Source organism: Bombus huntii, chromosome 10, assembly GCF_024542735.1.
Source record: "Bombus huntii isolate Logan2020A chromosome 10, iyBomHunt1.1, whole genome shotgun sequence".
Lineage (NCBI taxonomy): Eukaryota > Metazoa > Arthropoda > Insecta > Hymenoptera > Apidae > Bombus > Bombus huntii.
In genome coordinates, this window is record NC_066247.1 from 9,348,390 (window position 1) to 9,419,111 (window position 70,722).

General features: G+C 38.3%; 6 protein-coding genes and 2 long non-coding RNA genes across 22 annotated transcripts; 3 read left to right on the forward strand and 5 right to left on the reverse strand.

The window, feature by feature from the left end:
* The first annotated feature begins 4,567 nt into the window (after positions 1–4,567).
* On the forward strand, positions 4,568–7,373 carry LOC126870202 (uncharacterized). Its single transcript, XR_007691229.1, has 3 exons — positions 4,568–4,683; positions 5,350–5,435; positions 7,301–7,373. It is a non-coding gene; the product is annotated as an uncharacterized LOC126870202 (long non-coding RNA).
* Positions 7,374–12,173: 4,800 nt separating this feature from the next.
* On the reverse strand, positions 12,174–14,515 carry LOC126870179 (adrenodoxin-like protein 2, mitochondrial). 5 transcript variants are annotated; one of them, XR_007691185.1, is made up of 5 exons: positions 13,707–14,515; positions 13,386–13,576; positions 13,179–13,291; positions 12,882–13,014; positions 12,174–12,506 (listed from the first exon to the last, which is right to left on the reverse strand). XR_007691185.1 is itself a non-coding variant. In XM_050627671.1 (4 exons), the coding sequence occupies exons 1-4, from the start codon at positions 13,853–13,855 to the stop codon at positions 12,416–12,418; spliced, it is 486 nt and encodes a 161-aa protein (XP_050483628.1). In that variant the 5' UTR covers positions 13,856–14,218; the 3' UTR covers positions 12,174–12,415. The 5 variants fall into 5 exon arrangements, 1 of the variants encoding a protein (XP_050483628.1); XR_007691186.1 differs by having other exon boundaries at positions 13,440–13,576; positions 13,707–14,340; XR_007691184.1 differs by lacking the exon at positions 13,386–13,576 and having other exon boundaries at positions 13,707–13,753; positions 13,851–14,215.
* A 5,967-nt stretch (positions 14,516–20,482) lies between these two features.
* LOC126870185 (survival motor neuron protein-like) lies at positions 20,483–21,677 on the forward strand. Its single transcript, XM_050627681.1, has 4 exons — positions 20,483–20,547; positions 20,935–21,232; positions 21,353–21,432; positions 21,501–21,677. The coding sequence occupies exons 2-4, from the start codon at positions 21,111–21,113 to the stop codon at positions 21,557–21,559; spliced, it is 261 nt and encodes an 86-aa protein (XP_050483638.1). The 5' UTR covers positions 20,483–20,547; positions 20,935–21,110; the 3' UTR covers positions 21,560–21,677.
* Positions 21,678–21,845: 168 nt separating this feature from the next.
* On the reverse strand, positions 21,846–25,380 carry LOC126870533 (katanin p60 ATPase-containing subunit A-like 2). The gene is made up of 7 exons (XM_050628332.1): positions 25,377–25,380; positions 25,247–25,325; positions 24,390–24,435; positions 24,045–24,213; positions 23,874–23,986; positions 23,461–23,660; positions 21,846–23,310 (listed from the first exon to the last, which is right to left on the reverse strand). The coding sequence occupies exons 1-7, from the start codon at positions 25,378–25,380 to the stop codon at positions 23,106–23,108; spliced, it is 816 nt and encodes a 271-aa protein (XP_050484289.1). The 3' UTR covers positions 21,846–23,105.
* A 5,840-nt stretch (positions 25,381–31,220) lies between these two features.
* Positions 31,221–31,958, reverse strand: LOC126870534 (uncharacterized). The gene has a single exon (XM_050628334.1). It carries the CDS (start codon positions 31,956–31,958, stop codon positions 31,221–31,223), a length of 738 nt encoding a protein of 245 aa, XP_050484291.1.
* Positions 31,959–34,295: 2,337 nt separating this feature from the next.
* LOC126870200 (uncharacterized) lies at positions 34,296–40,584 on the reverse strand. Its single transcript, XR_007691227.1, has 2 exons — positions 40,404–40,584; positions 34,296–38,978 (listed from the first exon to the last, which is right to left on the reverse strand). It is a non-coding gene; the product is annotated as an uncharacterized LOC126870200 (long non-coding RNA).
* A 171-nt stretch (positions 40,585–40,755) lies between these two features.
* Positions 40,756–53,408, reverse strand: LOC126870183 (omega-amidase NIT2-A-like). 2 transcript variants are annotated; one of them, XM_050627676.1, is made up of 4 exons: positions 53,319–53,408; positions 42,749–42,933; positions 42,197–42,365; positions 40,756–41,141 (listed from the first exon to the last, which is right to left on the reverse strand). In XM_050627676.1, the coding sequence occupies exons 2-4, from the start codon at positions 42,830–42,832 to the stop codon at positions 41,128–41,130; spliced, it is 267 nt and encodes an 88-aa protein (XP_050483633.1). In that variant the 5' UTR covers positions 42,833–42,933; positions 53,319–53,408; the 3' UTR covers positions 40,756–41,127. The 2 variants fall into 2 exon arrangements, with proteins under 2 accessions (XP_050483633.1, XP_050483631.1); XM_050627674.1 differs by lacking the exon at positions 40,756–41,141 and adding an exon at positions 41,435–41,922.
* On the forward strand, positions 48,917–56,637 carry LOC126870177 (venom serine protease Bi-VSP-like). 10 transcript variants are annotated; one of them, XR_007691179.1, is made up of 8 exons: positions 52,352–52,910; positions 54,278–54,373; positions 54,450–54,728; positions 54,804–55,072; positions 55,156–55,252; positions 55,415–55,519; positions 55,597–56,023; positions 56,172–56,637. XR_007691179.1 is itself a non-coding variant. In XM_050627667.1 (6 exons), the coding sequence occupies exons 1-4, from the start codon at positions 50,050–50,052 to the stop codon at positions 51,977–51,979; spliced, it is 639 nt and encodes a 212-aa protein (XP_050483624.1). In that variant the 5' UTR covers positions 48,917–50,049; the 3' UTR covers positions 51,980–52,014; positions 52,086–52,910; positions 54,278–54,353. The 10 variants fall into 10 exon arrangements, 2 of the variants coding, with proteins under 2 accessions (XP_050483624.1, XP_050483625.1); XR_007691178.1 differs by lacking the exon at positions 52,352–52,910 and adding an exon at positions 53,501–54,085; XR_007691175.1 differs by lacking the exon at positions 52,352–52,910 and adding an exon at positions 53,501–54,065.
* The last annotated feature ends 14,085 nt before the right edge of the window (positions 56,638–70,722 follow it).

A 70,722-nucleotide genomic window follows, 5' to 3' on the forward strand; every position in this document is an offset into this window, starting at 1 on the left:
CCCGTCGTGCCGGGCAGTTAGGTGTGATATGGCCTTCCGCATGACACCTGTAGCAAACCGCCTTGGACGGTGCGGCCGGTCGGCTTCCTTCCTGGCGTCGTGCATCCCTCTGCTGTTCGTTCTGCATCCTCTTGCGGCAGTCCTTTATTCTGTGTCCGAGAGTACCACAGTAATGACACCTCGTCTGGTGGCCCGATAACTTGCGTCGCTTAGCTTCGGGTTCCGCCGGTGCATCTCTCGGCGAAAATGTCGACTCTTCTTCGTAACAAAAGGGTCGCATTTCGCTCAGAAATTGGTCCTCCGTTCTGATATCGCTCGTGAGGGCCAATCGTTTAAGACGTTGGTCGTGTGGAATTAATATGTAGAGAGTGACAGCGTTAAGTATTTCGTCTAGCGTAGAATGTTGCCACCGCGTCTGCAGGAGGGAACGGACACGGCCGGCAAACGCCCCCGTGGATTGGCCCACTCCCCGCGGTTCCCTGGATACCTTGATTAACGATGAGGACGTCGTCTCTCGGCCACCGAAATGTATAAGGAATCGTTCCTTAACGGTAGACCAAGTAACCTCTCCGTCTCCCGTCATTCGTGCCAGCCAATGTGCTGCAGAACTCTGTAGAGAGTCACTTAAGGCAGAGTATAGCGCGTCATCTCGTAGGGGGTTGTTCTTCATGGCCCTACTAACAGCCGCGCACCACGCGGCTGGGTCGGCGCCTGCGACTTCTGGGTTAAAATGTGGTAATTTGGTGGCTCCCGTATTTGGCCTTTGCATTAGCGTATGAATTAGGTTGTTCATGACAGCGACCTGCCCTTCCAGCGCTCGAAGCCGTTCTGATCCCACTTCTGATGTCGGATTGGCACTGGGAGTGGGGTTGTGAGCGTCAAAGGAATCTTCTCGAGGATTAGCCATTGATACGGTACACACAGGTGTAGTTTATTGCAATGATAGAATTAGTACAGTCTCGACAATTGATCACGGCGGTTCGGCACTCGCGACACGAGTGACGATGCTCTCGGGCTCAATAACGAATCCGCGGCCAACGGGATGACAACAGAACGTACTCACAAAGTCTAAGTCTGGTTAAAACGTGAAATAACCACTGATCGCGAAGACGTTACTCTTTTATCGATGAGATCGCGAGCGAGAATGCCTTTCCCGTCCCGATGATGCCACAGAGGAAAACTATAATGGGGTGTGTCTAAGGATACGAGATCATCGGATTCGTCGAGAAAAGCCTTCGTTCAGAAAGTAAGGGAAATTGGCGTTGCTGCTAATTGGTCAATCTCCATATCGGTGGTTAGAAAAAGATGCTAGCCGCCCTCGAGGGAAAGTTGCTAGCCGCCCTCGAGGGAAAGTTGCTAATGGGAGACGCCGCTCGTTGAAAAATATGTCTCCCCTATCTTCCCGTAGTTGGGACAGAGACTGTTTGTCTGTTTGAAGGACTTTAGTTAACTAAACCTTAAGATTTATAACGGGCCCTCGGGCTAGCCGAACATGTACTGCGGAGACGCGTCGACATCTGGCAATCATCTTACTCGAAGAATAGGGTCTGCGTGTGGCGAGCCACGGAACAGAAACCGTTGGAATGTTTACTGTTGCGTGTTGCCACGAATATTTCTTTTAAGGAGAGCTATAGAATTACTCCATACCTTTGTTAGACAAAGCGTTCATCCCGTGACCGCGGCTACGTTCGGCGACTGACTGTCGCCTCGAGCCCAAGCTCATTATCACGACTCTCGAACAATTACAATCGGGTTGAATAACTACAATTGTTCAATTACAGCTATAGTAGATTCTAGGTTACAATGTTGCGGGATTATCCAAAATTCCAAAGGCTCTGGTGTTCTTTCATCTCCGATATATATATACATATGTCGGGTTTACATTAGAATTAGGGTTAGGGGCGTAAAGCGAATCTTCGTTTGGATTACACGTCGTCGTTATGCAATAGAGAAGACATTGGCTAGTGCAAATACGATTACCATAGAACCGGACAAGTAACCGTGGTAATTAGATACTCGAGAAACTAATGACAATGATCCTAGGTTCAATAACGAACCCGCGGACAACGGGACGGTAGCCGTACGCACTCGCAAAGATCTAAGTCGGATTCTGTGTTAATAGTCGCTGGCGTTAATCTCTTTTTTTTGTCGATGAGACCGCAAGAGAGAATGACTTTCCGTCCCGGTGATACCCTAGAGGAAAACTATGACGGGATGTGTCTAAGGACACGAGATCATCGGATTCGTCGGGGACATCCTACGTTCGGAAAGTAAGGGAAATTGACGTTGCTGCTAATTGGCCAATCTCCATATCGGTAGTTAGAAAAGGATGCTAGCTGCTCTTGAGGGAGGGTTGCTAGTGGGAGACGTCGTTCGTGGAAAAATAGATCTCTCCTGTCTTCCCGTAACTGGGACAAAGACTGTGTATCTGTTGAAGGATTTTAGGTAACTAGATATTAGTGTTTATGACGGTCCTCGGGCTAGCCGATCACGTACTGTGGAGACGCGTCGACATCTGGTAAACATCCTGCCCGGAGAATAGGATCTGCGTGTGGCAAGCTACGGGACAGAAACCGTTGGAATGTTTACTGCCACGTGCCGCTACAAATCTTTCTTTTAAGGAGAGCTATAGGATTACTCAATGCCATTGTTAGATGGAGAGTTCGTCCCGTTGACCGCGGCTACGTTCGGCGACTAATTGTCGCCTTGAGCCCAAGCTCATTGTCACAAGTCTCAAACAAATACAATTGGTTAGAATGACGGCAAATCGTTTAGTTACAACTGTAGATTTTAATTACAATGTTTTTATGGATTTTCCCGAGGTTTCAGAGGGAAGGCACCGGTGTCCTCTTATCTCCGACATATATAAATTATATTTAAGAAGTTTGGGATAGTTTAAAGATGAAATAAATTGCTTTTTAAGTTTAATCTCTTACTTTCGACGAAATCAAGTTTCTCTGGAATTTGGTGGAGTTTAAGATTTGATATCGGTGTCGTAGGAGTTATGTGACACTTTAAGGTGGAATAAATCTAGCGAGGAGTTTAAGGTGCGGCAAAGGAGCGTGGAATGTTGCAATAGAAATTTATTGCAGTGTTAGTGCATTGGTAGATTGATCAAATTTACGTGTAGCGTGGGTAACCAATGGTAAATATTTTGCAATGTGTATAATTTCTCAGTAATCTGAGGCTTATAAAATCTATTGACAACTAATGGAAATTGTTGATTTAACAGATCAATTTTAAATTCCTCGTTAATCTAAATTTTTTTAATCCTATTTACAGCTAAACCTTATGACGAAAAATTAACGAAGTGGAATAAAAATGGCATTGTGATTCTTCTCGTCGTGTATTGGTGTCACATCAAATTTAAGAGACAGTTTTACTTGCGGATGCTGCGTGTTACGTTGGTGAAGTCGACGAAAGCGTAAAATAGGAGCTCGTCCGAAATACACTAACGCGGAAGGTTAAATTTAACGGAAAAGGCTGAGAAATTAGTTTAGAACTCGAAGTTTCATTGGTACGACGCTCTTGAAACGCATTCAAAGAGGTCGGCGACCTCGAAAGGGGATGAACGCAACTGTTTCGTGGGAATTTCTTATTGTGGCTTATTTGGATGAAGCTACTTTAAAATCAGCGCTGGATTCGTCTGTATTTTGCCCGGAAATCATAAAATGTTTAGGCCAGGCGACTCCATGTACAGAAAATGTTATGTCCACTTTTTACGTCCGTAGAATTCAACTCTTTACTACTATGCACTTCTTCTCCAAAAAAATATCGCGTTTCAATATTAAAAAAGTTTCAATGATATACTATCCATTAGAAGAATGATAACATGATAACCTTACAAATTATTAGTATTAACAAATTCTTATTGTCGTATAGAAATGCCAACTATTGCTTCGGTAAAACAAACAAAGGAATTTTACAGGTAAATTTTACAAATTACAAGTCATCTTATAACGCAAAATACGACGTATAAAATTGTCTCAATTTATTAATAGTATTAATAAATTATTATGATAACAGATGCAGGAATCTTAGCCTCATGAGAAATTAGAGATGAAAATGAGTGGGAAAAGATTAATCACTGGTCCTCCTAAAAAGATGCAGTCCCATGGATGGATGGTTGTGCGAGTATTAAAGCAGCGCAAAACCGTTCCCCGAATTCTCATCCCGGACGTCGTACGACCGAAGACAAAAACAACTCACTCGAGGGCATTGCGGAGAGACATTCATCGAGGACACAATAGTATTATTCCAGGAAGTGCTAGTTCTTCCTAGATTCCGGCTACAATGTTCTTAACGCGTGGAAATTAATCCTGACCAGGAAACATCTATAACGGCATGTATTTTCTGCCGTGATTGTAAATCTGTTTGGAACATGCGGTTTGTCCGTTAATCTATGCGCTGTTGTTCAATTGAGTCAATATTATTTGTTGGTAGATTAGTGTGTGCAAGAGCGCTCTATCCATTATTGACCAATTCGAGCAGGTATTGGTAAATTTCACACCGGCAATTACGGTGAAATCGTTCGTGGTCGCTGGAAATTAGCAGTATCATTTGCGGTCGTGAGCTGATTGACACTGCGTGAGCGGGGAATTATGTGAAGCAGCTTTGCTTTGTCGTTTCATGCATTTAATAGGTTTACGGCGGTGGACAGAGTTTGTAAAAAATGAAGACAAGGTAGAAAAAGATTATTTTTCATTTTTTACTATTAGATTATTTTCAAAGTGATCTTTTCAGTGAAATATGATTGACAAAAAATAAGATCTATAATTGAATCATTATAGAAAATAGAATAATATTGATAATAAAGAAATAAAAATCAATTATAGAATAACATATAATAATAATAATAACAATAATGTGGATAGACTTTATGTTTACTTTTATATGTATAATGATACTGTTTGATCCTTGAATTAAAGTTAAGATTAACGTTGCGATTATGATTATCCTTTGTCTGACTAAATATATTTGAAGTATCAATTACAGTAGAATTTTTGAAAGATTCTTGGCTGTTAAACAAAAAACTGGTTCCTTTATTGTTAGGGAAGTGATACATTTACACTGTACATGAGAGTGTGTGTGTAAGGGTTAGAGGGCGTCAAGGACTTAGTGGAGACAAAAGACTGTTGCCAGATGTTAGAAGAATCTAGGATAGTCGGTTGGCGACCAGCGTGCGTGCAAGACGTTCTTCAGAGAGTAATATAGATGTATAACTGTTGTGTGGGAAATATAGTCAATAATTTGTATTCCCAAATCCTCGAATTTCCTTAACATTTATATTTCGCTCAATTATCATAGAATCGTGAAACTGACTTTCACTTCAAATTTTGTCTGTTTCAGGAGTAACAAGTACCTGCAAAAATCATCCATCAGCCGGATATGTGCTGTCGGAGGGTTTTTCATTAGCATTCCCGTCTTTCTAACTGGTAAGAACCAATTCCTTCAATTCTGTCAACTTTAACCTTTTGAAAGATACTAGTACATAAGTTGTACGTTTAATTTTTCTTGAATTCAGGCATGAATCTAAAAGATACTGTGAACTATCTCTGAGTATATGAAATCAGTTTAGAAATCCAATGGAAATAAAGTTAATTTTAACGCCGAATAGTCATTATTTTTCTTAGAAAAATAAAAATGATCGTCTTTTAGGGAAGTTTTAACAGATTAATTTATAAAGAGCTGAAACAGAATATTCATGTCATGCATGAATACGGCTGGTGGATGGATCGAGATCTAATCTAAAGTTTACGTTGTGTCATGCTAGTTTACACAGCTATCATTCGCTCGATCGATCGTTAAGCTGTTGAACTCGATTCAAGACGGACATTTTGACTCTGTTCAGAAGAAAACTGCGTTTTAATAAATTTGACGGAATAGAAATTATGATAGACTACAACGTTTTTTTAATTATATCATAAAATTTATTTATTTTTTTTTTTTAATGTCATGTTAGAAACTTCAAATACTGTCCAAAACTTCGAACGTAATCGTTTTAGAAATTTGTAAATTACTTAACGACCAAAAATATTGAATTCTCTATTGTCTGAAGATAGATTCTCTATAATTTAAGTAATTTATTCGTCGAGAATTGATATATAAAGACTTAAATAATAAATTAATTGAAAAATAATTTGCGACTAGTTGTTACGACGCCTAAAACATCTGCTCGCCAGCCCGCGCGACCGGACAACAACCGACCTGCGTAACGGCACTTCGACCCTCAATAAACCTAAGGACCCACCATAACTTTCACTTTCCTGCATTGTTTCGCCATATGTCTTCAATCCGATTGTCTTGAAGAATTGCAAGCCTAAAAATATGCTCGAAACACAGTCGGTTTTAGAGGTGTCCTTGGGTTTATTAGTCGCCTTTAAAACACGGAGAAAGCGGGTATGCACCCATTAGGAAAACCCGAATAGCCCTGTAATAAAACAGGCTAGGTTTTTCTCACGCACACAGTCATTTACGCACCACGATGGTAGAAGACTCCCTACTCATCCCTTCGAGCAGTAGTGCAGCATGACCAATCGACACCGCGGTTCGTTACCCTCACTTTTCCTGACGAAAGTGGGACCAACGAATCCGCGTTCTTTAGGCACAGGGGCACACCCACACCGAACTTTCTTCCGTATTAAACAAAAGAGCGACAAACAGTCTCCCAACTAACGCCTAACGCGACGGTCTAACAACTAACGCCTAACGCCTAACGCGACGGTCTACCAACTAACGCCTAACGCGGCAGTCTACACATAGAGCGAGAGTCGCATACTTCACGCACATCTTTTGTCGGTTCTCGGTGGTAGAACATACATCTTCTCTCCTCAACATATCATAGGGCTAAGTCCATTGACACATTAATTCCATTAGAAGAGCCCTGCTCTAGCGTACATATCTATCGCATCTTCGTGCGACAAGTTGTTAACTATTTATTTCTCTATGTCAGTGTAACTAAGTGTTGGGAAATACATACTTTATAATACTGTGAATCCCAGTGTTATACCAACTCAATCACCCCTTATTATCTCAACGGAAATCAGGGGATCGATCAATTCGTGGCGTCGATTGTTATAATCGTAACGGGGATTTACGACCCCCGTTGACGTTTCTCCTCGCGACTGCGTCTCCCCGCGATTGGTCGAATAAACACTAGTATTGAAAATTTCAATGAAAAGCATATGTATATAGTTTACGCTTCGAGAATTATATGTATTGAGAATATGTATTTGCGCTGATTCTTTGTCCCGCTTGTTATGGCATACGTGTTATAATGATCCTCTAACAATGCTTTCAGGTATGATATTGTATACATTCATCCAGTTTCATTCGACGCCGGTGTCACGTAAAATGAATACTTGGGTTGCGAGAGAAAAGAAAGCTGAGTCGTAGCCCAACTATTAATTCTCTTTTATCGAACTTTATTATGACTTTGACACTTACAGTAGAATAACGTTGAACAGAGAAAAGGGTGTTGTACAAGAACAGCAACTAGAACGAGAACTCCCCGGGCTGGATGAAGTCTCGGCTTATATACACCCTGGCTTGGGGATGTTGGGGGGTTTGGTGTGGATTCCAAGGAGTCCGAAAGTCGGGGTTGGGGCCTTATCTCTGATGGGGACTAAGATGCGTCGCGGCGTTGGCGTCCGACAGTCGGGAGTCGATGTCTTTTCTCTGAGAGGTAATTAGTGTCACACCGGCAATCGTTACGTCGGTTTTCATAGGCCTTGGCATCGTGTTTTGTGGATGCGCAATGGTCCATAACGTCTTCGTGTGGAAGAGGGTAAGAACATATCGCTTTTAAAAAAGAAAACGAACACGTTCAAACACGTCTAAATCATCTTTTATGTGTATTTTACTCGGAAATCATTTTATCGTGAAATTTTGTTTTCAGAGTTACCATAATTTATCTGGTAGAGTTCATAAAAATTTTTCTGAAATCAATTGCAAGCTTTTAGGAAACCAGGATTTTTCACATTTTTAAGAAGCGTTATAATTATATTGCTGATCTTTATTTTATTCGTGTGAAATTGAAAAGTACGCAAATGGCGCAAAATGCATAAAATGCGCTAAAATATACGTATATAAGAAAACAAATCTCGATTAAAATTTTATTTCTTTGATTATGTTCGTAAAACTACAATCTTGTATAAAAATACGCATTCTAGTTATAAGTGTTAAAACATTCGATCTAGTCCTTATCACATTCATGAAAACCTCCATTTAACCATTCGTTGTATCAACGAACATTCATATGCAAAACTTACCACCTACCACATCCTCCGCGTATTAATATAATCCCCTTTTATAAATTATACACTTTAGAGTGGACTGGTTGGGTCAGAGTGATATAAGCTTACAAGTTCTCGAGGAGTTCTACCGAAGTTACATTTACGTTTGCATAATTTCACCGAAAAAGATACTCTGTAGAATGACAGGTTCGTTTGTTTATGTGATCCGCGATCGCAACTATTTCAAGGGGATTTTATAAATAACCACACACACGATATTCAGTGTATTTTCGTATTCTCGTTTATTTTTGGGAGATTTGTAAAACTGTTGAACAAAATAATTGAGTAACGATTATATTTGCTGAGAAAAAGTCTTTTTCTCTGTACCCCTCCTTCTACTTCAAGCATGTAGTATTGACAATAAGATTGACAATGGCTGAAAGTAATCCAAAAGAGTTTTCACCATGGTTATCGGCAACGAAAAAGATTTGAATCATCTTTAATACTTATTCGTAACTAGAATCATTTCAACTAAAATGTAAATTCTTATATTATAACTTTTTTAATTTGTTATGGCCCCTGACTACAACCTAACCTATCATTCTTATTTCGTAGGAGAAGACGAATGCCGTGAAGGCGTTAGCGCGCGAACAGTGCGAAGCGGCGGTACAGCTGCAGCGTCAGCAGCAGCTGCAACAGCACCAGAACCAGCACCAGCTACAACAGCAACAACAACTACGTGGCCCGTTAACCATCCACCATGCTGGCTGCCCAACGAAAGTCAGGCCCGTGACGAACCAACTAAATACCAGCCACGCAACGCACGGCCGAGCTGCACAGTACCAACACTATCATCACCATCATCATCATCGACACGTGTCAATGTCTCCACCGCCCTTGTTGCTCTCATCGCCAGCTCCGATCGCGGCGACGCACAATCATCTGAACGTGAGCGGACACAGAAACGTGGTTACGCCACCGGATACACCAGCAGATAGATCGCCACCGAGTCCTGGAAATAAGCTAAATAGATCGCAGCATTTGCCACGGGAAGCAACCGGCAGCGTCAGTCCTGGTCTTCCGGCTGCCACATTGGATCTAAGTAGCGCAGCAACCACCAATAGTCCGCATGAATTGTCCACGTTAGTTTAGAAATTTGGTCCGAACATTATATCTTCACATAGGATTGGAGATTAATAGTTGATAGTTAATTTACACATCGATCTTTTTATTTGTAAATTGGGTCGTGGTTTAGAGTTGGTTTGTAAAAATTCGGTCCTAATTGTTAAATGATGAATATTGATTAAGAATAATAGGCATTGATGTACCAATCTTTTTTTAACTTATATACTTGAGCACACGCATTGGAGATTTCACTTTTATTCAGTGACACAGCAACTTCATTACTTGCTTATTCAATACGGCAATTGCATATATTTCATGGACATTTTAACAATGTTTTGAATAATTTCTAACGGTACAATTGTGATGAAGTGAAAAAAATCGTGATAAGAAACAGAGAGAAAAGTTGCTCGTTAATGAATATGACCAGAAATAAAGTAATTTCTAAAGAATATCCCGAAGACGTCGTAGATATTACGAAAGGAATGATTAATTTATACCCGCGTGTATCTTGCCATTACCATACTATTATTATTATTATTAATATTGTTAGTAATACTCGATTACATTATTATTAATATTAATATTATTGCCTTATTATTATTAATGTTATGGAACCTCTAGTCCTAGGTTACTTTCGCTGCCACGAAAGGATAAGATTTTCGAATTTTTGACTATTACGTGTAATTCAAGTTTTCCTGTTGCGCATGCGCAGTAGAAAGAAAGTTAGCGGAACTCAAATCTCGAACTATAGAGAGTTGAAAAGTAGTAAAAGTAAAAAAGCACGAATAACATTTGTATTTGTGCTGGATTAAGTTTGATAATTGAAAATTGAGTTTGATGATAACATTTTTTTCGTATTCGCTTTGGTAAATATTAGTTTTATTTAAAATTGAACAAAGCATTTTATGTTTTTCAAATACGGTACATAATCGTAATATCGAATTTTGTAAACTGATAGTAAGAAACTCTATAATTCGAGACTGGAACTTTGATCAAGTTCACATTGAACGTAAACTGACTTAATTTTGTTATTTAAGCGTGTATACTATATGTGTTTGTTCCTTCTTCTCTTGTGCGCAGGCTATAGCTTAATTACTTCCAATAAACGCAGTTATATCGAATCAATGACCGATACAAATTTAGATATTAGGATTATTTAAACAAGAGATTAAAAACTAAAAAGTATTGTTTTTATACTGCATATGTACATATGCAATATGAACGACAGTTTGTGTAATAATATGTACCCCTCTTCTTAGTTTACTTTCGTATATTTTGCGACATTTGATATTAATTTTATGAGGAATGTACTTACACTTTATCTTTGTAATTAAATGTGAAATGAAAGAAAAGAAATGACATGAGAAAAGGAAATTCGATGTATGAGTATATACGAATTGACGGAATTAAAATTTAACGCTATATTTAAATAGAAGACGTGAAATATCTTGTCATCTTAAAATAACTTGATCATTCCTATTCTTTTACATAAAAACACTTTTCGACTGTAACTTAAGAAACATGTCTGCTAACGTGAAACGTGCCAGAAAAAATTAACAACTTCCATTAAATTGGCAAATTTCTCATTAATATCGTAAAACTCGCGTTTACAAAGATCAGATCAGTGTACATAATATACAAAACAAATGCAGAATATATAAATATAGCACATACGTTCTGAATTATATTCGAATTGGGCAGGGTAACCAAGTGAAAATATGTAAATTTCACGATGTGTAATGTACACTTTATCGAACTTGTAAGTAGTGTAGAAATAGAATATTTTACACGTAACAAAATATACAAACGACAATACACAAGTTAAATTATTTGTTAGATCCATGTATAACAAGCATAGTACAAAAGTGTTTTAGCTTTATGTACTGGTAATTATGAGAAATACCAACTTAATAGATGTATTTGGTATGTACCTAGTTATGAAAACAATAAATTATTCTGAACAGATAAAGCGTTTAGTAGCTTGTGAAGTATGAATTTTCGAAAACGTAAGTATTTTATATCTAAGTAGTTAAGAAATGCGAGCAAGGGAAATCAAACAAAGGAACAAAGTTTTTTGTTTAAAAATATTTAATTTGTTGTTCTATTATCCGAGGTTAGAAGCGATAATGTACAAAATCTGAATAAATAAGATTCTTCAATATTATTGAATTTTAATTCTAGGGTAAAGTAATATATCCGCATATTTTATTTATATACAATATGTATAAATAATGATGTGATTTGACTAATTTTGTTGAAAGAATATTTGCACTTTTTACGTAAAACTTCAGTCTTTTACAAACTTTCTTGTAATTAATAAACCAGTAAACACAATATTAATAAAATCTATTAAAATTATAAACAAACTCATAAGTTTTAATTTTAGTCCTTAAAGGTTGAAATATTTTGCTCCAATGTCGAGACATTTGTTTTAATCCAAAACATTACTATACTGAATCGATAATGTTGCATGTGCCACGAAAATGATGATAGTGTCAGATAACTTGTTGTGAAACGAAAAAGCATTGCATGTACATTTCTGTTGTTTTGTTGACCATGAGTTTGATGATCTTTTAAACTTGCCCATAGCTAAGAAATCAAACAGTATGTCTAAACGAAATTAATTTCAAATTATTTTTTAGGTTCTAAGCTTTTATCTAATCTTTCAGAAGTTGCAAAATTTATTCCACAAGAGTCTTTTTTATCATAACCAAGTACACATCTTAAAACCATTTAAGTCTTCCTTAGTAATTTCTTCTTATCTTTAATAGTAACGAAAATAATTTAGATGAACGTTTTAAAATTGACACCCTGTATATTAAAAATAAAAGATATATTTTCTTCATAATTGGATAGGCTTTTTACAATGGCAATGTACAAATATCAAAATTACAATTATACTATAACATATGTATATATATAAGCTTCACATTTAAACACAAGATTCTTTATTATATTTTTTTAATACCAATATTTTAATAATTATAACAAGGGTTTTTTAACAAGAGATGTATAACATTGTATACAAATTTTCAAAAACCTATAGATAATTTCAGTTATGCTCTTGCATCATTAATTGTTGATGGAACTCTTACCTCAATTCCATCTAGTTCCTTAGACATTACTATTTGACAGCCTAGCCGTGACCTGAAATTAAATATTATATAACTGAATATGTCAATAAATATATTTATTGCTATACAAATTAATACTAATACACAATAAGATTTCTATTTATCCATTTGAAAATCAACATTGTAAATATGCTAATTCCAACATAGATTTGTAATGATTATAGGGTCATAAATAAAAAACTATGAAAATTTATTATAATTTCAGTTTCGTAGTATTCAGAGATAGCGATTTGAAATTCTACATTGAGATGCAGATTTCGAAATACCCAATACTAACCTGTTTTTACATAAATTTAAATAGAAAAATTCACTTTATAAAATATTAAAAGGTAATAGAATTAATAATGTGAATGATTTGATACTGATTATTAATATTACTGATTATAACGTATCTGTTAATTCATATGCTAAATCCAACATGTCTAATTCTTCATCTGTTGGTTTGTCAGGAAGTGCATCATAAACTTCTTTCGAAAATATTAAACGGCACGTACTACAAGTTAATGTTCCTTCACAAGCACCTATATCAATTATATTTTAAGATTACAACATACTTATATAATAAAGTATCAAAAGTTAAAAATAATAAGAATATTAAACTTGATAAAAATGAAAATTTTCAAATATTTTCTACCTCAAAATTATTTATTTTAAATTAAGTAAATTATGCTTCTTTAAAACATACCATATCCACCTAAATCAATTTCATTATTTACTACTATGTCTAATATAGTATCTCCAACTTTCCCTTTTGCTTTGATTCTCTCTCCACTTGCTTTAACAAACGTTATATTTACTCTGAAAATAATATTTATGAAAGATAAAAATTATCTCAATATAATTATTTTCTTTATTTTTTGTGTTTCTTCAATTAATCTTCTCTTAATTATACCTTAATTATATGTATCACTTATGATAATAGAAATAATTTAAAAATAAGATATACTTGTCTTAATAATACATAAATAAAATTCGTATATCATATATTTATAACAGTGTTATATTTTTAGTTGTTCACTGTCAATGTTGTTCTTATTAACACTATTCTATTAATACTATGTTATTTTTCTAGATGTTATACTCCTACAAAGAGAAAAATTTCTTAGACATTATTATTAGCATTATTATTTTGACACCAATTTTATATTGGAAGGTAAGTACTGAAATTCTATTAAAAAAAGAAGGAAAGCACAAGAAAATTTGTATCACTTACTCTTGTTTTTCTGAAAGTGGTTGCGTGGTCGATATTCCTCTTGTTGCCTGCAAAAAGGGCAACGTTGTGTTGCTCGTATATTTTGAATAATTTGATGCAATACCGAGAATTGATCTCGAAAATTTTTGTAATTGATTTACTAACGCCATTCCACTGTCATAAATATCATGAGTATGGGACACCCTGTCCGAACACCAGATAAGTATTGCGGAAAATATCAATTGTAGATCAATTGTACTTTGTGCAAAAACTTTCACGGCATTCTTCGGCTGCTATACTGGGACGTTCCTTTACTGTGATAGGTTATAAAACGATTCCTAACACAAGTGACGTATCCCTACCGGACACGTGCTCTTCGGGCCACATGTTTTATGATACAAGACCAGCAAAATGATCAATGTGTAATTTTACATATCTTACATTTTTTCCAAATGAAATATTGTTTTTATTAAACGTTTAAAACCTCAGGCAACATTTATTTCATCTGATTTCAGTTTTACAAATATATATCTATATTACATATCTGTATAAATTACGGTCTGGTTATATCAAACAGGGACCGACACTCGCTAGGGAAAACTGCCCAAAAATTGAATCGTAAAAACCAATATGAAAGACAACAAATTTCTCGTTCTGCGGAACAAATAGAAATGAGCAGAGTATCTTTATCTTTATCTGAGACATTCAAAGCGTATCACGCATACGCTAAACATGAAGAAAACTTTCTTGTCTTCCATGTTCATTTTTCCCTTTCCATTTCCGAACGGTTTCTTCTATATTTATTTATATGTTCGTGATTGATGCTATTGACAACATACAACTAAGGGGAAATGCGAATAGTAATAGATATATGTATAATTCATTATGCAATTTTATAGAATTAAATCTTATTTATCTTCAGATATAAAAACTATATTTACCAGCTGAAACACTAACGCATATGCAGTATAATATAATCTACTTAACAATCTCGTTTTAGTTATAATATGTGATTAATTCTTTTGCTATTTCGCTATAAACAGTTTCTTGTGCATACAATATTTTTTTATAGTATTCTAATATATTGTTACATATTGTAAAGAAAGTAAAGTACAGTTATTGAAGTTTGGGAACATTCAATGTTAACCTTGCTTCAAAAAATAATCTTTCGAATGAATGGGGAATAGATTTTTAGTATTATAGTTGGTATAATGTCATCATTGTTTACAATGTGTTAGAGTTAAAGAAATGAGACAAATTAATATTTCAGAAGCAAATTCAATATTTAAATGATGTTATTTTAAAATGGCAGATGATATGAATGTTCTTTTTATACGAGGAAATGGAAACGTATGTATGGTAATGGAAACGTAATGGTTTTAACATTATTTTAGTACAAGATCTTAGCATAATAGTAATTAACAGTATCCACTACCTTTTAGTCAATTTTTGAAAAATGACATATATGATAATTTGCAATAGTTTGATAATAAAATACTTGTATCAATATTAATAACGTATAATTTGCTATCTCAAAAGGATACAGACACAGCCAATGATAATGTTTGGGATGATAGTGCATTAATAGAAGCATATGATAAAGCAATATATTTAGCAAAAGAAGAAGTTATCAAGCGAATGGGAATGGATGTTGGAAATTCTCAACCGAAAGAAAACCTACAAAATCTTAAGCAGCCTAAACACGCAAGTAAATTACACAAGGTTGTGATTTTGATAGAATATTACAAATTTGATACAGAATATTATTAAATATATTGATTAAGAAGCAAATTATTTTATTTTGCTATTTACTTATATTTATTTGTATACACATCTTCTCTCTATAGAAATGGATCATAGGAGCACCTTATCGTGCAATACACTCAGAGGATGGAGAAACTTATGAAGCTATAATATCAAAAATTTACGAAAACAATGGCACGTGTTGAAGTGGTTACCACTTCTAAGAAAACTCTACATCTGGTCTTTTTTAGTTTTCTCAAGCACTGAAGCCATCGACAGCGTGTAGACAAAAGACTGCGACGAAGTCAGGCCATAAACAGTAGACAGGCGACGTTGGCTTCGGGGTTTTTCAGTTATTAGGTAACACAGCTAGCGTGCGGATCTGGACCAGCTCAAATTGTATTTTTACTTATTACACTTCTATTTAAATATATTTTCTACCTTACAATTTATCCACGTGTTTTCTCTGTTTACACACCGAATAACCTCAACAGGTTATGGGCCCAGGGCTGTAAATTGCAAGGTAGCAACGTGAAATGAATAAATTGTTAAAGTGTTGTGCTTAGTAAAATAAGGGATAGTGCTAAAATGGAATCAGCAAGTGCGAAGGTCGAGATGTTACGCGGCGAAGAAAATTGGCTCCAGTGGCGTTTTGTTATGCGTACACTTTTGGAGGAAGATGACGACCTGATCAACGTGTGTGAAGGGAATTTGTGTCATCCAGGTAACAGCGCGGAGAAAGAAATCGCTCGTGGAAGATTTTTGAAAGCAGATCGATTAGCGAGAAAATTAATCGTGACCTCAGTAGGAAAGAAACCGTTGGATCTTCTTTTATGTTGCACGACAGCACATGAAATGTGGAAAAAGCTGAATACAGTATATGACATGAAGTCGGATGAGAATTTAAATATGGTCCAGAAGCAGTTCTTCGATTTTAAATGGGAAGAATCTGAAAATGTCTCTTACAACCTATCAAAGTTGGAACTCATAGCGGCGAAGATGAAAGTCCTTGGGAGTGAAATTGGCGAGAAAATGCTGATAACACGCATTTTATCGGTGTTACCAAACAAATTCGATCATTTTCACAGTGCGTGGGATTCCGTGGAAGAAGAAAAGAAGACCTTAGACAGGCTTAGTACCAGGCTGATGACGGAAGAAATTAGATGGAAGAAAGACGACCAGGAAACATCGGTGGCACTGGTAACAAAAGGTAATAATTATAAAAGGGAACAGCAGAAGCAGTCAAGTAAACGTGAATACGAGAAACAAGGACCAAGTTGCTTTAACTGTGGAAAAGTTGGCCATCTAAAGAAGGATTGCTTTAGATGCTTTATATGCAAAAGGAAAGGCCACACCAGCAAAAACTGTTTTAAAAATAACAAAAGAAGCAACAATAGAGACAACCAGGAACCTAGAAACCAAAATCGGGATCACAGCGGAATTGGTCTATTAGGAAGTACCTCAGCGATACAAACGGCAAACGCTGATGTTTGGATAATCGACTCAGGAGCTACGGATCACATGACAGGACGACGGGAATGGTTCAGCGTTTTCGAAGAATTCGATAACACGGTGAAGATAGAGATCGGCGATGGTCCGTTCATGGATGCGTGCGGCAAAGGAAAAATCAGAGTAGAGACTTTTGTGGACGGCAAATGGGTAACATGTACAATGAACGATGTTCTATACGTACCAGGTATGAAAAGAAATCTGTTTTCGATTAGATCTGTCGCAAGAAGGGGCATAGATTTTTGTATTTCAAAGGAAGGGACCAATTGCATATTTTTACAAAATCAGAAAATAATAGCAAGAGGTTCTGTTATCGGAAATTTGTATAAAGTAGATATGCGAGTTATCATACCGTCAGTTTGTAATTTTAGCAATAGAGCGGAGTCAAACGCGGACACATTGCAGTTATGGCACGAACGGCTATGTCATCAGAACATCAGACATGTTAAAGAATTCTTAAAGAATTCAAATATGAAAGTTGTAGAGGATAATAACTTTTTCTGTGAAGGTTGCGCGTACGGGAAACAGCATAGATCGAGTTTTCACGAGAAAATCAATCGGGCGACTAAACCTCGCGAAATTATTTATACGGATGTATGTGGACCTATGGAAGTCGAGTCATTAGGCAAGAAACTGTATTTTCTGACATTTAAAGATGATTTTTCAAAATTCACAAAGATTTACTTCTTACGACGTAAGTCAGAAGTAATTGAAAAACTAAAAACCTTTTGCCTAGAAGTTGAAAATCAATTTAAGGATAAAATTAAAGAAATTCATAGTGATGGAGGGAAAGAATTCCAAAATAAAGAAGTCAAAGAATTTTTAAGAAGTCAGGGAATTAGGCACACGATTAACGTCCCATACACTCCTGAACAGAATGGTGTCGCAGAAAGGGAAAATAGAACAATAGTAGAGGCAGGTCGGTCGATGCTATATTCGAAACCAAATCTACCGCTGTTCTTATGGGCCGAAGCCATGAACACAGCAGTACATGTCATAAATAAGACGGGGCCGACAAGACAAGATAAGAAAACACCATATGAACTGTGGTACGGGAAACCGCCGAATTTAGAAAAGTTTAGGGTTTTCGGTACTGAGTGCTTTGCTCACATACCTGCGGAGAAAAGGACAAAACTTGACAAAAAGGCTAACAAAGGATATTTGGTAGGCTATTTAGATGACGGACGAGGGTATCGAGTGTACGTGCCAACAGTAAAAAATGTAATATTAAGCCGTGACGTAATATTTAAGCCTGAACTAGAAAATGCGAAATTCGTAAAATTAAGTTTACCGAAAATTGTCGAGCGCGAAGATGTGAGTGCGCAGAGCGATAGAGCATGTACGTATGAAAGTGCAGAGAGTGAACATGAAAAACAACCTCATGGAACTAGCGACAATGTGAGACAATTGAGAGATAGAGATAAGATCAAACGAACCGATTTTTATGGTAACCCAGTAACGTACGTGGCGGAAAAATTACCGGTGGATTTTAACGAAGCGATGAGATCCGAAAAGAAAGAGTTATGGGAAACAGCTATGAATGATGAAATGAAATCGCACCATGAAAATAAGACGTGGATACTTGTAGAAAAACCTAAAGATCAGAAGGTACTTAGCAATAGGTGGGTTTTAACGATAAAGCTAAATCCGGACAACTCGGAACGATACAAAGCGCGACTTGTAATAAAAGGGTGTTCACAGAAAGAAGGCATAGATTATAAGGAAACATATAGTCCCGTTGCTCGGTTTGACACAATTAGATTAATGCTCAGTATTGCAGCCAAAAATAATTTACACCTCGGACAGTTCGACATTAAAACCGCATTCTTATATGGAAGTCTGAAAGAAGATATTTATATGAAACAACCTAAAGGTTATGATGATGGTACAAATCGGGTTTGTAAATTGCTAAAGAGCCTATATGGCTTAAAGCAGTCTCCAAGATGTTGGACGGAACGTTTCACAAAATTTATCTCGAACTTAAAATTTTATCAGAGTAACGCAGATCCTTGTTTTTATATTTATACAGAAGACGACAAATTAATGTTGATGACCATATACGTAGACGATGGACTGGTAGCAGCTTCAGACGAATCTTTAATTGATAAATTCTTCGATGATTTAAATAAAGAATTCAAAATTACGAGTTCGAAAGAAGTAAAGAGTTTTCTTGGACTTGAAATTAATAGATTAGAAGATGGTTCAATATTCATTCATCAGAGTAGGTATATCGAAAACATATTGGAAAAATTTAATATGAATGAGGCAAACAGTGTTTCTACACCTATCGAGACTAATTGGAACGAAAGTAACATAGGCGATAATGATTGTAACGCACCATACAGAGAAGCCGTAGGGAACTTAATGTTTTTACAAACCGTAAGTAGGCCAGATATTAGTTTTGCAATAAATATAGCGGCGAGACACTTAGAGAATCCAAACCAGTATCAATGGAAATTAGTCAAACGAATTTTGCGCTACATAAAAGGGACCGCAGACATGGGACTCTTATATACAAAAGCAGGCAGTCTCGAAACCTTTAGCGACGCTGACTATGCAGGCGACAAAGAAACAAAAAAGTCGACATCAGGCGTTGTATGTAAGTATGCGAATGCGGCCATCACATGGCAATGTAAGCGACAACAATGTATAGCTTTATCTACGACAGAAGCTGAATATGTCAGTGCAGCCTCAGGAGCGAAAGAAATTATGTGGCTAAAGAAAATATTTCTTGAATGTAAATTAGAGATCCTTAAGTATATGCTATGTGTAGACAATACTAGTGCCGTGAAATTAATTAAGAATCCAGAATTCCATCAAAGAAGTAAGCATATTGACGTAAGATATCATTTCTTGCGAGATTTATACAATAGAGGCGAAATTGATATAACGTATGTAACAAGCGAAGAGCAATTGGCGGATATACATACAAAGGCGTTGCCAAAACCGAGATTTGAATATTTAAGGAAAAAGTTAGGTTTGAAAAGTAAAAAAGATATTAAGATGTAATTGTTTGTAAACATATAGAGTTTTTAGGGAGGGTGTCGAAGTGATTATTACTTCTCAAAAAAAAAGAGGAAAAACTCTACATGATCTGTTTAGTCTTCTAGTTTTTTTTTTGTGTGTGTAATAAATTAATTTGTATGGAAAAGAGAAAGGCGGCTGGCAAATGTACTTGAGAAGGCATTGACAAATTAATTTTCAGATATTTACGACAAGAGTTAGAAAATATTAAGAGATAATTTGTAAATTTGAGATAATTGTTTGTAGGGATGTAGAGTTTTAGGGAGGATGTTGAAGTGGTTACCACTTCTAAGAAAACTCTACATCTGGTCTTTTTTAGTTTTCTCAAGCACTGAAGCCATCGATAGCGTGTAGACAAAAGACTGCGACGAAGTCAGGCCATAAACAGTAGACAGGCGACGTTGGCTTCGGGGTTTTTCCAGTTATTAGGTAACACAGCTAGCGTGCGGATCTGGACCAGCTCAAATTGTATTTTTACTTATTACACTTCTATTTAAATATATTTTCTACCTTACAATTTATCCACGTGTTTTCTCTGTTTACACACCGAATAACCTCAACAGCACGTGTGTTGTAAAATTTGTAGGTAATACCTTTAGCATGATGGTTATGTCAATTAAGAAATGTACTAAAAATACATATATATATGAAGTAAAGGCTTTCGCATAGTCTATCACAGTGTCATTCAGCAGGTCCTTAACTGGGCAGGAGTACCTGTCAATGTCTATGGGGAGACCCGTGGGATATAGGGTCATGAACCATAAACATGCATGTTACTTATTGTTCATTATTATCTGCTTGGAATATAATTCTCCTCATTAGACGAGTGATTATTACTACATATATCAAGGCAAACATTTATACATATACATTTATGCACGGGAAATTCTAATACATTGCCTGTAAGGACAGTAACCGAATGGCACTCAGTCATTCTATTAAATGACAAAAATTTCTTTTACTCTGTGTTTAGGCTATGGTAATACACAGAAAGTCGAGTTGAGTTCTCTTTTAGAATCAGAAGGTTTGCAAAGTCAAATAGCACAACAAAAGAAAGCTTTGGAAGAGAAATTCAATGAAGAGAACGATGAGACTTGTGAGACTAATTTTTCTACAAATGTAAATTCGAAAAAATATAATGTAGAAAAAATGGATTGTGACTCTGAAGAAGCAAATGCGTATAAACATCACTTCATACCGGGACCATCTTTCAATTCGATGACTGATATAATGCCACCTGCACCTCCTTTACCACCACAATTAATGGCCAAGTAAGTACAATTTAAAAATTCTAATGGAATGCTGAATACTTCTAATATTAATAAGTAATTTGGAATAAGTTTAACATTTTATTTGGAAAAAAAATACGAAATTTTAATAAAATGTACTAGATTACCAGATAATGATACAGACGCACTTTCAAGTATGTTGATGTCATGGTATATTAGTGGTTACATGGTATATTACACAGGTAATTATTTCATATAAGTATTTTATTGTATATTAAATTTTCAATGGACTATGTTATTTCTTTTGTAGGTTATTATCATGGTTTGAAACAAGCAAGAAACAATCAAGAGAACAGGAAGAACTGTTGATTATATCAATTTTTTCAATAACAATATAACGATAATATAAGATATAATAAAATATAAAACTCATTGTATTTATTTACTTCAATTATTTGAAATAAAGAACAGCTTTATTTTCATATAAGACTTTAAGACTTTTTTAAAAATAATTACTAAGATAAGAAAACATAAAAAACATATTTTTGATAAATTTTGATAAAAATTTAAAGCGCGTAATGATCCTTCGTTTGAATTAGCCATTGTTTTACGAAACAGAGAATATATTTACGCGAATAAACAAGATTTTACAAAATATTATGAATAATGAGTTTAATAAATAATAAGATTAACAAACGATAAGTTTAACTAATAATTAGATTAAAGATTAATAAGTTTAACGAACAATAAGAGGAACGAATAATTAGCCATTGTTTTACGAAACAGAGATTATATTTACGCGAATATACAAGATTTTGCAAAATATTATGAATATTGAGTTTAATGAATGATAAGATTAACAAATGATAAGTTTAACTAATGATTAGATTAAAGAATAATAAGTTTAACGAATAATAAGAGTAACGAATAACATGTTTTACGAATAATAAATTTAACGAATAATGAATTTAATTAACGCTATTAACAATGTTCCTGGGTTCAAACGAATCCACGGTCAACGGGATAACTTTTTACTATGCGTAGAATAATTTTAAACACAAAAAAATACGATTGCTAAGACACTCGGTAAATTGCTCGATGTATCACTTTCCAAGGCGATCACACGAATGAATATCTGATGAAAATCTTTTTCGCTATACGACTGCATTTGTTTGTTATATGCTCGCTGGAAACATCGAGAAGGTTCCAATCGTTGTTGCTAGGCAATTTCTGTCAAAAGTTTGTTGTATACTCTTTGGAAACATCGAGAAAGATTCAAACGCCGTTACTAGGCAGTTTCTGTCTTGAGATTGATTCCTAATACAACGTGTGTCCCATTATATCGACATCTCTAAAGTACAATTCTATGTGATTTCTAGGGAGAACAATACAACCGATCCACACCTTCGTCAGGCAAAACGTTTATCCCGTGACCGTGGCTACGTTCGGCGACCAGTTGTCACCTCGAACCCACTTTCGCTTTCACAAATATCAAACAATTACAAATGACAATTGCTTAATTACAGTTATGATAAAATCTAGGCTAAAGCATTAGAAGGCTTCCTCAAAATTGCAAAGGGAAGGCTCCGGTTTTCCTTTCATCTCCGACATATATAATACAAGGATATAATACAACCGAACATTTTAAACTTAGCCTATAGCGCGTGCGCGCACACACATGCACACACATACGAATGATTTCTCGAACGATAATCCATTTATTTATATTTTTCAATATCTGTCCTTACGATTGCGTATTTATTTGTTCCACGTATCATATTTATCTATTTGCATAACTGTAGGTGACATTTTTTTTTAACAATTTTGCTAATATTTCATAACTTTTTAATTCATATTTCAAAGTGGTAACAGGTGTTTCTTTCTTTTCAAGTCTCCTCCATATCGGGCTTATTTCTTACAAGCCCGCTTGCTTACAAAGCAATTTTATATCTGCACAAGAATATCTTTCAGTACATTTTACTATGTGGTTTACAATATCTGTATTTTCTAATAAGTGGTTGCTAAGGTATAATTTGAATATACCAAGTCGAACAACTTCATTGGGTAATGATACGTATATTTGCTTTTCGAGACGCTTGAGTAAAGCTGCATCAATGCCCCTAATAACATATTTACAATAAATATTATCGTTCTATTATACTAATAATAATGAAGGAATACTTCAAACAACACAATAACATACTTGGAATTTGGAGAAATATTACGATATTTTCTACTTAGAAAACATTGAAATAACGTGATATACGTACCAAGGGGAATTAGTTGTAGCCAGAAGAACTACATTAGAATTCTCATTAGACACTAATCCATCCAATCTAGAAAGAAGTTCTGATCTGAACCTCTTTGCAGGTTCAGACAATATACAGTCTCCTTTATTTGTGGCGATCCAGTCAATCTCGTCGATAAAAATAATTGTAGGCGAATGACTATAGGCAAGTTCAAATAAAACCTGTTCAGTTTAACAAATGTATTATTCATTAAATATTATATTCGAAATTCCTTAAATTCATTGCCTCATCACGAATATGATATCATTTCGTTTTCCAAACAACTATTCTATTTATATATAAATGACGAAAAATAAAATCAAATCTTTTTATACCTAGAATCTCTCCTTCATAGACAAAGGAACAAAGAAACTTACATAGACAAAGCAACTTACACGTATATACTTCTCGGAATCGCCTCTCCATTTGCTGACCAATGAGCTGGCAGTTATGTTAAAAAAGGTGCAATGGCATTCTGTCGCGACTGCCTTCGCTAACTTCGTTTTCCCTGTTTTGTATATTTCTTGTAAACACGTACAGAAATGAAAAGAATACGAGTATCTTACCTGTACCAGGTGGGCCGTACAGCAAAATACCTTTCCAGGGGGAAAACGGGCCATCAAAAAAGATAGGATACTTAAGGGGATACACAACGGCCTCCTTAACAGCGGTTTTACATTCCTCTATGCCTATAACGTCATCCCAATGTACATTTAATTTGTTTACTATGATCTCCTGTGACGATACAAAGATAAAATGGCATCTTCTCTATATTAAGTAAGTGTTACGTAATTTGATATTTGAAGCGTTACTGAAATCACGTCATCGTCGATATACGTTGGACGATTTATCGACGGGAATTTTATCGTTTAAAAGCTTTACGATACGTATATTAATCGAAAATAACTTACGCATGAGATGTCCTCAGCCTCGTAATTCCGGATTATCTGAATAAAGCTTTTCAATGCATTTCAATATCTTCGATTGCATGGATTGTTCCATTGGAACGTTAAATAGCTCTTCTGATGAACGTCCATCACTCTCATTGGGGAATATTGACGTCACTGTCATTGCGAGATTAATATGATTCGTATTGTCATCAGTTATCTTCTGCTGTAGATTCGTCTCTTTCACAGGCTCACTTCTCGCTTGTTTACTAACAGATTTGGCTTTTGTCTCAATACTTCTACAAACACTGGATCATATTGTAATACGATACGTTGAATACGATACGTTGAATACGTTGAATACCGTTTAATATCGTTAAATAATTTAAATTCTTACGTTTTGCTTGCATTTGTCACTTCCCTCGTCATTTCCCTTCCAGTTATTTTCTTACACAATATGGGATATTTTTGAAATTTCATCTTGTAATAATTTTCATACTCTGCAACGATAATTTCCAAATCGATGTTGTCGCAAACCCGATGTTCGGGAGATAGACGAGCTTCCCGGAATAATACATCGCTAACGTCTATATACCTAAAAAAATGTAGTTTTTAATTAATTATAGTTTTTAACTGATTAAAAATATTTTTCGCAATGACTGAACACTATAAGATAACCATCAAACAACTGTTTTATCTCTAGGTAAGACAGGCAAAAGAATGTATTTACTATATAAATCCTCGAAGATAATTTCTTGTCTTCTGCTTTTTAATTTCCAATTTTTAGATGGATAAGAATAATTTGAATTTATACTTCATATATTTGTTTATAACTAGTTAATCTACATTATCGATTGAGTTATTCTTAACTACTGAATTACCGATGTCGAATTTTCAAATTTGGTTTCGCCTTCTCTTTCCATGGTGTCCACTGATTTCTATTTCGATTGGTCACTGACACTATTCAAAAGAAATGGAACTAGGAATATATTTTAATTATAATATACTCACCCATTGTGTTCCAAATAATCACATACAAGGTATAATATGTTCCGATGACGTTCCGAAATACGACTCTCCTCCTAATATAATTATTTTTTCATTACAATAATATAAGGTTTTTCATGTAATTTTTTGTTACATTTGCGAATTCAACGAGTTACACATGATTTTTCATGAAACACGAACGTTAAAAATATTTGATACAGCCTAATTATAAAAATTGTTAGAAGCAAAAGTCATAGATACTATGTGCGAGTATCGCATGAAACGAACAGCTATTAAGAGAACTGCAGCAATATTACAAATCAAATAACAAAACACACTCGTCTGTGACGTGGAAATTCTAAAATCTAAAATCTAGAATATTCCTTACCTTTTTTCGCAGATTATAAAATATCTTATTCATACTACCTTGCATCGATAAATCACCGTTCATAGTGACACTTTCAAATCGCCTATCGTTTCTCAATGGATACGAGAATTTCCGTTTATTACTTTAAAAACAACCCGTCCATTGCGTTTCTCTTAAAAAATTCTTTCAACTCCGTTGAAAACCGAGCATCAAACAAGAGACAAACGATTTGTTGTCATGGAAATGTTTGGTTCACACATAAGCAACGCACAAATATAATGATAGAATAGCTGAGTGTGTGTACTGTATAGTAAGATGGATGCAACATGGAAATAGAAAGAGAACACCATGTATAGATACTTCCTGTCCTTGTTTAATCAGGCATGCACACTAGTGGACACTGACGCTGCTCGTATACCGCTGTTACATATTTCCTGTACAAGTGCGCGTCATTAGACAAGGACGGAACATCCTCTCTCTACTTCTCTATCGCGCTTTTAGTTCGCTCACGCGCTCTGTACTTATATCTATTACATTTCCACCATAAGCAGCGGCCGTGCAGTGACTTACAAAAGTTCCGAACGGTTCCATTCTGGGCGGACGGTTAATTGCGTTCGGTACTTCGAGGCAGGAAGGTGAGTACAGAATCGCTCCTCTTAGTACTCTTATTAGAAGTGTTATCATCGAATATAAGTTTTTTCAATAAATTCTTATCGTTTTACAATCTTTCTAGAATACAATGACGTCAGCAATCGATCATTTTCGCGAATTTATTGTAAATTAATTGGGGGAATATCTGGAGTTCTTTATCGGTTTCGACTGTAAAATCAGCAACTATTCGAATTTTTCATTCATAATTGTGACATTTTCGACTCTTCCGTTGCCAAGACCCTCTTGAGAGATTTTTGGCACGTTCCATCACCCTTGTTAAACGAGTGCACATTGGTGGATATATTGATTTTAAAAACCAATACGTGTACGAGATTTATTATCTCACTGGGACAAAGAAATCCGTTTTATTCGCGAATTTTCCGTGTTTCTTCTTAATTTTCGTGAGTGTCTGGCGCGGAGCATTATTTGAATGAACTTTTCATCGTTCAGATTATATTTCGTTTAAAAAGATTGAAATTGATGTCGAGAAGAAATGAAACAAGGTGCTCGGGCATTCTTTCGTTTCCCGGGGAAAGAGAAATATGAAAAGAACGGTCGTTCTTCCTTCTGCCATTTTCGTCCATTACCAAAATGGCATGACCCAAGTGTCCCGGGCCGTGAATCAATCAAGCGAATTTTGAATAATTTTTGAATAATATCCAGTTAATAATTTGTGAAACAAATTAATTTCATTTTATTGTTGGAAACAAATTAGTTGGATTTTTCTTTCTTTAGCAGTTTTTGCCAGAGTTGACCTGACGTGCTACTTCAGTTTCCATCTTCGCTTCTCGAAACTTCCAACGTCCTTGGTGTTGGAGTCTCCTTGCCCAGGTGAGTACATAGCTTCTAGATACTCGTCGCTGTTCATCCTTACGAGCCTCTCGAGCTTTAGTTGTCAATTGCTATCGTTAAAGGAAGAGAAGCTCGCGACAGATGTTATCGAACAAATCGTTTATTCTCGAAAAGTTCGAACTTGTTCGTTGCGTTTGAATATATATGGACGGACGCCATTTTTCATGACATCATCATGATTTGTCATGTCGTGAGTATAGCTTCTGACTACCATATGTTTGTGATTTATGTGAAATTTGACCACTATACCGTGATAGAATAATATTTCCAATGAATTATAAATATTTTACATTGTGAATTATAAATATTTGTTACAAATTATATCGTACTTGAGGTGAAAATGAACCATATATCTGCTTATGGAATATGAGGTAGTAAATCATTCGAAACATAATAACGATTAATTAAGCACATATACAATAACGTTTACGAATGAATATTGCGAATTATTGTATGGCTTTAATGCGGTATTTAATGTTTTGATTGCGGTCTTTGAAATGGTATCATAGGTACTGATATAATATCGCGCGAAAAAGGAAAGACCAGTGGTTAATATTGCAGGTGCACCAGTGCGTTGCGCTCGTCGAGGGTGGTTTTGACGCTGGTGCCGAGGAAAGGCGCAGAACGTGTTCGATCGACCCGCGAACGTAGCCTTTTTTTTTTTTTTTTTTTTTGTACGTGGAGAAATCCTCATGGACACTCCGCTGCTGCAATAATCGCGTAACAGCAGAGTAGTGTCGGACTCCTACCGACTAAAACTCCACGATGACCATCTTATGCGCGTGACAGGGGTGCTCCAGGAACCTCTTATGAATTAACTTCAGTTGCATCCCCTTCTCGCGTTCTCTTGTTCGAGCCGGCTATTGAGTGGGCGTTAGGGGGAGGTCGTTGCCCCTAGTGCTGTCACTTCTTCTGATCGTAGTCCGTTGGGGTGGTGGCGGGGCGACTCTGGGTCGTCTGACTGCCATCCTTCTCCATCGTCTTATCCTGCAGGGCTGAGAGTTTTTCTTTCTCTCCCTTTCCGCTCGCTCCTTCGCGAGCATAACTCGCTCGCAGAAGAGGCGGACGGCCTCGTATTCCTGTGACCCTCTCAACATCGCTTCCACAATATCTGAGGGGGTCCACGTTTCTCCTATGGCGTGCCGCAGGGTGTAGCGGGGCAGCTCCCACGCCGGGGAGTACTTGTGTCATCCTGAATGTGAGTGGGAGGCCGTGGCGACTCCTCCATGCCTCCCAGTTTGGTAGGACCGCATCCGCGCCTCGGTGTTCGCTTCTCCCGTTGATCAATTGGGATCGCCACAGGTTCCATGTGTCCTCCTCGGCGGTTCCTGTGTCGTTTGGAGCCGCCTGCTCGGTGGGGTCTTCTCCCGGGTGCCATTCTCTCCGGCGGGTGTATCTCTTTTTGAGCGCCAGCGCCCGCAGCTCCCACGGGGGGGACGCGGCTAGGGTGGACGCCGACGCGTGAGACACCGTCCGGTATCCCCTAATGATTCTGATGACGGTCACTCTGTGCAGCCTTCTCAGGAGCAGGATGCTGCGACGGCTTGCCATCAGGTCGTCCGCCCATACTGGGGCCCCGTACATCACTCGTGACCGAACGACGCCCTCGTAGAGTCGGCGCACCGCGTCTCCGGCCCCGCCGATGTTCGGTAGTAGGCCGCACAGGGCATTGGCAGCTGCTGACACCTTCGGGATCAGTGAGTCGAAGTGCGGCTCGAACGTCCACTGGCTGTCGATGGTGAGTCCCAGATACTTCATCTGTGACCCCACCCGGACGGTTTTACCTGCCATGTTTATGCATAGGCCGGGCGGTGGTGTCCCTCGCCTCTTCCTGTCAAAGAACCAGGTGGCCTCCGACTTCGCAGGGGAGACTCTCAGGCCCAGTTCGTTCACGGCACGGATCGCACAGGCCGTTGCGATTCCGCCAGTGCGCAGCGTCTCGTGCCAGCCACGACCCTCGACCAGGATTGGGGTGTCGTCCGCATAGCATACTATGGCCGCGCCTGGGGGTAGCGGGCATCGTAGTACCTCGTCGTACGCAACGTTCCATAGCATGGGGCCCAGCACCGAGCCCTGCGGGACGCCACGCTCGACGGATCGCTTTTCCTCTCCTTCCTTACTGGCGTAACACACCCACCTGTCGTCGAGGTAGGCCCGGATCAATCGGACGAGGTAGCTGGGAACCTCGAAGTGCTCCAGGGCCGTCACTATCCTGTCCCATGGCATGGTGTTGAACGCGTTGACGATGTCCAGGGAAATAGCCAGCGCCACGCCTTTCCGGGAGACCATGTCCTCCGCAATCGCTCGTACGCGTCTGACCGCGTCAATCGTCGAGCGCCCCTTCCGGAAGCCGTACTGGCTTTCGTGCAAACCTGGCACTTGGCCCGCTATGTGTCGTTCCAAGCGGGCGGCGACTACCCTCTCGAGTAGTTTGCCGACCTCGTCCAGTAGGCATATCGGCCGGTACGCTGACGGCGAGGTCGTCGGTCGGCCCTCCTTATGGAGCAGGACCAGCCTCGCTGTCCGCCACGCCCGGGGGTAGACTCCCTCCCTCAGGCATCTTGTGAAGAGGTGCCGGAGTCTGGGGGCCATGACCCCCATCACTTCCCCCCAGATCCGGCCAGGGATTCCGTCCGGGCCCGGTGCCACGTTGCGGGCGGTCATTCTTCTGGTTGCCTCCCATATCTCCTCCTCTGTGACTTCCCAGTCGTCCCTCCATTCCAGCGGTCGTGTCGTTTCCAGTGGCCGTTCCGCCGCTCTGTTTTCTTGTGGGGGAAAGAGCGTTCCGGTGATCCGCGTCAGCAGTGCAGGTTCCATTTCCGCCGTTATCAGGGGGCCCATCGCGCGCAGTTTCCGTGTCACCGTCCTGTATGGCCTCCCCCATGGGTCCGACTCGACTGTCTCGACCAGTTCGGACCAGGCACGGTCCTTCGCTTTTTTAATTTCCCTCTGTAGCGAGCGCCGTAGCGCGCGGCACGTCCGGTAGCGCAAGGAGACTTCTTCTTCGTCGCGTCGTCGCCAGCGGCGGGCCCTTAGGTACTGTCTTCGGGCCCGGACACATCTCGTCCTCAGTTCCGCGATGCCGGGGTTCCACCAGTAAACTGCTCTGCTTCGCACCGTGCCTGGTGTGGCTCGTGGCATGGATGCGTCGCAGATTGTTGTCATGGCTTGGCGGAGGTTCTCGGCCTCCTCTTCCACGTCTGCTTCGGTCGTCGCTGTCGAGGCCTCCCAGCTCCAAGCTGTTGCTATGGCAGCCGCCCGGAGTAGGTCTTCGTTCCTCTCCTTTATTTTCCATCTGGGTGGTGGGCGCGCGTGCCTCCACCTCGGCGGGCCGCGCCCGTCGTTTGTCGTCGGCATTCCAGGTCCAGGTGCGTCCACCTCCATGAATATGTAGAGGTGGTCCGACAGCGTCTCGACCCCTTCGGCCACTCTCCAGCCTGAGATCCGCCTGAATGCCTCGGGGGAGGCCCATGTTATGTCAACAATGGAGCTCCCTCTGCACGTCACGCAGGTACTGGTCGAGCCCCTGTTCACTAGCAGAAGACCAAGTCCCGCGGCCCAGTTTGATAGCGTGCGGCCGCGCGCGTTGGTCCTGGCGTTCCCCCATTCCGTGGAGTGCGCGTTGAAGTCTCCCAGGACGAGCACTTGTCGGGAGAGTCGTCGCCTGACGCAGTCGCCAACTCCGTCCAGGAATTCTTCGAACGCTGCCCGTCCGCTGTTGAGTGACACGTACACCCCCACCACCATCATCCCTGCCCACTCGACCGCGGCGTAACCGTTGCCGCGTTCCAGCAGGGCTCCGTGGGCAAACGCCCCGGGCGTTGATGTCCAGGTGACGGCAACCATTCCGTCCGTGTCTCCGACCCACTCCGGGCCATCCAGAACTCTGTATGGTTCCGCCACCACCGCCAGGGCGACCGTGCTCTCCCGGATGGTTTGGTGGAGCAGGTCTTGTGCTCGCCTTGACCTTCCCAGGTTAGTCTGGGGGATGCGCATTCTCAGTTCCTTGGTGGCCTTTCCTTGTTCGTGACTTCCTCCGTGCCTACCTCCTTGTTCGCGGGCTTAGGGTCGCTTTGCGGCGGGGAGCCTTTCTCGCTGCCTCTTGCAGCCGTGGATCCGCGGGCGGCTCCTTTCGTTCCCTTCTTCGAGGGGGCGCAGGCCGGTCCCCCCATCCTGTGCACCGACGGTGTTCCAAGCGCCTCGCAGAGCAGGCATTTCGGGCTCGCAGTAGTGCATGCTCTCGCCTGGTGCCCTGGTTCGCCGCATCTGAAGCACAGGTGCCCCTTGTCCTCCTTGGCGGTGCAGGTCTTCCCCGTGTGTCCTATCCCAAGGCACCTGTAGCACTGTAACGGTCTCCGTTTGATGGCTTCGACCTTCGCCATCGACCAGCCTATGGCAACCTTTCCAGCCTGGGCCAGTTTCCTCACTGCACTGGCAGGGCCTCGTATCCATACGGCGCCAAGTCCGTTCCGGGCGGGGCGGATTTCTCCCAGCCGGATGTCCTCCGGCTTGCAGCCGCTCTCCCTTGCCAGGGTGTTCTGGATTTCCGCCTTGGTGGCCGCTATGTCTATCAGGGACACCCTTGCCTCCGCGGCTCGGAAGGGGGTCGCCACGCGGACCTCGTTCGGGTCCAGAGCCCGCGTCAGCTGTGCTGCGAGCGCTGCGGCCTTCTCCCTTCCCTGGTCCTCAGGGACCTCTAAGATGACACCTCCGGTGATGGTCTTCCGCATCCTCATCGTGTTGATGCCGAGCTCGGCCAGGGAGACACTATCCTTGGCCGCAGCCAGCACCTCCGCGTAGAATTGGCTCGATTTGTCCGTCAGGGTGATTGTTACCGCTGACGTCCGCGGTGCGCGCGGGAGGGGTCCCCTGCCTCCCCCTCTTTGTGTGTTCGCCGATCCACTCTACGGAGTTTTCCTCTGGCTCTCCGCCCCTGTCTCGGGGATCGGCTTCGCCGGCTGCTTCCTCCCTGCCTCCTTCTTCTTTCCTCTTCTTTTCCTTCCGACGGTCTGCCATTCGGTGTCCGCCGTTCGGCCTCCCTTGGGCGCTGGGGCGCTTGGGGCTCCAGGCTCCATCCCTCTCGTGTTCGCGGCAGGGGCGACCTCCTTTCCTTCTCCTTTTTCTGTTCCCTGCAGTTGTTCCTCCAGTCGGTGCAGCAAGGATCTCATCTCCTCTACTTGGTGCTCGACTGCAGCGAGACGCGCCCTGTAGCTGTTCTCATCCGCGGTGGGGCGCGAGGCCGGCTCTTTTCGGAGTGCCTCTACCTCCGCCTCCAGTGTTGCTATGCGTCCTTGCGCTATAGCGAGTGCGTCGGTGACAGGGTCCGTTCTCCTCACTAACTCTGTCACGCCCGCGGTGATGGTTCTCGCCGCCTCCTTCAGGGTTTTCCCCTGCGTGACCTTGTGGCCGCGGGGCGCCTCGGCAGCCCTGGCCACCTCGGCGGCCCGGCGAATCAGTTCGGCTCCTATGTCCGCCGTTGTGGCTGATCTCATTTCTTCAGCCGGGTCCGCGGGGAGTTCGGGGGATTCGTTGGCCTTCTTCCTCTTCGCTCGGGGTGCTTCTCTGGCGGGGGTTTCCTCCTCCTCTGTTGCTTCCTCAGTCCATATTCCCTCCTTGTCCAGCGTGAAGCGGGAGGGTCCCTCCTTTGGCGGCATCGCCTTCGTCATGCTCCTGGTGCTAACGTGCGGCAGCTCCGCAGCCAGTTCCGTTTCCCTCCGTCCCTTGGCGTTTTCCTCTGCCTCCTTCTCTTTCGCCATGGATGCGTCCGTTTCCCCGTTGGGCGGGAAATGTCGCTCGGTCAGCACTTGCCACTCTACCAGTCGCTGTCACTTTCAAGTGGCCCGCGCAACGCGCTTCGACGCACGCGCCAATATGGCTGCGTCTGGGTAGTTCCTCGAGTAGCCCGTGTAGCGGCGCTGTTGTCACGCGTCCTAATATGGCTGCTCCACCGTCCTAACCTCACACTTGTTGGTTTGGTTTAACTCCTCCTTGTCCAGGCAGGACTTCCCGTATCCACACCCGTTTTGCGCTCACAGGTACTAGTCCTCCACTCTGGTTGCCTCCCTTGCCCAGGCTCTCCAGTTTTCCGGAGATTTCGATTACGCTCGCAGCTCCGTCCTCTCTACGTCTGCCTCCCATGTATCCCTACCACTTTTTCCCGCGAACGTAGCCTGTGCTCATACTGCGACAGAGTTCGTTTCAGTTAGGCTCAATCGCTGTTTGTCCGTCGACAGCGTATAGTCGCGTCGGCCTACGATTCCTTTTTTCTTCTTGTTTCTTGCGAACTCTCTCGCAACAGCCGTTCTATACGTACGCCGCCAGTATATCGCGTGATCATCGTTTCCGTTACTTCCCTTACCCTCTCACGCCCTTCGAAGGAGACCTCCCTTTGGTTTTTCCTTGTTTCGAGGGAATTCATCGCTCGGACACATGGACTGCGAAGCACGAGGGTTGATCGAGGCATCAGCGTGATGTACTTTTCAGGTTTCATATTTTCTCTATGATACTTTCTAAGGAGAATTTGGAAGATATACATTTTTAGGAAATAAAGGTTTTTATGGAGTCATCGATAATTTAGAATTTAATTAACTCTCTTATAACAGGTATTCCAATTTTTTAATATATAAATTTAGTTTCCTCTATGGTGTTAGAGAACATAATGCGGGCATTTTATGATATAACGAATATATTCGTATATATTTTAATTTATTCATTCGTCAAATTTCCCTAGTAGGCCGGCCTGCAGCTCACATGCAGCACTTAGTAAAAATTTGTTTTGTTAGAGGTTGGCCATTCTTCTTGCTATAAAAATATCGTGAAGTCATATCATATGATAAAGCACCTTCTGAAAGCTAGATGCTCGATAACGAGCCTAATGATTCTGGGTAGTTTGTAATGTCAAGCTTTGAATTGGCGAGATCGCTCTGCTGTCAAACCGCCGTCCAGCGGCGACCACATTCTTTAACCACGTTCAAGGGGTATATCACGCTACAGAAACCATCAAAGGGTTTGCAAGTTAGTTGCCTTTTAGAAGTGGGGCAGTTGGTTGTTATATGTCATCCGTAGTTGCTGGCTGTTCTCCTTAGTCGCCATACATCATAGAGACGACAGTTATAGTCGCCAGTTGTCCTTGCTAATGGTTGCTTGTTGTCGCTAGTTAGTTCTCGTTATCGTTATGTATTCCATCAATCACGTGAAATTTAACGTATGGGATTTTATTCTTCTTTATTCTTTCTGTAGGGAGATTTTTTAAGACGAGGAAAATATAGAATATTTCAAGACGACGGTAAGGTTTGAATTTAAATAACTATTTTATGATACAACAAAGTGGAAAAACGATTTAATTTTACAAAGTTTAAGGTAATTTTTTAAAAAACTTCGAATTTAAAAGATTCAAATAGATATCTTAAACGTAATTAAACCCTCCATATCGTAAGAAATTAAATGAAATTGCGCAAGAAAGTTAATACATTTAATGTATTATTTTAAACATTTATTTAAAAACATTTATTTAAAATTTAAGTGTAGGCGTTGACGCGCGCGCGCCATTCGAAGCATTTGTCAGTTCGTTACACCTGCGGTAAAAGTTGTAACTACGAAGAAGCTTAACACATGGTGCGTCTCAAGACGACAGTAAAAAGTATTAAGAGATTTTTCGAGATTTTTTCTTTTAAGTTTCCAAGTACTTTTTCTATTTAACTTCTTTTTTTTGCATTTTCTCACAATATTCGATAAATAGAGACGAAATATGACAGTTCTTAGTTCGGGGATTTATTGGTTCGAAAGTTACTTCAAAAGTGTTTCTGGAGTTCGTGCGGTTAATACTTTTAAACTACTGAGTACGACTTATTCCGTATGGCTGGACAAATCTTTGTTGATACTGTAAGCGTAACTGGTCCGGATATTGTCTTGTGGAGATAGAAAAATACACGAAGTATTGATTGAACTACATATTTTTTTAATTCTTTTAGTTCTTCATATATTGATAATAGAACGATATTCCGCTACTTTGAGCACAATATAGTAATGTTTAAATAAATAATAAAATTTACGCATTTCGTCTTCATGCGTCGATAAGAAAATGCAAAAAAAGTTAAAGAAAGATGATGCGTAGATGCGAAGTTTAGTCAGCAATAATATTTAAAACCTCTAAAATATATTGTACACATTTATTTGCAAATAAGCTCAATGAAATTAAACTGTAACTGTGTTTCCAATAATGTCTTCAATGTATTGCTCGCCATTATGTCGGATAAACAACTCTAAGTGATCGACCTTAATCACTAAATGGCGGCCGTGATTCAGTGGTATAGCTTTACATATGACGGACATCGCAGGCGTTTATAAGACGTCTATTGTGAAACGTTTCCAATAGCACCGTTTATGTGATGGTGAAATCTGAATATATATATATCGCTGAAATATATATCGCTTATCACTTGAGTCTGACACGATCGTTTTTAAATAGAATCACAATTTTTTATTCTTTACAAAATCAGTCTATAAAGATTATGTGCAAATAAAATAGATAAATAGATAAATGGTTGTACAAACTTATAAAACAGATATTACAAGTATATCTAAATAAATGATATATTTATAAATTGTAATATTTGATCTAAAGTTTAAATAAATAAAAGAGATACTCGTGACTTACAATAAAAGTATTTTTTTTCAATTTTTAAACAAAGCAAAAGTGGATAACAATTTTTCAAAATGTAAAAATCAACACAATGGTTGGTTTCTTTAATTAATCAATAACGTTTAAAGTTAATTAATGTCCAGAGTGGTTTGTACATTTTGTATTTCGCCGTATTTCAACGTTCGATGTGTAAATAGAACTTGATGCCTGAAATATCGAAAAAATAATTAAATCCGATCGTTCCGTCGAATTTGCAAATTGTATACTCGTGTAAAATCGAGTGCGCTTGTGTATGCTGATACGAAATGTGGTAGTATATTTTTCTTTTTTCGATTATCGTTATCACTTTTTGTGTGGAAAAATTAATTCCGTGAAATGGAAGTGCAATCAATACGGTTTATCACGAAATAATAGCACAACGACGGTACATATTGGTATTGACGTCAGCTTCACAAAATTTCTCGAGTATCGCGGTCGACTATTTGGGTTAAGAATTCATTTTCAAGGTTCTACAAGCACGAGTATCTTATGGATATGAAATTTTCAGTGTACATTTTAATAACCATATTTCATATTGCATGCTGCGGTCCAAGAAAAATTCGCAGTTAATATTCTGCTAATCCCTGCTGCTTTTAAAGACCATAAGTAAGGTCCGTAAGGTCGTCCGTAAGGTTTAAAAGATTTCGAGTAGATTTGTATTACGTATTTTATCTTCTAATTTTTAAAGAGAGGGTCGTGTTTAATTAATTGAAAATGACGAAACTGTAATGGGACATTATTATCAAATATTAAACGTGGTTCCATTGGGTACTTTTATGGTCTTTGCGAGATATATATGCATTATACGTTGCTATTAGCAACGCGTAGCGATGAACGATGGAGAGCAGTACCTTCGTTATCTCGTCTCGGTTGTGTACATATCAGTAATGCACAGTACTCGTACTAAATATCTTACAAATTCCATACAGATTTTCAGATTAGTTTCGAATAATACCAACACGACCATGATAGTCACAGTACAGTATTAAATAGTGCCACTATGCATAATACACTCCTAAAATGTTTCTACAAATATATTTATCCGAATATTTTTGTCAGCTACTATATCCTAACCACGATTTATTAAACAATATATAGATTTAAAAAAGAATATATAACGACATTACTTGTTTAGGCTAGATTGGTTTAACTTGTATAGTTTTAATAACTGTGTAAGGTCAAACAAGAACTTATCGTTAGTTTGGCGAGATTTGATTACACGAAGCAACATAATTGCTTTGAAACTCAGGACAGAAAACAATGTCAACCGGTAGACGCGTTTGTCTGGTGAACGTGTAACGCGTGAATAATAGATAGCGACAATCACGCGAACGCTAGTTACAGCTGACTTGGCTTACATTGTAGCATTCAAACTAGAGTATACGAGCCGTAAGCGCTATTGAAAGTTCAAAGGCCGACTAGTGAGCTTCATCCTATCTCATTTTTTAATCAGGCGATGGATCGACGAATCGTATTGATTTCGAGAATTATTATAGTTCTGTGGCAATTTTAAAGCGTGATTTGTCTAATCTTGTCTCGTTAGCTACAGACTCTTTGGCGAGCAGCCTGAAACTTGATCCAGTTTCGAGAAAATGAAAAATTCGTTTCTTCTCTTTGCTTCCCTGTTCCTTCTTTCCTCCTTTTTCCCTTTTTACATCGCGTTAAGACCCGTTAAATAATATTGACTGCCGTGGACGCTGGCTGAGAAGTGCACTTTATAACTAGCTTTAAAATCACTGACGTCGATGAGGACAAAGGTAAGTTAGAGGGTCATTTATCTGAGCTGGTGTTATTCGACCTGAACTCTGCAGCTTTTCAGAGCTTCTTTCGTTTTTCTTTTAAGAGCAGAGATGTTAACTGGTCTTTTGTTACGTGTAAGAAGTATGTACTAAAGCTTATTTAGCACCAATTGGTTGCTCAAAGTCGAGATATACATACCTATATTATATTAATACGTTACAGAAGATTACGCGTTGGTTAGCTTATGAGAATTTATAGTGTGTCACAGATGACAAAAGCAGAATGACTACTTTTTCATAAACGATATATGTATATGAATTGAAAGTTTAACTATTACGCCACATACTTCTCTCGATAAACGTCGTCGAGTGCATATTGTTAAGGAATATTAGCCATTTGAATTCAATAGTTTCGAAGAAACTAATGCTTCTGTGAAGTTTTTGCAGGCTGTTAATTTTTTATTGAGATACTACAAAGTTTGAATAACTTCGATTAGAAATAAAAATCACATTACATTAACGCGTAGAATGTAACGTAACGTAGATAATGTAAATATAAATTATATTACAAGGAAATAATACGGGTAAGTAATGTGAAACATTCTGGTTAAAATTGCATCCTTTGAAGGCTAGGACACACAGTACTTACGAAGTAGATTAAGTACCAAATGGGGTACTTAAGAAAATTCATGTTGTCATTGTTTAATAAACATCTTTAGCTAATAGCTTTCTGCAAAAGCTGGTTTAAGTTATGCTAGCTTATTCCTTATTAATTGCAATTATATTGTTCGTATCTCCTAGAGGATTAACAATCCATTTTTATAATGGATAATAAAAGTAAATTCCTATTAGGTTGTCCCAAGTTTCTTTCGTTTTATAAAGAAATGACAGATGCACAACATATTTTGTTTTATGTTATTCTATATTATTTTACATTAAATTGGAAAAAGGTGGATCACACGTAATTCAATAAAATAATATAAAACGAAAAATGTTGTACATCTATTACTTTCTTATAAAACGAAAGAAACTTTTGGAACAATCTAATATTTCTCTACTACGACGCTTTTACAGTGCTAAAATATTTGATAAAAATGTTAAGAAATTCTAATATTGATTTAAGCGTATCGATTCATCTGCTCTTCATATTTAATCAAACAGAAATTGTTAATTATGATTTCCACTTAAAAGCGGATTGCATATTATGAGGATAAATTATCAAATTCATCTCTAATATAGACATTAGAGAATCATTCATAGCCGCAATCCTGTTTACCGCTAACATTCCTGGTACTCAATAATTCATTAGGTGACTGCTTTAGCCGCACAGAATACACCTACAAATAATTAATCGCGATTAAAATTCCATCGACTTTTGAAAATCCCTCATGTGATCTATTTCATGCGATGAGAATACGTATAAATTGAGATTGCGATCGACCATCCTCAGTCGGATAAATCGAGTGATTCAAATTATAACACAAAAAAAAGTTAAAACTAGTTACATTATCTTATTCAATTTTTATGTATTATTTGGCGGAAGAAACTTTGGTAATTGGTAAGTAAAGTTCACCTCCTTAATGTTAATGATTTTAATATGTTATTAAGCTCAAAGTTCTAAGGAATTTTCTATATATATATATATATATATATACATATACATAACTGTATGCGTATATGTATAATATACGTATAACAACCAAAGTTCAGCTCTCAAGTGTACGCAAAACTTTTATGTTCATTTTACGCTATACCAGTATGTTTCATGAATTTGTTTGCTAACAGTATCGAAACAAATAACAAGCAGAGGACGAGCTATTCATGAATTGTTTTGCCAGCGTGTACGCTCCCAATATTTTCTATTTGAGAAAACATACTTGTTGCTATTGCAACTACAAATATTTTTACAGTCGACGCTTTTGCCGTGAATCATTGGCTAACATGTAAAATCGAGAAAAAACATGGTTTATTGTGATGGAAATGTGGAAAACCGCAAAACCGATATAGAAGGGAAAATAAAGGAAAGGAAGGTAGATAAGTAGAAGCTTGGGGTCAAGTTTAATTCACTGAAACCGAGCTGCTTGTATTATCACAAAACAAAATTGCCAGTACGTCATTTCCGTACTCTCGTCCTCGCGAAAATGGTTTCGCTTGTCAAGGAAAAACGAAGAGACAGGGAAGAGAGGAAAAAGCAGACGGAGAGCGCTTTTAAAAAGCTGGCGAACCGTGTGTTACCACAACGAGACACGCGATACTATTTGTCGCTTTAAATTGTGCCGCAACTCGTTTTTGAGATCTTTGCCAGGGGCGCGTTAAAACATGCTGAAAATATATTTCTGGCTTTTCTGGGGTTTAACTGAAATATGACAAATAACGTTGTAAAACATATGTACTTATGACTTACAGAGTAATTGAGTGTACAAAATATATAGTATACAAAATAGCCAGCGATTTAGGGCTTTAAAAGATCAAAAGGAAAGAAAAGAAAAGAAAAGAAGAAAGATAATATGTTGTGGCAGTCTAAGTCGATCTAAGAAAATAGATAAAGGGAGGGAGGGGCAAAGCTAGTTAATCTGGAAAGAATCCAAGCGTCAATTTCAAGCATTTACAGAGAATCAAGCGGGCTGGTTAAAGTCGTGAGTTGAGCAATTATCCCGCGTTAGGTTCAATCAGGTTAGTCCCACGCGAAATTGATCCAACCATGCGAAAACGAGTGTATTCTGATTTCTGTCGCAGATACTTCTGGCTAGTGCAGTACCTACACGGTGGTTGTTGAAATAGCCGCTTCTCATCTATTTTCCGCAGCACGGACATCATCCTTTGATCCCTTACGACTAACGAAGTTTTCGAAGATGTACGGCAGTTTGAGATTCTACTTGAAAATGATCATGATTGCGGTCTGTGTGCCGTCTGCTCTTCTTTTTGTCCTTCCGTTAAAAACTGGTAAGTTGATACTGATTAATTATGCCATCGAAACCATATATAATGGCTACAAAAATGCCGCTAATATAATATTCCTTCTTTCTTGTATCTTCTTTCTTGTATATATATATATATATATATATATATATATATATATATATATATATATATATATATATATATATATATATGAATTTCTTTCGGTCCCGAATGCGTTAAAAGAGAGCGCAAAGAAGTCGAAATTACTTATTGTAATTAGTAAAACGACCTGAGAGGCAGACAGATACAAGAAAGAAGGAACATTATATTAGCGACATTTTTGTAGCCATTATATAGGGTTTCGATCGCATAATTAATCAGTATCAACTTACCAGTCTTTAACGAAAGGACAAAAAGAAGAGCAGACGGCACACAGACCGCAATCATGATCATTTTCAAGTAGAATCTCAAACTGCCGTACATCTTCGAAAACTTCGTTAGTCGTAAGGGATCAAAGGATGATGTCCGCGCTGCGGAAAATAGATGAGAAGCGGCTATTTCAACAACCACCGTGTAGGTACTGCACTAGCCAGAAGTATCTGCGACAGAAATCAGAATACACTCGTTTTCGCATGGTTGGATCAATTTCGCGTGGGACTAACCTGATTGAACCTAACGCGGGATAATTGCTCAACTCACGACTTTAACCAGCCCGCTTGATTCTCTGTAAATGCTTGAAATTGACGCTTGGATTCTTTCCAGATTAACTAGCTTTGCCCCTCCCTCCCTTTATCTATTTTCTTAGATCGACTTAGACTGCCACAACATATTATCTTTCTTCTTTTCTTTTCTTTTCTTTCCTTTTGATCTCTTAAAGCCCTAAATCGCTGGCTATTTTGTATACTATATATTTTGTACACTCAATTACTCTGTAAGTCATAAGTACATATGTTTTACAACGTTATTTGTCATATTTCAGTTAAACCCCAGAAAAGCCAGAAATATATTTTCAGCATATTTTAACGCGCCCCTGGCAAAGATCTCAAAAACGAGTTGCGGCACAATTTAAAGCGACAAATAGCATCGCGGGTCTCGTTGTGGTAACACACGGTTCGCCGGTTTTTTTTTTTTTTTTTTTTTTTTTTTTGATATCGGTGACTGCCATATTCTCTTGAGTTTCCAAATCGTAAAGAATCTTTCCCCAGGGATTGGTCAACTGTGTATGTCCCCATGCGACGTAACTTGCTTAAGGAACACGAGCCGGTGATATGCAGGCAACGTATAATTGATTATCATTCGCTCTGAAACGCTGAAGTAATGACCAGTGCAGTGGTCCAGTGGTCATATTGAATGCCGCTGGATATATCAGCATTTGGCAACCTAACCCAGAGAAGCAGGAAATATGAAGCCACCGAATACCAATTAACTTCGTAGTTGCACGGTTCACATTCCATCATTTCTGAATATGCGAGGACAGTCCTCTTATTGTGCTTTTAATTCTTTTATTTGTTTCATTTTCAGCAAATATACTGGTTTTTTAAATTAAGCTTCTTTTTATACAGAGTTACAGATTATATTAATTTTATATAGAATATATTTAAGAAAGATATTTAATTTTTTGCTAGTTAAGTATTGATCGATTAAGTTACTGTACCTTTGTTCCGATAAATGCGTGCCATTTCCTCGAATCTAATATCATAGCAAATGCCAATACCTATTTTGCAGCCCTTCACATCGAACGTCGTTAGGGAGTTACCAGGACTGAGTGAATCACTCTCTCGAAAAGTAATCTTATTAGGAATGTCAATGTCGAATAGATGTACCTAATAACATAAAAATGTAGTCGCTAATTCTATTGCTGCAACTTTTGTAATTTAATATCAAAGTTACCAACTCCTAAACTTTAATTATTTTTTATTTAATAACTGACAGCGTTTTTATCACTTTCTTTTATTAAAAAATCTTATCATTTAATAATGTTTAAAAAGGAGAAAAAATAAGTATAATAATATTTTAAGTATGTGAAAAATTTATATTACACATTACAACAAAAATGGGCGTTTCCCGTATCATAACGTATTTTATAAACCGTAAATTATAGAATTGGTTATAGTATACGTATGTACATATGTATATTCCTAGATAGAGTCACTTTCTTCACCCCAATATTTTCAAATTCAAAGCCACAAAGGAATATATTACTTACCTTTCGGTGTCTTGCTATCAAAGTTCCATCGGGACCCCAAATAGTACAGGTATTGTACAATTTAGCGCCCTCTATTTCAGGCATCGTACCACCAACTACATAGATGTTGTTTTATTTAGCTGCGTTCGATGAAGCAACGCTCGTTTCACCATCAGGAATACTCTCGGCGTATTTTGGAAAGTACTCTGCATTGCAATATTTCAATTAATGAAAAATAACTGTCTTTTGTTCCAACCATAAATTAAATTGAAATGTTTGCCAGTTTTTTATTTTTTAAATTATTAAAATAACTAAGTTTTATATTTCGACTTAATTAAAAATGCAATTACTTAGCTAATAGTATATATAATAAATTGTTTCTACAGGTTCAAAATGAAAAATGAATATTTAGAAATATTTAATTACGACAATGCTATTTGTGTTAGCATCAGTGGCTTGTTACTCAACGACTTTGCTAGTACTTTTTGAAACATAAAGTTAGTTTTCAATTAACACTTATACTAGAGGCGGAATTATAAATGCAAAATAATTGATAATACTAATTTATAAGTACCTAATTATTAGTATCTTCAAAAATATATTTATACAAAAATCACGATAATCATGAAAATGGGGAAATCCTATATTCTCGAATCAATTCACAATTTATTTTGTATATTAATTAGATTCCGCGCTCATCAGTACGTACTCACTCGTACGTACTCGAGAAAATGTATCGGCAATTCCTCGTACGACCAGAGGATCGGAAATATCAAAGGATATTATGGCGCAGCGCGAGTGGAGAAACAGAAACATATGAGCTTAACACCGTAATACTCTTATCATAGAAATAGAAGCAGTCCTCAATTCCCGCCCGCTAACTCCTATCTCCACCGATCCAAATGATCTCCTAGCCCTCACTCCCGGACATTTCCTCATTGGCGATTCATTAATGTGCTTACGTGATCGAGATTTCAGAGACATTCCATTGAACCGACTCTCCAAATGGCAGCATATCCAACAACTTAAACAACATTTTTGGAACCGCTGGCATAAGGAGTATTTGAACGAGCTAACCAACCGCAATAAATGGAGCAAGGGTGGACACAGCATGCAAAAGGGCACAATCGTCATCCTCAGAGAGGACAACGTTCCCTCTGTCACGTAAAATAACAAAATAAAAAAGGAATTTGAGGTAAAAAATAAAAAAAGAAAACTTTATTTTTTTCTAACATCAATACACTTTACAATCTACTTCCGAACTCTAGGCGTGACTTTCTAAGACTGACTCTTATGATTTTACTTTCGATCGGATCCGATTACTTTCTTTTGTCATCCCTCAACATCCCCACCGTCCATGCATTTGCTAGGCGTCCGCGATCGTTGCCACGTGCTCTTTCTTCTAGAACTTTCGGTGGAAGGACCGTTGGGATGTTGATGGTTCATTAGGCACTTCAGCGATATACATTGTCGCCGAGTGCTTTATCTCTATCGTCAGTCCGTCGGATTTGAAGTATGCCGGTCGTGACATACCCCCCTGGTTAGATTGATCTTGGTCCTCTAAGATCGAAGTAGAATGGAATTATTTAAATGTAGATCAAAGGATATGTTTACGCTTTTTTTTCAGAGATCGCTATGAATTGATTTTCTGCATGTGATGGTACAAAAGTTATTTCGTTAATCTTAAATATAGCAATTTTACAATATTTGTTAGTGTTCGAGAAGCTAATAATTTCAGAGGCGTAATCATGTTGTAGTTTTCGATCGTGAATTGATTGGGTTTGTTTACAAAGCGTAATTCCTATCCCGTGAATTTAAGGCAACTAATTAAGGGTATTGTTACTAGTGCTAGGGTCAGCATTATCCTGAAAAAAGTACGCTTTCAATCGGTTACCATGTATCTTTTTCTTAGCATTGTCGATAGAAATAATGTAATAAGGAGTTTTCACATCGTTAATCCTGTAGGGTCCTAACCATTCAATGTCCAACTTATCTCTTTTATGGTCGTTGTGAATTAAAACAAAGTCTCCTTTCCTAAACACAGTCTGAGTTTTAACAATCTTTCTTTCTTGGTCTCGCTTGTATCGTTGCTTATTCTGAATAAGTGTTTTGTGAGCTGTTTCCCAATATTTATTCAACTGTTTTTGCCAAAGTGAGTACATATCATCATAGGTAAGTGTGGGAAATTTGGATATTGCGGAAGGTAAGTTAGCTTTTCGCCCAAAGGTCAATTCAAAGGGAGAGAATCCTGTTCCTTCATGTTTCGCGGTGTTGTACCCTAAACAAATGAAATTAAGTACTTCATCCCATTCTTTGTCATTGTCGTGTAATGCAGTACGAATTAAATCTTTAACTGAGGCATGCGTTCTTTCGAGGGATCCGTTACTTTGTGGGTGAAATGAAGTTGTTTTGATGTGTTTGATTTTAAAAGCTTCTTCAAATTTCGTCATTAAATCACTAACAAAATTTTGTCCCTGATCTGTTAGGATCGTTTTTGGTGCCGAAAATATGTAAATATAGTGTTCAATGAGCGCGTTAATTATGGATTCAGTTCGTTGCGTTTTAAGGGGAACTAGTATCAGATATTTCGTAAGTTCATCGTGTATTGAAAGTATGTATTGGTTTCCGCGTTTGGTTTTCGTCATCGGTCCTATGATGTCCATAGCGATTTTGTCGTTAGGGTTAAGTGGCGTGTCTGAGATTTGTGGGGATTCTTTGGGTCTGATACGTGTTAGTTTCTCCTTTTGACATGTGTCGCATGTTTTCACAAAGTTTTCTACTCTTTCTAAAAGTCCGGAAATTTTGAATTTATCCTTGATCCGTTGATACGTTTCCTGTATCCCTAAATGTCCTACGGTGTCGTTATGGTTTTCCTTTATTGCTTGTATTATTTCGTTTTCGTCTAGTTTTAAGATGGGATTAGGTGCATAAGTAATTTTCTTGTACGTGTCGTTAAAATATATTAGCATGAGTTTAATCTGTGTTTTCTCTAATTCAGTGAAGTCGTTATTTCCTATGCCGATTTTTGTTGTATCTTTAAGAATTTTGTAAAGTCTTCTGATCCAAAGTGTCTCGTCGTATTCTCCTAAGTCGTTTCGAGTTAATTGGTAAAATGTTTGGTCATTTGGTTTAATTTCTAAGAGTTTCGGATTCTCGTTGTTGTCTTTCCATGCGTTGAATGAATTAGTGTGATCAATTACTAGGTCGAGGTTAACTACTTCGTCGCGAGTTACTGCGTGAACTCTAGATAAAGCGTCTGCAGCTGTGTTATCTTTACCCTTTGTATATTCGATTTCATAGTCATATTCTTCGAGTCTAAGTCTCCAACGAATCAGTCTGCTAGAAGGGTCTTTGCAATTGTGTAGCCACTTAAGAGCTTGGTGGTCGGTTCGAATAATGAAGCGTCGTCCTAACAAATATTGTCTTAATCTTTTCACGACCCATACGATGGCTAAGAGTTCCTTTTCTGTCGTGGTATAGTTTCGTTCGGGTGGATTCAGTGTTCTTGAAATGTAACAACAAGGATGACCGTCTTGCGACAGTATTGCTCCTAGTCCTTCGTTACTTGCGTCGGTAGTTAAGGTAAAGGTTTTGTTAAAGTCTGGATAAGCTAATATTGGGAAATTATAGAGTTTGTCTTTTAAAGTATCAAAGCTAATCTGGCGTTTGTCAGTCCAATGGAATGGTGTATCCTTTTTTTGTTAAGTCTGTAAGGCTTTTCGCGATTTTGGAAAAGTTTCGACTAAATTTGCGGTAATAACCTGCTAAACCTAAGAATGATTTCACGTCCGTGCCACTGCGAGGTAATCGAAAGTTTTTTACAGCGTCTAATTTCTTGGGGTTTGGTTTGACTCCTTCGGATGAAACTACATGGCCTAAGTATTCTAATTCCGGTTTTACGAATTCACATTTGTCCGGTTGCAATTTAAGTCCTAATTCTCTGAGTCTCTGAAATACTATCGTGAGGTTTTCGTTATGTTCTTGAATCGTTTTTCCGAATATCACTATGTCATCCAAATAAACAAAGCAGTATTTTCCTACAAGTCCAGCTAAGGCTCTGTCCATTAATCTTTGAAAGGTAGCGGGTGCGTTTTTAAGTCCGAATGGCATTCGATTGAAATGAAAATGCCCTTGCGGTGTCGAAAAAGCGGTATATTTTTTAGATTTCTCGTTCATTGGAATTTGATGGAATCCTGAGGATAAATCAAGTGCCGAAAAGAATTTTGCGTTTCCTAGTTGTGTTAAAATGTCGTTTATATCAGGTAAAGGGTCTTGTTCTGTGAGTTCATTTAGTTTCCTGAAATCGATAACTATCCTCCATTTCTGTTTTCCTGAGGCGTCTAATTTTTTCGGAACTACCCATACCAGAGAGTTATAAGGGGATTCGGATCCTTCTATAATATTTTTCTTCAACATGTCTCCTACTTGTCGCAAAATCTCGTCACGGTGACATTCCGGTGGTCTATACGATCGTGTGTTAATAATTTTGTCTTTGGTTAACGAAATTGTGTGCTGAGTTAAATTAGTACAGGGTAAAAGATCGGTTTCTAAATTAAAGATGTCAATATAATGGAGGATAATCTTTTCGATGGATTCACGGATTGGTTTTTCAATGTGATCTGTTCTCACTAGGCTTTTTAGTTTTGGTACGTTGGAAAAGTCATGAGAATTTTGAATATTGCTAGAAATTTCAATGTTTTGCTCACCAGTGTTGATAAAACATACTTTAGTTGGTTTGCCTTCCAAATAGATTGTTTGAACTCTGTTTTCTCCAGGAGTCAAATGTATTGGTTTCTGAAATAAAATGGTTTTGTCGTTTAATCGGATTTTGTCATTGGATATTGAATAGTTATACTTCTCTAAATATGGTAGCCCAATGATTCCGTCTTCGATAATAGGGAAATTGTTCGGCACTATGTGAAAAATGTGATTTTGTCCAAAAATTCGTTTCGTTACGTATTCGTTAGTTTCGTATTTGTCTCGTCCCATAGAAAATTTTTGTTTAGGCCCTATTTGTATCGCGTTGACAGTTTTGTTACGTTTCATCAGGTTTATTCCTGCTTCTGTGTCGACCAGAAATACTCGCTCTTCGGTTCGGGTTGACAAAGGTATTGCGAGTAATCTTCCCGTGGCGATGTTGACTCGTATGTCTCGTACGGTTCGTCCATCTCCTGGTTCGATGTTGTTTCTTGTATTTCGTCCCATTCCTGGACTGCCTGAATCCTTGCGGGTGGTCGATCGCGCTGGCTCGGTGGTAGAAAATTTTGACACTTGTTAGCAATGTGTCCCAGCTTTCCGCACTTGAAGCACTTCATCTGCATATGCTGGTTGTCGGGGCGATTACTAACCGAAGGTAAGCGATTACATGACCAATTAGATTGTCGTTCTTCTCGCAAGTAGCGTTCTACATCGGCTGCCTTTTTTTCAGCTTCCGGAAGATTCAAGGGTTCACTGCTTAATAGTATTCGCCCTATGTCGCGTCTGAGTCCCTTTAGGTACACACGAACAGTCTTCTTCGTGATTTCTTCAGTCATAATTTTACGTGTTAGTGATTGTGGGTACTCATTGGTTACTGCGTACAGCAAACGGTTGAGTATTCTTCTAAACCGAATATTAAAACTTTGCACTGATTCCTCGCGTCCCTGTCTCAACTCTCGTAATTGTTCTTGGTACTCATCCGAAGTCACTTGTGCTGCTAAGTTATTTCTCAGTGCCTCGTACAGATCACTGTAACACTCAATAGGAATGTTGCGAATACTTTGGGCTGCTTTCCCCACGATTTTTTCCACTTTTATTGCTTTTAGCAATAGATCTTGCTCCATACAGCGATCCTTCATACTTCTCACTTCTTTGATGAAGTCTTCAACTCCTACATCATCATCTCCGTTGAGCGTTGGGATGTAGCGTATTGCATCTTAGCTCGTAGAGTGGGAGGAGCGGGCGGAAAATAGCCTCTTTCTTCCACCTCGGGTTGTTCGATGTCGAGGTGAACAGGTGGGGTGTCTGAAGCTGCTAACCCTGACAGTTTGCGTGCTTTTGCCATATTCACGGTACGATTGATTGCTGTCGACGCACTTTCATTGTCTTCGGTGATAATGGAAGCAAATTCATCGGTCGCATGGGATCCGAACCCAGTCCGTAGCGCTGCGACGGTTTTCCCGAGATTCTCGATTTCTGCTGTAATGTGTCTGTTCTCTTCGTCATTTTGCATAGACAAACGTAACATTTCCTCTCGTAAAAGGGCAATGTTCTCGTTCTGTTTTTGAATACTGTCCCATATTGCTCGCAACATTGGGTCAGTTGAGGTTGAAGTTTGAGATTCGTTTGCCTTAGACATTATTGCGCTGATTTATAATTTTCAGACGAAGACGAGTCTTGGCTACTGAAGCTAAATTTTCTTTCACGGTAACGTACAAAGGAATTCAGTTTACCTTTTATTGTTACTTCACTTGGTTCGTGATAGTTACTTTGTTGTTGCGGATGACCGTAGTCCCAAATAATTCGATCTTCCGTAGATAATGAATGTCTTTTGGTTTCCGAACAAACACTTTTCACTATCCTGGCAGGATCGCCAAAATGTCACGTAAAATAACAAAATAAAAAAAGGAATTTGAGGTAAAAAATAAAAAAAGAAAACTTTATTTTTTTTCTAACATCAATACACTTTACAATCTACTTCCGAACTCTAGGCGTGACTTTCTAAGACTGACTCTTATGATTTTACTTTCGATCGGATCCGATTACATTCTTTTGTCATCCCTCAACATCCCCACCGTCCATGCATTTGCTAGGCGTCCGTGATCGTTGCCACGTGCTCTTTCTTCTAGAACCTTCGGTGGAAGGACCGTTGGGATGTTGATGGTTCATTAGGCACTTCAGCGATATACATTGTCGCCGAGTGCTTTATCTCTATCGTCAGTCCGTCGGATTTGAAGTATGCCGGTCGTGACAGTGTCATCCGGACAGCTACAGTTCAGACGGCAAAGAGCATTTTGGATCGGGGCGTCAAAAGGCTTGTCCCACTGCCAATTCAACCCGATCTCGAGAAACCCGAACAACTAGCCACCGAGACGAAATAAGATGGGAACTTCAACCACACCTCGCTAGTTTGATCGGTACCCTCTCAACAGGGGGAGAATGTTACGCCATGCGGCTTACCATAGGTCATATTCTTAACTATCGATCGCGGCACTATAATGTCGGCGACGGATCGTCGCGTCTGCCCGGCAAACAAACATTGTAGTGGCAAGCGCATGGTTCATTAAGCAGGGCGACTTCCAGAAACGTCGACTCGTGGCCCGTATTTTACCTCGCGTAAAAGAATGTGGCGTGATCCGAACGTAGTGGGGGTCGCCTTCCAGAAAAAACGAAAAAAATCGAAAGGCGTTCAGAACTTTTCGAGAAGTCGAACCGTCAACACATGTGGTATGTCGCGCATTACTTATCAACCAAAACGCAGTTACATTTTTTTTGTTCCATTTATATCTTTCTAGTTAATAAGTTGTTGAAATAAACATTAATTTATTTGTGTTAATTCTGTGGAATTTCATTGAACTACCCTTATTATCATAATCGAAATAAGGGGATCGATCAGTTCGTGGCGTTGATTATTTAATCGTAACGGGAACTTACAACTCTCGTTGACGTGCTATCTCGCGATCGCGTCTCTCCGCGAACGGTCGAAACAAAATGATTCACTAAAAACTGTCCTGAATTCCTAAGAATTTATTTACCGCAAAACTGACAAAGTGTTTATTTAAAAAATGAGGTTGAAGGTCGTCCTTTTCTTTCATTTCATTCATTTTCATTTTCTTTCTTAAGTATGGCTAACACAATATCTAATCAATTAAAATTTTATATTTTCACGTGAAAAGTTTCTTTAGATAATTATTATCAACATGATGACTAACTCTTACGGATTAATACGTGTCTGTAGGGCAATCCGGTGGACTTGATCGGCTTTTTACTTTGAAAGTTGAGTAAGCGGTGTCGCTTTCTTACGCATCTTTGAACTGTATAAATGTTTTAAAATTGTTTGATCCAGAATGTACCACACCGGACAATCAAGAAGGCAGGTGCCTTGACTACAGAAAATGTAAACCTCTGCAAGAAATATGGCAGATACAGTACCGTACAGCCACCGATTTTTATAGACGATCAGTGTGCAGATACCAGGGCAATGTTACGATCGTTTGCTGTCCGAACGATCCAAACAAAGAGAAGAGAGAAATTTTAATAAAAACTGTGTATAAGTATAAGGCTTTGCGACCACCATACTGTGGTTTTAGCAACGTCTCTCATACCAGGGTGGTCGATGGTAAACCAGCTGAACTTGGTACGTTTTATGTCTTTCTTTCCGATTAATAATAAGCCATTTACTGCAAAGAATGAACTTTAAAGGCATTAAACAGCACATCAATGTACATTTCAATTAGACTAAATAATAATGCTATGATTTTATCGGTAGTAACTTTACTTATTAACTTGAATTATTTCTTTCTTTTACTTCATGTTAGGAAGAGTATCTTTTTGCTTGAAATAAAAAATTGATATAGGAGTAATAATATGGATAGAGATCAAAAACTGTTAGGGCAGAAATTACACGTTTGAACTTTATAGTTCAGTATAGTTCAAATAGAAATTATATAGAATTATTTAATAATTTGTATTCCACTGGAATAAAAATTTAATTTCTGTCTTTATCAAATCTCTATTTCAGAGTATTTGTACGTATGTACTTATCATCTGCTGTATGATCGAATATCGAATAGGTAATAATCGTTGTTACCCGTTATGTGAGAAAAAATTACGTATATTCACAACTATGACTATTGCATTTTAGGCGCTTGGCCATGGATCGCTGCATTAGGTTTTCGTAATCCCCGAAAGCCAGACAAACCACTATGGAAGTGCGGAGGTTCCCTGATATCGGCTAGGCATGTTTTGACCGCAGCACATTGTGCACATATGGATGGAATAGAAAACATACACAATCATAATATTGCCATTCTTAGATTGGTGGAGGAGGTGCCATTTTCGAGTAAGTCCTCAAATATATGTATATATATGCTATTGAGTATTACTGAAGTATCATATCCTGAAATTTCTTACTGTACACATATATTGTGTCATAAAGCGTGTATAATTCTTTCTCATACTTTGGTCATTCGTTTCCTGCATTTTCATTTATTTTTTTATTTTTCAGGGTACGTATATCCCATTTGTACGAAAGAGCAACTTCGTCGGCTATAACCCCCTTGTTGCTGGATGGGGAGCGTTAAGATATAGTAAGTGATATCAATTTTATAATAAAATTAAACAGTTCCAGTCTTAAATATCTTTCTTATTTTCTTCGTAGGACGACCACGACCTAATGCATTAATGGAAGTACAAATGCCAGTGATTAAGAACGCCGAATGCAAAATAGCTTATTCCAAATTTCCTAATGCACTTGATATCACTGATGGTATAATATGCGCCGAACATGCTCAGGGTGGAGAGGATTCTTGTACGATAATTAAGTTACAGAGTTACTACAAACTATACGGTATCTGAAGACACGTCGATTCGAATTAACATCAAATCGACGTCTTAAACATTAAAAATAATAGATAAACACAATTTAATAGTTTTGCCCACTTCTCACACCTCGTTATGGTATTTAATCTAATTTCCTTCTAATCTTAGTTTTGCTCAAAATACATATAACATGTACGTTATAAATTGGAGTATTTCAATACACAAATCAATAGAAGATTATTACTGTATATAAGTATAATTTCAATACAATTCGATCGATATATTTCAGTATCTTTGATTAAAAATTTAACGATCCTTTCAGGCTGACCGTGGCGGACCACTGCTGATACAACATGAATTAACCTCGTATTTAATAGGTATTGTGTCTTATGCTTATAAGTGCGGCACAGCTGGGTATCCCAGCGTTTACACTAGGGTCACATCGTACCTTGACTTCATTCTCCAAGCGATGCAATAATATGATATTACTGTTCCATAAATATCATTGTGTAAAAAACGTAAAGTTGGATTTTCTTATTGTGGAGATAAGAAACAGCTCAAATTTACATTGTTTTGTACGTTACAAATTATAGGCTTAAAATGTACGAAATGTAACTTTGAAACGACACTAATTTTTTACGCACGATAAACCTCCACGACTTAGGTATGTAAAGATGATAAACGTATATTAATTCTATTAATTTGGTAATAATACACCAACTTTCTGAGAAGTTCTGTAAATTTCGTTTCTGTTGTATCAAGAGAATAATGGAATATTCCACTTAGATCGTATACTTCTTGTAGGTACGTACAAAATTTTCCAGCTAATCTAAAACACTTCATAAGATAGAGAGCTTCTGGAAATTCGGACACAGAGAGTGCATAAAATACAAGATAAGTCTCGTGTCTTTCAAAATTATTTTTTATTCGCTAAAAACGTCCTGTGTACTCATGCAATCACATGCAACCTCGAAACTTCACTTATTTTTTATCACTTTCCAATTCAATACACAGTTTCTGCATTTTTGACTATATGTAAGAGAAATTTCCATTCAGCCAAAGGTGTACTTACGGATTATAGATTCCTATACGACTCTCAGTAAAAATTTATCCGCACTCCAGATAGTTAAAACTTCTGTCGACCGTATTGATCCATCTGCACTCTTCGTATGACGTCAATATCTGTTCAGTGCTGCTGCGCAGGTTTCTTTGTGTTACGTCAATTCGTTTGTGACCGTTGCGCGAGTAATGGCGCTTTGCAATGGTGATTTGCAGGAAAACAGTGCAGGATGCTGTGATTCGTTTCTTGTGGTCGGAGGTTATGTTTGATGCTTATATTTATCAAAGATTTAATGCACATTATGGAGAAAGTGTTTTGTCACGAAGTGTGTTTGAATGGGCACAAAAGTTCAAAGAAGATCGCACAAGTGTTATGAAAAAACAGCTGGACGCCCGTCCACATCCACGATGACAACATTGAACGTGCTCATGAACTTATTCTCTATGGAATAGACGAGTGACACTGGATAATGTGGCAAATCATTTGCAAATCAGCCACGGCTCTGCTTATGCAATAGTGCACGACAGATTTGGGTTTTAAAAAGTTTGTGCGAGATGGATGCCGAAAAAGCTGATGAAAAGGTGAAGACGACGATGCATTCGTGGTTCGCAGCTCAGCCCAAAAAATTTTTTAATGAGAAAATACGAAGGTCCTTCGGCAAATGGACAAAGTGTATACAGAAATCGAGTGATTATGTTAAAAAATGATGTATGTCTTTTTTGACAATTGCTTAAAATAAATTCTACACCGACAGAGCGGGTAACTTTTTACTCACCCTCGTAAGACACTTAAATTTCCAATCTATTATGATGAATAAAAGAGCTTATACTATTAAATCTAATTGTATTTTGTTGCATGAGAGTACACGTGTATGTGATGTACATTACCTTTATATCCCCTTGAACGCTTCAATATTGCGCATATATACCATATTTTGTACAGCTTCTATAAAATTTCGTATGTTTGTTTAGGCTGTTAATCTAGAGGCTGGAGTACAAAGAAGTGGCACAATGATGTGGGCTGATGACATTTATAATTATCAAGGAATCACCCCTACATTCGCTCAGGTATATATCGTTGACTATAATGTATTTAACATATATGATTGTTAGAATATTAATAATTAATTTTTAATTCTATCAGAATTTTAATGAAACTGTCCCTTGGGAAGGAAGAACTGATACCTTGATATCACGGTTTGTACATCCTATATACACGACAAATTTTAGAACATTATATAACGAAGAACCAGATCGTCGTGGCCATGTGATGTGAATAAAAGGACTTGCATCTGATGATATTTTTATAATGTTAGATAACATAACTAAGCATCTTCACAGTAAGATAGGATGACATGGTTTACATGATCTTAATGTTGTTCACTTGAGTGATGATATTATAAGGAAAAGTGTAATATCACAGGTAGGATGATTCATAATTTAGAACTACTAACTCATGTATGTATTAAAAATTAAAGAAATATATTAAATTTTATAGGATATTTATGTTTAGTAACCAGTAATTCAGAGATTGGTATTCATGGTTACTATAACGAGGCTGTAGAAACGCACCCTTTCTTCTTTGCAAATGGTCCTGTATTTATGTCTAAGCCGAAACTGGAACCTCTGAATAATTTAGATTTATTCTTGTTATTTTCTAAAATACTTATCTACAGTATACCATAAGGAATGATACCGTATCGCACCTAATCAAGTGCCTTAAGAAACATCAACAGGATATCACAGTAATCCCTTATCGACTGATATGTAAGTAAAAGTTATGTGTCATTGTTATACACAGTTATGTGTTAGTGTTATACACAGTTATTTATCATTTTCTATTAATTCAGTTGTAGCCACTACAATATCTATGACACTGGTAGTAATTATAAGAACAATAACGATGTTCTATAAGAGGAAATGATGATTAGGAACAAAAACTTACAGGTAAGTCAAAGTATATGTTATTTGCCATTTGAATAGAAAGTTACTAACTTGGAATTTTTTGATAAATAATAATTGTGCAAAATATATTGGATTTCAAATTTGTCAAAAATTGAAATTTAAGAAGCATTGTAATAATATAACATTAATATTTTGATTTTTCAGGAGATATCATGCGGTGGATGGATAATATGTAAAAAATATTAAGCAGTATATGAATTTTCATATTGCGTAGAGATAACAAAATGAATTTTAAAAAATGTCGACATGGTAATAAGAAATAGCATCATGACAAAGAATATATAAAGACAGTTTCATTTCTTATAAATAAAAATTTGTTGTTCCAGATTTTGAAATATAGTGAAACGTTTAATTAGTATCTTAATATCTTTAAATAATTATTATTTTAGAATCAATTGTAATTGTATCATACGTACTTTTGAATTCGTGCAAGAACATATGTTATTTTGAAGTAGTTATTATTAGGAAATTGTTAGACGCGAACAGTATGCGAAAAGTTAGTATGTAGTGTAATAATTATCAATCAAAACACAAGAATTAAATTCTTTAGGAAAAAATTTCCGGAATTTCTTATTTACACGATTATAAAGAAATCCATAATAAAAAGGAGCTGCTTTCTAATACTTCTCTTCCTTGTAATGCCTATGTTAATAATAACGAGGTTCGACTTTTTGTTTTTAGAGGGATACTGGAAAATTTGAAAGTACAGTACCATTGGGAAGAAAATCACGATATTGAAAACGATATTTGCAAGTAAATTTCCAAAAAATCTGTTTTCAAATTTTCGCTTTCTATTTCACATTAAAAGAAAGGGAGGGCTGCCTTCTTTTTCTGCAAGACAAAACAAACATTCTGAATCTCGTATCAATGAATGATGTCAATAAGTTATTTTTCTTTTCAGATTGAACAATATTCCAGATTTATTCATAATTTCATACTACGCGAAGAATAGACTTTCATAGGTATATAAAGGAAATATTAAGTATAGGAAAACTCTTTTTCATTGTAGGTGACATATGCTTCACGGTTGAACGTATTTTTGAACACATATAAATGAAAAAGTACTCTTATGGAGAAAAAGAATTGATACCTTCGATTGACATTAGATAATGTATATAAACTTATGAACAATCACTATCGGTTTGTATTTTAGGTGCACACGCAGATTTGTTGGAGTTCTTATAAAATGTACTTCCTGTACGAACGTTTTATTCTTCCAAATTTTACGATACTATGTCTCATATAATAACTATATGGATTAAACGTAATATAAATGATCCGAAAATAGACTCGAACGACATTAATTGTCTTTCTATTTATACCAATATCGAAAATACAAGTAAAGCTGGAGCAATAGTATGCAAGAATGGACTATTTATTATTTTAAACCAAATCATAGCATATTCAGAATGCACAGTATTATCATGAAACGACGAGTTTTATGTTAATTCCGACCGATTACAATACCTTTCTTTCGTTTACAAGGAACGACGAGACTGGCAGTTGCGTGATTTCCAATGCAAAAGCCGCGATATCTGCACGATAACCTAACCTCAACCGATTTTGTTGTACTATTCTTATGTGGACTTCGTTTGTACCACTTTCGTAACAAAAATAGAATACGTAGAACACAGCATTCCGTTATGCGATATTGTCGATTCCTAACATCCGAAAAATCAGAGATAATTTTTTCCCTACAGTTGTACATTTGTGTGAAAAATTACGAACGTAAAGTTGTTTGGTGCATGCACAGTCCTCCCCTCCGCTGCATTTGCGTGGACATGCTAGAAAGATTCACTTTTCCACGGTGAAACTGTATGTATTATAATTTCATTTTTACAAAGGTCGAACATCCTACTATGCATAAATTTAATATTAATATAAGCAGGTTTCCTGTTAAGTATTACATCTGACGTATAAGCACACGTGTGTACGAGCCTTGGTTTTAAATGTCTTATAGTAGACACCGAAAAGATTATTCAGTTGGATATCTGACTCAACATCAATATTTTACTAGGAGATAACATGTTAAGAACACGTTGGTGGATGGCATGGGAGATGATGAATGAAGACATACTTCTGTGAGATACATAAAATAGTAGTCAGAACGTATTTTGGCGCTTGGGGACAGCAACAGCTTTTTTTTTGTTTTTATTTATTTGTTGAAATTACAATCAATTCTCGCGTTGAGAATTTTCAGTAATTTTTCTGGCGTGGCGCAGTGACATGGCTGTTTATTTACAATAAGTTAATACTTATTATAGATAGGTATAATTTATAAGTATTATAAGTAAGTGCATTAGCTTAATTTGGATAATTAAATGAATCTAACGTTTAGGTCTAGCGAGTAGTGCCTCTTCAGCCTGCGAATCTGGTCCGTCGTATCGAGTAGTCCAGTGATTAGGGGGTTTCGGTGTTTCTTGACTCTTTTGCTATATCTGTCGCTATATTTTGCTATTTGCTCTTTGACTGTAGGTATCTTGAGGTCGCGATGGATGGTTTCGTTGGTAACATACCAAGGTGCGTCTATTAAGGCTCTTAGCGCTTTCGATTGGAATCGTTGTAGTATTTCGATGTTGGAGTTACTTGGACAGCAACAGCTGGTGATACTGTCATACACCTCCATTTATAAACTTTCGAAAATCGATGTGACCTTCAAACTTTAGTGTATTCTGTTTCACAGCACAAAATGTTTCCGAAACGTAAGTTTATTGTTACAATAAACTTGACTAGTGGCTCTGAAATACTATCCTTGAAAAAACAATGGGGAAATTGGAGCAAAAAAAAGAAGGAAATAAACAAAGACCTTGTTGGTTCGTAAAAATAAAATATGCTACAGGAAAAACTTTTTCCAACGGATTGAGATGCGTTAAGCTTTAAAAGCTATGACGCGAATCGAGCGTTTGTCTACAAGAGCGCATTTTCGGTGGATATATATGTTGGAATGACATTGGGGATAGGGTTGTCGGTGTTTGAGGAGTCTTCATTGAAGGTAGCCATCGTTGCGGTGTAACGAAGATACGATTTATTGACACAGGTATGAATAACACAGGTTTTGACAATCTACCACGGCGGTGAGACGTCCGCGACACTAGTGACAGTGGTCTCCGGTTCAATAACGAATCCGCGGCCAACGGGATGACAGATGGGCGTTCTCGCTGAATCTAAGTCTGACTCGTAAAAATAATTGCTGAGCGTAAAGACGTTACTCTTTGGTCGACGGGAGCGCGTAAAAGAATGCCCGTCCCGTCCCGATGATGTCACAGAGGAAAACTATAATGGGGTGTGTCTAAGGACACGAGATCATCGGATTCGTCGAGGAAAGCCTTCGTTTAGGAAGTAAGGGAAATTGACGTTGCTGCTAATTGGTCAATCTCCATATCGGTGGTTAGAAAAAGATGCTAGCCGCCCTCGAGGGAAAATTGCTAGTGGGAGACGCCGCTCGTTGAAAAATATGTCTCCCCTATCTTCCCGTAGTTGGGACAAAGACTGTTTGTCTGTTTGAAGGACTTTAGTTAACTAAACCTTAAGATTTATAACGGGCCCTCGGGCTAGCCGAACATGTACTGCGGAGACGCATCGACATCTGGCAATCATCTTACTCGAAGAATAGGGTCTGCGTGTGGCGAGCCACGGGACAGAAACCGTTGGAATGTTTACTGTCGCGTGTCGCCACGAATATTTCTTTTAAGGAGAGCTATAGAATTACTCCATACCTTTGTTAGGCAAAGCGTTCATCCCTTGACCGCGGCTACGTTGGGCGACAGACTGTCACCTCGAGCCAAAGCTCACCGTCACTAATCTCGAACAATTACAATCGGATTGAATAACTACAATTGTTCAATTACAGCTATAGTAGACTCTAGGTTACAATGTTGCGGGATTATCTAAAATTCCAAAGGCTCCGGTGTTCTTTCATCTCCGACATATAATTATATAATGACTCATTGAAAACCAGCTTTCATTTTTTGTTGATAGTATGGTAAGAAAATGTGAAGTTCGAACGCTTGTAACAATTGCCTGAGTTGCGTCATCCTTGGTTTTAGGAAAAGATAGGGAAGTCACTGAAGGGTGTCGCGGCTTCGATGTCTTTCGTAGCTGCGACGCGGAGGCCTCTCGGTTGTTCTTTGAACAATCGTCAACGTGGACGAACGTCAAAGCGAAACCACGCGAATTCGGCATTTCCGATAATACGGAACACTGTAAACACGACTGCGTTGAATTCGTTCGATTAATTCCTAGCAGTATCTATAAACAGTGAACTTAAGGCCCCATACACAACTGCATACGCTAGGTTGTAAGAAATAATAGCTATATAAGTATGTAGCGGCGCATGAGTTAGAGAACGATGCAAATCGAGAGCGACTCATATTATTGTTTTGCCTCGTGACACTTACACAGTCTTGACGTACATGTAACGTCAACAAATATCTCTAACAGACTCAGGAAACCTGAACCGCCTTGCACACGACACCGACTCCCAAAACAAAGGAATATGAATTCGGCACATAGGCATAAGATAAACGAACATCTAGAAGGGCTGTGTCTTGATCGAGTCTTTCAGTCTTTCGGTAACGGTCAAATCGCACACTTGTAATCCTATTATAAAATAAAGGTACCTCGAACTCTGGTTCAAGAACCCAACATTTTTTTATTATTATTTTCCCATTATTTTTACGTGACATTTTGGCGATCCTGCCAGGATCCATTCGCTTCAGTGTAAACGAAGTTACGATTTCGGTCTACGGACATTATTGAAGATCGAAGGATTCGAACTACTTGTGTTATGAACTTTGCTGTCAATAATTTACCACGGTGGACCAAATCAACGGGGCCACTGTCAGCATAGAACAAATCAACAGAACGAGTTTGACACTCAAACAACACATTTGAACGCGCCACAGAGGAAAACACCGCAAGGGAACCTCATTCTACGAACTTACGTATCAAGGTGAGAAAAGTCGGAATTCTTTTAAACAATATAGAACGCGAAAAGTTAGTTTCTCTAGTAACTCTAGCGAAGAGACAATATGAACAAGAAAGACACAAAAGCCGAGACAAGTTTACCCTCTACAAGTGGAGTTCAAAATAAAACGGGATCACTCGATTCCTCTACCAGAGCAATTTTAGACTTAATACAGAGACAGAACGAAGAATTTCGACAACAATTTAACGAAATAAAGAATGCTTTAAAATTAGCGAACGAAGAAAATAGAAAACGCGCTAACGAAATGGAAATATTAAGTAGAAACCTCTCTCGTGTTAAACTACCACAAATAAACGTAAAATCAACTGAATTCGGTTCTATGATGACTGACGATGACGATAATATATCAGTATTAAAACACGATACTAATCCACCTCCACCTATGCCACAAAAGCCACCAACATATGTCCAACCATCCAATCCAACAGCTGGAAACTCTGGAAATCTAAAAGCTGTTTAGTATCTCCGATACTAAACGGAGAAAACGATATAAGTGTAGAAGATTTTATTCGTGAAATAAAAGAAATGAGAATGATGTGTAGCGAACAAACGTTATTATTAAAAATGATCAAAATAGAGAAAATTGTAGGAAAAGCCGCAATGACAATCCGCAATATCCATATTAACGAATTCGAAACTCTGTACGAAGGATTAAGACGTAACGTAGCTACTCAAGCATCAGTAAGAGAACATCAAGATCAGTTAAGAGTGATAAAGCAAGGAATAACCGAAAGCGTGCAAAATTATAACATTAGATTTCGACGTGTTTTCAACAAACTTCAATACAGCATTACCAATGAATATAAAGACGAACTAACTCGATGAGCGATGAACGATCGACTATACATGGTTTCTGTGATTGACTATGTAAGAGGCCTTCGTTCAGAAATAGGACACGTGCTATTGGCTAATCCCCCCCCCCCCCCCAAACATCATCGATGCAGAAAAAAAGGCAGTGGACGTGGAAAAATACTTTCGCGAAGACAACGCTCGCAGACGGATGACACGACAAACAACCACTCCACCATCTTATCGTAACCAGACGTCTCGTCCAGTAGGTAACCGCTTCACGATTACAAGTAACATGAATAACAAAACTCCACCCACACAAAACATTCTACCAAGAATGAATAATTTTACAAAGCTTGAAAATCGACCATTAAACGAAAGGCCACAAACGAAATGTTTCAAATGCGATGGATTGGGACACCTTGCCAATCAATGCCAAAATTTTCGAATACCGCCTCAAACAAAAGCCCCTCCAGGAATAAACCACATTCAAGAACAATCAGAATTAACAATGCTACCTCAGGAAGATTATCCACAATACGACTACAATTACCAGGACGACGAGGATTGCGATTTTTCGTTGACTCGGGAGCAGGAATCAACTTGCTTAAACGAGGATGCTACCCAGGAAGGACAATAATACCAGACACATAGAAATTCTCCATGGAACATTCCAAATACGAATCCAATTCCAAAATTAAACTAAATTTATTCAACAAAGAGATAGAATTTTCCTTAGTAGATGATAATTTCCCTATCATAGAAGACGGCATATTAGGCTTACCCGGTTTAAATCAATATCGATTCGAACTCTCCAATAAAACATTAAAATTAGATAATAATACTCTTCTGCTGTAGCAAGAACCACCCCTCGCATCGGGAGAAATCGTTCAAAAAATTGTATACTTCGACGGAAAGCCAACGCTAGTATGCTTTATCAATGGTGGTAAGGTTTCAGTCCAAATTTCTAACATCATTGAAAATATAAACACTGTAGATCAAATCGAAAAATTCAAATCTTTGATTCGACTATCGCACATAGAAAAACCTCTTAGAGAACCTATGTAGTATTTTCGTCTGTACCTACTTAAATTATATTTATCTTATTTTCCTTTAAGCATTCGTGAACGTAGTGGTAATGAACTTCAATGTGTTTAGAATTTTTTGTGAAATTTCCATACTTTGCTATACTTATCACTCCAGAGTTATCGTCATAAATTTTTACAGGGTTATTGTCTAGATTTACATTGAAGACCTTCATAATTTCTCTAATAGACATTAATTCACTCACCGCTTCCGATAGAGCTACATACTCTGCATACGTCCAGGCTTTTGTCACACACCTTTGTTTTTTTAGATTTCCAACCGATTACATTTCCATACAATTTAATTACATATCCAGAAGTAGATTTTCTATCTAAATGATCTCCTGCCCAATCAGCGTCCACATAACAATCTATCGTTTCACACTTTTCATTCCTTTTCTAATGTAACCTTAAATCTTTAATATTAAATATTTCAATATTTCGGTACAAATATTTCAATATTCGCAAAGCATATTTAAAATGTGTCTCGCTACAACAATCTTGAAATCTACTTAAGATAATTCACACTATAACTTATATTGGGTCTGGTATTTGTACTAATATACAGCAATGCGCCAATTAAATTCTTGTATCCAATGTCATTTCTATTTATCTCAGCGTTTTCAATTTTTAAATTTGTTTCCGTTGGTGTACAGTACAATTTGCTGTTTTGTAATTTATATTTGTTCGCTAATGATTCAATGTATTTCGTTTGGCTTAGTTTCATTTCATTTTTTATATAATCATACTCTATATTTATTCCAAAATATTCTTTTACTTCACTTAAATCTTTCATTTTAAATTTATCAGGTAATAGCTTCTTTACATTTTGTATCCGTTTTTTGTTTTTACTACAGATTAACAAATCGTCTACATATATTAGCAAATAAACAACATTTTCCCCCTCTCCATGAGTATATAGGCACAACTCTATGTTATTCTTCTTAAAATCCAATGTCGTCACATACCTATCAAAACACTCATACCAATCCCTCGGACTTTCTTTTAACCCATAAAGCGCTTTCGATAATTTACAAACTCTATTCGTTCCGTCCGCATATCCCTTTGGTTGATTTACATATACCTCCGAGGTTACTTCACCATTTAAAAAGGTAGTTTCTACATCCATTTGCTCAATTATTACTCCATTTTGACAACAATATGATAGCAATATCTTAAAGGTCTGATTACTCGCCACTGGAGAATATATGTCATCGGCTACGTTTCTTTGTTGAAATCCCCTTACCACTAATCTAGCCTTATACCTGTCCTCTGATTTTTTCGTGTAAACCCATTTTACATCTAATACTTCTTTGCCTTTTACCCTTTCTACCAATTTCCAAGTTTTATTCTTATAGAGACATTCTATTTCCTTATCCATAGCCTGTTTCCAAACTTCACTATTTTCACAACAAATCGCCTCCTCAAATGCGCAAAGGATATCTACTCTACAATAATTTGCGTGAATCTCACTACTGTTTTCCTTTTCTGGATACCTTACTGGAGTTTTCTTATTACGTGTAGATCTCCTAGGAATCTTTAAGCTTTCAGAACTATTATCATTTTCATCTTCTCTACTTTCTAACTCTTCCTTATTCATGCTGTCCAATAAATAATTATCTTTACTATCATCGCTAACTGCATCGAATGAATTCTCCTCAAAACCGATACATTTTTTGTCTGTTTCTACGACCTCTACATGTCGCTACTGTTATTTTTACACCTAATAGGACTCTCTAACCTACTTCACTATATCCTAACAGAATTCCCATATCTGCCTTCTTATCCCATTTGGAAACTCTTTTTTGTTCTGGCCTTCTTACAAAAACTTTACTTCCATATAGATGTAGATTTTTAACACTTGGTTTTCTCCCGAAGAATATTTCAAAAGGTGTCTTTCTTTCTATAGTATTCGCTAATATTCGATTTTTCAAGTATGCCGCTGTACAAACTATTTCCGGCCAGTACCTTTTATGTACATTCGCTTCCGCTAACAAGCAACGCGCCATGTCCATCACTGTTCTATTATACCTTTCCGCTGTCCCGTTTAATTCATGTACGTATGTTGGGCAATTATTTATTCTTATACCTTTATCCCTAGCAAATTTATAAATTCGATTATTTAAATATTCTTTACCATTATCGCATCTTAATATTTTTAACCTCTTGCCCGTTAAATTTTCGGCTTCATTTACGAACTGTACGAAAGAATCAAAGACCTCATCTTTTGATTTTATACAATAGATCCTAGCTATTTTACTATAATCATCGATAAATGAAATGAAATATTTTTCTCCATTGAATCCGGTAGTCTTAAAGGGACCACATACGTCCGTATGAATAATTTTCATTATTTCCTTAGCCTTAGTTCGATTATTTTTGAAAGGTAAGTTATGCATTTTGCTTTCTATACATACGTGTCCTAGCATCCTATGCCATCTTTCCTTTTTACTCATACCACTACGTTCGGCGCTGTTTACTAAGTGCTTCTTCCCTTTCAATTACTTTTTATTCTATATGTCCCATTCTCTTTGAACGCTACAGCTGTAAGTATATTATCCTCATCTATTACTTTCGCAATATTTCCTTTGGAAATAACCGTATTCTTATTGTCTGCTGGTTTACCTAAACTAATCAAATTTGCGGACATTTCTTTCGCGTAAAATACTTTCCTCATATTTATTTTATTTTGTTTTCCGAATGCTTCAAAATAACTTATAACATTCCCAACTTTTGTCGCTTTTATCGGTCTATTATCGCCTAAATATATATTTACCGGTTCTTTTAGGTCGATAGATTTATCGAAATAATTTATATTATTAATTATGTGATCGGTACAACCGCTATCTAATAGCCACACTATTTCGTTCTTACTTATTTCATTCGTCTCACTGCTGTTTGCTGCGTGCGCCGTTGCTGTCCATATGCCTGCTCTTGAGTTTCCATGCTCGCCCGTGCCGGTTCTTGATTGATGATGAAAGTTTCCACGTCCTCTGCTCGTATTGCCTTTGTTCTCTCTTCCTCTGTTTCGACCACGTGTTGGCCCATGCCAATAGCCGTTACTGCTTCCCGCTTGGACGCCATTTTGACACTCTCTCGCAAAGTGTCCTAATCTTCCACATCTGAAGCATCCTTCCTTTTTTGCAGAAAAGGCGTTGGTTTGCCTTTCTCCTCGATTGGATTTATTTTTCTTCTCTGCTATCTCTATTTTATTTTTTACATACGCTACCGTTTGATCCTCTTCTTTCAATGCGTCTATTATGTCCGCTATGTAGCTGTATTCTTCGGGTAACGTATTCAGCATGTAATTCAGCTTTTCCCTCTCACTTATTTGTGCGCCCGCACTTTTTAATTCATTTATTAATTTTTCGAAATCGTTAAAGAATGATGCTGAATCACTGTAGTTCTCCAGTCTTATGTTTTCCAATCTCCTTCTGCATACGATCTGCAGTGCCGTCGACTCTTTCAAGTACATTTCATCGAACCTTTTTATTATATCATACGCCGTTTTTCCTTCCCTAACATACTCCAATTGTCTGTTCGATATTGCACTATAAATTATATTTATCGCCTTCAAATCCTTTTTGTCCCAGTCTTCATCGTCTCTTTCGTTCTTCATTCTAGTTGTAACAACCTCGCATTCCTTATATTTGAGAAACATCGTGATTCTTTGCTTCCACATTCCATAATCCTCACCATCGAATATAGGTATCATGATTTCCGATCTCTCCATTTTAATTGATTCTTCTTTTTTTTTTCTTTTCTTACTCAAGCGTTCCTACGTGCTCGAAGTATATATTTATTCTCTGAAAGTTTTTTTTTCTTTACTGAAAACTCACTCGCAAGATCGTAACCACGCACTAAATATCTTGCAAAACTAGTAACCACGCTCTGCTACCATGTTAAGGAAATTCGAGGATTTGGGAATACAAATAATTGACTATATTTCCCACACAACAGTTATACATCTATATTACTCTCTGAAGAACGTCTTGCACGCACGCTGGTCGCCAACCGACTATCCTAGATTCTTCTAACATCTGGCAACAGTCTTTTGTCTCCACTAAGACCTTGACGCCCTCTAACCCTTACACACACACTCTCATGTACAGTGTAAATGTATCACTTCCCTAACAAATAAGTATGTTATTTCGTTACCACTTATCTCGTTCATCTCGCTGCTGTGTGCTGCGTGCGCTGTTGCCATCCATATGCCTGCTCCTGTGTTGCCATATTCGCTCGTGCCGGCTGCTGATTGACGATGGAAGTTTCCACGCCCCCTGTTCGTATTGCCTTTGTTCCCTCTTCCTCTGCTGCGACCACGTGTTGACCCACGCCGATAACTGTTACTGCTTCCCGCTTGGACGCCATTTTGACACTCTCATGCAAAATATCCCACTCTTCCACATTTGAAGCATCCTTCCTTTTTTGCAGCAAAGGCATTAGTTTTCATTTCTCCTCGATTAGACTTATCTTTCTTTTCCGCTATTTCTATTTTATTCTTCACGCACGCTACCGTTTGTTTCTCTTCTTTCACTGCATCTATTATATCCGCTATGTAGCTATACTCTTCGGGTAACGTATTGTTTTCGCACGTTCGTGGGGAGACGCGATCTCGAAGAAGCGCGCCAACGGGAGTCGTAAATTCCCGTTACGATTTGCTAATCGACGCCGCGAATCGCTCGATCCCTTATTTCGTTTAGGATAATAAGGGTAGTTAAATGAAGGATAACGCTGTTGCTAACAGGTTATTATATATTTTCACAAACCAACAACTTCGGTGTAACACAAAATGAATATTTGTTATGAGATGACTACGAATGAGTGCGACCTGAGTCTCTAGACGGATTATCGCGTATACTGATGGATTTGTCGACTCACTGTATTCGAATTGCTGACCGCTTGACGAGATGCTTGATTGAGACTGACTGATCTTCGGGTGTAAACCCGGTCGAAGGATGTTGACTGTTCGAAGGATGTAAAGTCAGTGATGTTCGGAGACGATGCTGTGGCGGAGGAAAGCTAAGGATGGGTGTGTCTAGCGCACGGGACCATCGGATTTGTTGGTGACGATTTTGACTAAAGGAGTGAGGGAAGTAGTCTTCGTTGTTAATTGGTTAAACGAAGGGTCTTAACCGCCCTCGAGAGAAAGTGGTTCGTGGGAGGAAAGTTGCATCATACGTGAGAAAAACCAACTTTCCCTTGTCAAGCCGTAGTAGACAAAGGTCTTTAGAAATGCTTTGGAAACAGACGTTTGTTCAGTTTGAAGGACCTCGACTAGGAAATTCCTAAGATTTATGGAAGATACTTGAGACTATTGAGGGTACGCAGTGAGTATCCGAAGACATCTGGTTGCCATCTTGCCCGCGGTGTGTGGCCTGGGCTAGGTAGAGTTACGCGACGTAACACGTATTTATCATGTAATTCAGCTTTTCCCTCTCACTCACTTTTGCGCCTGCACCTTTTAATTCATTTATTAATTTTTCAAGATCGCTAAAAAACGATGCTGAATCACTGTATTTATCAAGACTTATCTTCTCCAATCTCCTTCTGCACACGATCTAGTGCCGTCGATTCTTTCAAGTACACTTCGTCGAACTTTTTCATTATTTCATACGCTGTTTTTTCTTCCCTAATATATTCTAATTGTCTATTTGAGAAGGCACTGTAAATTATATTTATCGCCTTCAGATCCTTTTTATCCCAGTCTGGATTGTCTGTTTCAGTCTTCACTCTAGTTATAACAATATCACATTCTTTATATCTCAGAAACATTGTTATTCTTTTCTTCCACATACCGTAACCCTCACCATCAAATATCGATAGCATAATTTCCGATCTCTCCATTTTAATTGATTTCCTATTCTTTACTCAAGCGTTCCTACGTGCTTGAAGTATTTTTTCTTTTATTTTATATTCTTTGAACGTTTCTTCCCTTACTAAACTCGCAAGACTAAAAACCACGCACTAAATAGCTTGCAAAACTAGTAACCACGCTCTGCTACCATGTTAAGGTATAGAGAGGATTCGAAAATACAAATAGTTTACTTTATTTCGCACACAACAGCTATACATATATATATGTCGGGTCAGCACTGGGAATGGGGTTGTGGGCGTCAAATGAATCTTCTCGAGGATTAGCCATTGATACGGTACACACAGGCGTAGTTTATTACAATGATAGAATTATTACAGTCTTAACAATTGATCACGGCGGTTCGGCACTCGCGACACTAGTGACGATGCTCTCGGGCTCAATAACGAATCCGCGGTCAACGGGATGACAACAGAACGTAGTCACAAAGTCTAAGTCTGAGAATGATCACTGATCGCGAAGGCGTTACTCTTGGATCGATGAGATCGCGAGCGAGAATGCCTTTCCCGTCCCGATGATGCCACACAGGAAAACTATAACGGGGTGTGTCTAAGGATACGAGATCATCGGATTCGTCGAGAAAAGCCTTCGTTCAGAAAGTGTTGCTGCTAATTGGTTAATCTCCATATCGGTGGTTAGAAAAGGATGCTAGCCGCCCTCGAGGGAAAGTTGCTAGTGGGAGACGCCGCTCGTTGAAAAATATGTCTCCCCTATCTTCCCGTAGTTGGGACAAAGACTGTTTGTCTGTTTGAAGGACTTTAGTTAACTAAACCTTAAGATTTATAACGGGCCCTCGGGCTAGCCGAACATGTACTGCGGAGACGCATCGACATCTGGCAATCATCTTACTCGAAGAATAGGGTCTGCACGTGGCGAGCCACGGGACAGAAACCGTTGGAATGTTTACTGTCGCGTGTCGCCACAAATATTTCTTTTAAGGAGAGCTATAGAATTACTTCATACCTTTGTTAGGCGAAGCGTTCATCCCGTGACCGCGGCTACGTTCGGCGACTGACTGTCGCCTCGAACCCAAGCTCATTATCACAATTCTCGAATAATTACAATCGGGTTGAATAACTACAATTGTTCAATTACAGCTATAGTAGACTCTAGGTTACAATGTTGCGGGATTATCCAAAATTCCAAAGGCTCCGGTGTTCTTTCATCTCCGACACGGCCATCCTGACTATCACACGTCCTCGTGTGTAACTAAAATATCGTATTTCTTACATTAGATTCGATACAACTGACATTATTTGCGATTTAACTAAATGTCCAAGTAAGTCAAGGGTCCAGTGCAATAACAAAGTTTCGTTCGGAGGTTTGACAACAGAAAAATAAAAGAGAATAGGAATTTGTAATGTTATAATTTGTATTCAAAGTGTTAGGTGCGTTCTGTGAGTCGCCAGTCAGACCGTAATGACACAACAGATCATTTTCTATTTCGTACACCGGCGAACCTCAGTTTGTTGGATCATATTGCCACGTTGGGTGCATTACACCCAGAAAGCACGTAAGCCCACTCAGCGGGTTACAACAAAAGCACGTAACCCCACTCAACGGGTTACAACAAAAAGTACATCAACCCACTCAACGGGTTACAACAAAAACACATCAACCCTCTCAACGGGTTACAACAAAAACACATCAACCCTCTCAACGGGTTACAACAAAAACACATCAACCCTCTCAACGGGTTACAACAAAAACACATCAACCCTCTCAACGGGTTACAACAAAAACACATCAACCCTCTCAACGGGTTACAACAAAAACACATCAACCCTCTCAACGGGTTACAACAAAAGCACATAAAACCACTCGGTGTATTACTATGACCACAACGCAGTGTTAATGATCCTCTGAGGTCAGTGTACTTGCATCGTTATTATCACCGCCGTTGTCATCACCGCAGACGTCTAACTCAGCAGGGACGCAACCTTCTGGCATTTTTCTCAGTCTGTCGTGTCTGTCCTTATATGATCGTTTGCCGTCTAAGGTTTTTAGGGTATATCTATCTCCTTCCAAAATCTCGGCTATTACGAATGGCCCCCTGAATTTCGGATCTAACTTCGTCTGGTTTCTTTCCTCGTTTTTACGTAACACGAAATCGCCAAGGTTGAACCTAACTATTTTAGCTTTGTTTTTGTTGAACCTATCCTTATCGTATTTGGCGCTTGCTTCTATATTCTTTATCGCCTGCTGTCTTACATGGGAGATATTTACCTCTCTTTCTTCGATACTGTCGGGTAGGGATAAGCCGTAGGGTCTCGCTGTTTTACCGATTAGTAGTTCCAACGGGCTTGACTTAGTCACGCGGTTGGTGGTACAATTTAAGGCCAGTTGTATTTCCCCGATCGCGTCTTGCCAGGACCGCCCGGTGGTTTCTATTGTTGTGAACATGTTTTTTAGAGTACTCATAATACGCTCTACCTGCCCGTTGGCCCTACTAGCTCCGGTCGCAATTAAATGGAGTTTAATGCGTTTATCTTGACAAAAGTCTCGAAATTCTTTGCCCGTAAAACATCTTCCCTGATCCGCTATTATCCGGCAGGGATTGCCGAACAAAAATATAGCGGAATTAAGCGCTTTAATGGTGTTAATGGAGTCTAACTTACGGGTATGGTGCAAGTATACGAACTTGGTGAAGGCGTCGACCAACACAATGACGTATTCCTTCGAATCGTTTTTACCGCTCAGTTTGCCCGTTATGTCC

Excerpts from the sequence above, each read along its gene's own strand:
- LOC126870179 (XM_050627671.1), bottom strand. The coding sequence starts at position 13,855 with ATGGCGTTAGTAAATCAATTACAAAAATTTTCGAGATCAATTCTCGGT. Across the intron at positions 13,292-13,706 it reads CCACTTTCAGAAAAACAAGA|AGTAAATATAACGTTTGTTA; the intron begins GTAAGTGATACA and ends TATTATTTTCAG. Across the intron at positions 13,015-13,178 it reads AATTGATTTAGGTGGATATG|GTGCTTGTGAAGGAACATTA; the intron begins GTATGTTTTAAA and ends TAATTGATATAG.
- LOC126870185 (XM_050627681.1), top strand. The coding sequence starts at position 21,111 with ATGGATTGTGACTCTGAAGAAGCAAATGCGTATAAACATCACTTCATA. Across the intron at positions 21,233-21,352 it reads CCACCACAATTAATGGCCAA|ATTACCAGATAATGATACAG; the intron begins GTAAGTACAATT and ends AAAATGTACTAG. Across the intron at positions 21,433-21,500 it reads TTACATGGTATATTACACAG|GTTATTATCATGGTTTGAAA; the intron begins GTAATTATTTCA and ends TTTCTTTTGTAG.
- LOC126870533 (XM_050628332.1), bottom strand. Across the intron at positions 24,214-24,389 it reads AGGCTGAGGACATCTCATGC|GAGATCATAGTAAACAAATT; the intron begins GTAAGTTATTTT and ends GTATCGTCACAG. Across the intron at positions 23,311-23,460 it reads GCTACAACTAATTCCCCTTG|GGGCATTGATGCAGCTTTAC; the intron begins GTACGTATATCA and ends ATATGTTATTAG.
- LOC126870534 (XM_050628334.1), bottom strand. The coding sequence starts at position 31,958 with ATGAGGATGCGGAAGACCATCACCGGAGGTGTCATCTTAGAGGTCCCT.
- LOC126870183 (XM_050627674.1), bottom strand. The coding sequence starts at position 42,832 with ATGCCTGAAATAGAGGGCGCTAAATTGTACAATACCTGTACTATTTGG. Across the intron at positions 42,366-42,748 it reads TGATAGCAAGACACCGAAAG|GTACATCTATTCGACATTGA; the intron begins GTAAGTAATATA and ends TTATGTTATTAG. Across the intron at positions 41,923-42,196 it reads ACGCATTTATCGGAACAAAG|GTTGCCAAATGCTGATATAT; the intron begins GTACAGTAACTT and ends TCTCTGGGTTAG.
- LOC126870177 (XM_050627667.1), top strand. The coding sequence starts at position 50,050 with ATGTGGCGTGATCCGAACGTAGTGGGGGTCGCCTTCCAGAAAAAACGA. Across the intron at positions 51,063-51,569 it reads TGGTAAACCAGCTGAACTTG|GCGCTTGGCCATGGATCGCT; the intron begins GTACGTTTTATG and ends ATTGCATTTTAG. Across the intron at positions 51,768-51,932 it reads GGAGGAGGTGCCATTTTCGA|GGTACGTATATCCCATTTGT; the intron begins GTAAGTCCTCAA and ends TTTATTTTTCAG.